General features: G+C 36.9%; 1 pseudogene; it reads left to right on the top strand.

Moving 5' to 3' along the window:
• Positions 1-14,484: 14,484 nt before the first annotated feature.
• On the top strand, positions 14,485-40,634 carry LOC137204894 (activator of 90 kDa heat shock protein ATPase homolog 2 pseudogene; annotated as a pseudogene).
• Positions 40,635-72,089: the final 31,455 nt, after the last annotated feature.

Raw genomic sequence — 72,089 nt, 5'->3', positions numbered from 1 at the left:
CAAATAGCCTCTTTTAACGGGAGTAAATTCTAGCTATTCTTTGTCCTATAGTTCACTTGGTTAGTCACCTGGCTAAGAGAAGGGCAATCGTCGTTTATCAGTCTGGGCTGGGAAACAACCTTAGAATTGTTTTGCCAGGTGGTAAAGGTTATCATTTTGGGTTGCTCCCCAGGTCTGGGAGTCTTTTCCTCAGTAATTCCTGAGAGAGGAGTCTGTATGCTCCATTCTGGTTTAAATGTAAAATATCACCTTTAGAAAAATTTCCAAGGCAAATTATAAGGCTTCATTATAAATTATCAAAATAGAAAATGAGTTAGGACCCCTATTCAGTTCTTTGGGTTTATACTTTACAGTCTATGAAGAATGATAATACTTTTACATATTATATTAGACACATAGAAACATTTTTATTTCAATGTAAAGATAATGGGAACTGGCTCTCTTCTGTGAGTATGAGTGTGGCATAAATAGGCTTTATTTTTATATTTTTTAATTAAGGAAGAGAAATTCTTACTTAAAGCAATGTAACGTGGAAAACAAGGAACACATGCTAAAGAGTCAATTCTGTATCATTGTAAACCACAGGTGATGGTGATGATGACAGCTATAATACATACCTCACCTAGTCTTACCATGTACCCTGCACAATTTTAAGCACTGTATAAAGTTTTTTACATTTTATATGTATGTACATACACATATATGTGTGTAGATATATACACCATATATAGTTACATATATAGTATATATATAACTATGAGTTAGTACCATTTTTATCTTCATTTTACAGTTTCATAGGTTGGGAAAATGAAATTCAGGGGTTCAGCAATATTCCCAAGATCATTCAGCTATATTAAAGATCTAGGAACTTATGGGAAGATTTAATGACTGCTGTATTAGCCCAAAACTACCTCAGAACTAGTCTTAGATATAGTAGATGTGAGCAACATGGAACTTATCTTTAAAGAACTATATTGTCATATGAAAATGGGCTTAGAGAAGAGTAGGACAAAGACCAGTATATGGAATGTGAAGAATGGAGTTTAAAAATTCAATGTAAAAACTTCCTTACACAGTTAGGGTCACTCTTGAAATTTATTTTACTATACCGGAGGCAGACAGAAAGTACAGTTAATAGAACATGGCTTTGGAAGTAGATGCACGTGGGTTTGAAGCTCAGCTTTCCTATCCTTTTTTTTTCTACTTGAATAACCAAGGGCAAATTATTTTCTTGTCTAAAACTCTGGTTACTCATTAATGCACTGTACACGCTTCTTTGTGAGATACGAGAGGATTTTCTGAGAATCCTGTGCAAGGGAACCTAGTACAGATGGTTGGTTCAGGAAGGCTATTTTAGGGCGGTTTTCCTTCTTGCATCATTGTCTTGTAGTACGCCGTGTGCATTTCCTACATTTTAATCTCCTGGTCCTTTCCTCCGTTCCTTCTTACTCTCAGCAAATTATCCTGCCTTCTACATCACAGAGAAGTATCTAGCAGGTGTAAACTTCATCAGTTTAACTTCCTCTAGCTGGAAGGACAGGTATTAAACTAATAAAGACTCAAAAGTTCTTTAGTTATAATTATGTATTCTTAAGCAGAAATACAATTCTGAAGATATATAACCTGTTACTATTTTGAAGGTACAACATACCAGCTGGATAACTGATTCTTAAACTGTGGTTCCTAGACTAACTCCAAAGTAAATGAGTGTCTAATAAAATAAAGACTTTTGTTCCCATTCTAGAACTTCTGAATCAGTATCTCTGGGAATTGGACATTATAATATAAATGCTCAGCAAGCTTACCAGGTGTTTTTCATGACCCCAAATTTGAGAGTAACTATCAGTGCATTTAAAGACCAGGATGATGTATTTTTCACCCACTAGGAGACTAATATAATGCTGGGTGCATGGATACCTTTCAAAAATTTGAATGAAAAGCTAGCTGAGACAAATGGAAATCTGTCTTTTCTGAAAGAAAGACATTTTTATTAAACTCACTCAAATTGCATAGCTAGGTTTTGGTATTCACTCTTAGCATGTCTGTGTGTTCCAGACAGTGGCAGAACAGATGGGTTTTGCAGGGAGACTCCTGTCCAGTGCACACAGCACTACCTGATCCAGCTTCTCTTTGCTACGGTGACCTCCTCTCTTTCTGCTCTGCCCCAGCTCCACAGGCCTCCCTGCATCATACCCAAGGCTCACTCCTCTCAGGACTTTTTAACTTGCTCGTGTCTTCCTGGAACCTTCTTCTGTTAGAAACTCACAGGCTTGCACTCTAACCTTCTATCTTTACTTAAGCGGCACTTCCTAATGAGAACTTTCTTGGGCTGGCCTGTTTAAAATTGCAACTATGTCCTTACCCAGAGTTCTCCATCACCTTCCGTGGTTTATTTCTATCCAAAGCACTTATTACTTTTTAATATGAAAAAATAATTCATTTTATTACATGTCTCCTCAAACTGGATTATAACCTCCATGACAGCAGGGCTTTAGTTGGTTTTGTTCATGCTATAGCTCTAGTGTCTAGAACACTACCTAAAACATAAGCGCTCAATAAGCTCTTTTTGACTAACCTAATATGGAGGTTTTTAACCTTCTATTATCTGTATTTGGCATCCTATATAATACATCTGAATGTATGTATTAATGTAATTTCTCTTAGAATTTGAATTATTAGGTGACAGAAAATAACATATTTAGTTCTTCAACTTTAGATAAAGTTTACATGCAAATCATGATACCATGGTCCACATAAACAGCAATGGGGGAACATGATTACAAATAAGAGTGTAAAGATAAAATGTTGGGACTTAGTAATTGCACCATCAAAGTTGACAATCTTTTATTCTTGTCAGCCATGGAAGAATGGGTTATCCAAATATTATAAGTTTAAAAAAAATGAAATCAGAAGAATAGCATTGAAGAAGTCTTTCCAAAGCTCTTAATACAAGAAAATTTCCTTATATATTTTAGTAAGAGGATGCTTTTTCTTCCTGATATGGTAGATTTCAATTTAAATATGTTTAAACACATAAAATAAGTAAATATTGAAGAATTGGGGGGAACATTCATTTAGTTAAGATGTATGGTACAATGTTAGACATTTCCTTCCTCTGTCTCCCCTTATCTATCACTGTGGACCTCCATCTACTCTTTCATTTCTCACTATCTCCTCTGTTGCCATTATAGGGCAAACCACTTCATCTTTCTTCTGGAAAATCGTTACACATTATACAAACTTCATGTCATAATTTAAAAATTGTTAATTGTTGAAAAAAACTCCCCTTCCGTGTGTGGCAATGAGTGCTGCTTCCTGGTATTAGGAGGGTTTGACACAGGGGAAGTAACCTGAAAACTTGCTCCTTCCTGATCTGGGGAATTGGGTGTAGAGTGTAGGGGTGCAGGAGGGAAGAAGAATCCACAGAAAGAGGAGAATCTGAAAATAACATCACTTCTTTCTCCATTTCCCACCCCCATGATAGCACCCAGCTATCCTGCACCTTGGAAATATCCAAAAGACACCTTAGGGAGAGAGTCAGGGAGTGGAGAGGGAAGCCTAATGAGAGACATGGTGTTTTATCCAAGAAAGATTAAAACATCAAAGGAACTAACTATCACGTCTGATTAATCTTTATGTAAAATCAAGAATTTAGTTATTTCCACCCCATGCTGATCCATGGGTAAGAGATAGGAAGAAATCAAAGACAAATATGAGAACCTATAAACAAGCAACATAATACATATGTTTTTATGCACATTTGTAATGTTGTTTTAATTAAATTGTGACCCTGCTATAACTAAACCAAATGACCTCAATCCCATGATTAAAACCCTTAATATCTTTCCCTTACTATGACGTACCCATTTTTAATATGCTAGGCCTAAAGTCTACAGAGTCTGGCCATTGCTTATTTTAAATGATATCATCTTGCTCTAGTTTCTGCCTGAGTCACAAGGTTCCAACAGATATTTCAATTCCTTAAATGTACTAAACACTTTGCAGTAGAGGGTCTGCCTAGCACACTCCCCTTCCCATTTTTCACCTGTCTATTCTAACTTGCCCTTCAATGCTTACCTAAAATGCTATTTTCTATGAGTTTTTCTATAATATCTCAATCTTACTTCATTATTATTTTTCTCAGTATTCTTTCCTTCCTAGAACTATAAAATGCTGTAATTTTATACTTATTTGTGTAAATCTGTTTCATGTCTGTAAGCTCCATGTGTTTGGGGACTATACCATTTTATTTACACTACCTACTAGGGTCTGGAACATAGTAGACATTCCATACTTTTTCTTATGCAAGCTAGACATAAGTTGTTTTCAAGGTAGCTTTGATATCTGCTCTATCATGTCCCTTTAATTACAACATCAACATTTTGTAGTTATTTATTTATATTCTTTAGCACCATTAATCTTGTCGGGTCTAGTTTGAGCCCAAGTGATTTTAACCTCTAATAAAGTGTCTTACGTGAAGTGAATTATTAAATTTATATAAAGTCTTCTGTGGAATGGGAGTAAAAGAAAAGTTATGAACTACAGCTAAATGGAAACTATTTTCATTCTCATCACTGACTTACTTGTATCACTGAGATTTTAAAACACCAATAAACTACTGTTTTAGAGGTTTTCTTAAATCCCAGGGGGAAAAAAGGAGGTGTAGATAAAAAGGAGACCAGTTAGCAATTTTTCTGTTACATTAACATGATGATTTGTGTCTGATGAAAAAGAGTGCATTTCGATGTATTGGAAGGTAATTGGTCAAAGTGTGGATGGGTTAGTTGAATATTATGGTGAGATTACAAGTATAGATTCACCCAACACCTTAATGGTAAATTTTTGTCATCAAGGTCACAATGCCTCAAAGGTGGCTCTGGAATTTAGCAGAAAATTTAGCAGAAAATTTATCAGCTGTGGGGTGACAGAGATTTCCTGTTTGCCTCATCCCCTCAATAGCTCTGTAAACTCAAGTAATTTGCTTAATTCTCTGAACTTTGGAGTCATCTGTTGTAAAATAGGTACACCCAAAACTGGTTTCGAAAACTGCTAATACATATGAAGCACTAAACATTGTCTGCACACAGTAGGTACTCAACTAATGGCAGGTGTTTTAAAGCATAGAGCAGCTCTCGGCACACAGTGAGTGCATAATCACTGTGTGAGGAGGAACCCAGCCTCTGAGTTTTTATGTGGCCTGTAGAAATAAGCAGAATTAGGAGATCTCTTCCTTTTAACTTTTCATTATTTGGAGCATCAAGTGAAAAGTGGTTTTATTTTTATCTCTCCCCAACACTACAGAATAACAAGTAAACTGTTAACGCATTGATAAATGACTATCTCTTGGGCACATCTACCCACAAGTGTAAAGAACTCATTACTGACCTGGGGTCAAGCATGGTATTCTGCATACACAAGATGCTCAATATACATTTGTTAGTCAGTTAGCTGTCACCTTTTAATAAACATTTATTTCTCAGATTTTAGCCTTTTAACTTTTCTCTAGAGGTTCTCTATTTCTCTTATACACTTTATTGCCTGTGCTCATTTTTTTCCATTTAAAAACTTCAATGGTTTCTGATTCAACTCTATTTCAGAATCATCCCTGTTGTTCAGATGTATATTAAAGATAGCTCATATCCTTTCATTCAAATTATGCCAAAGAAACAAGGTATGATGATTCTGTACACAAATACATATTAAACCACCATTTTATATTTGAATAACCTAAGAGATCTTTAACTAATTAGTAACATAGTAATTGTCCATCACCTGGGGATGCCATCAGCATGAACTTGCTGGTCACCTCAGGTGAGATAAATCATTCTACATAGAAGTACATGAATGTGATAACATTGCTGACATTCATAATTTGGAATTTAAAAATACAGTCAACAGTTTAATCAAATACTGTTAGTAATAACAGAAAATTCATACATACAATAAAGAAGTATTAGAGCCTTTTTTCAATGTGTATACTGCAACTTTAAAATCTTTGTAACTGCTTCTTACTATGTCAAGAAGAGCCCTGTGTAAAGTTTTTGTCTATTTCTTTGAGTTTTCATTCTGAGATTAGAAGCTGTTTGATCTCTAACAAACACACAGTCTCTAGGCAAAAGTATTGCTAAATGTGAATCTTTATATTAAAGAACCTGCTTAAAAATCTTCTCTCTGAATATTAGTGATATTGGAGAAGGAAGGTTATATAAAGACCGTTGTTTGGCAATTATAAAAAGAAAATAACCAGCAACCAGAGAATCATTCCATGTCCTTATTGGATCTATTAAAATTACTTACAGGAAGTCCTCAGTTTCTTTTCTCTTCAATTCCGAATAAAAGATTTATGACCTGTCACTTTTCTATTTACCTAAACTTTCTTCTGTGATCCTGATAACTTTTAAAGAAATTACACCAAATTTTAAAAATTAAAGAAAAGTTACACATAATTTGTTTCTTATGTGATATTTGGTAAAACATCAAGATAAACAACTGAGCTTTTGGTTTTCTGTACTTTTTTGACTATTGTAAAATGAAGCTACAAACTAAGGCCCTAGTAGGGTAAACACATAGACACTTTGCTGATCTTATGTAAATAACAGACAGAGAGACTACATTGGAGGGTAAATCATGCTAGCTAAACACAAATAAGACAGTGGTCATATTCCCCAAAAGCAAGCCCTGAGAAATGTTTTACTAGAAGTCGATTCAAAGATGAATTTTTGAAAGTGTAGATTTCCCCAAGAAATCAAAAGAAGCTTCAAGTAGAGCACCTATGAAAGTCTATTTCAAAGTGAACATTATTTCCTTCAACTCACTTTTATGTTAAGGTAGTTAAAATCATCTTGTAATGTTCTAGGATTATCCTTAATCTTAGCAGGATTTTTGAATTGGGAGTGGGTGGGCTAACACAGAGACCCTTTGGAAAAGTAGGTTCCTGAAGGTCTCCATTATGGGGCTTGAAATTCTAGGGCTGCCCTAGAATTTCAGACGGTGAGTTTCAAGAGCTAATGCTCATTTACAGGGACACAAACAGGTGATACTTAGACGCACAACACTGTTTTATCATGTCAGTTTTATCGCTGAGACTTGGTTATCAGGCCTTTCCAAGGTAATTTATACGAAGCACCTCTCTAACAGCGTTAGTCATCAAAGCTGAGTGGAACAAATATGCAATCAAACTTTATTTATTTAGCTCGAATCTATGAATTAGTTCCTGCTGTTTTAACAAGTATCCAACTGGCATTTGTTAGAATTAAATGATGATCTCCCAGGGAGAAATATAGTATGTTGGCAATCATTAGCATTTTATTGACCAATTTGGAATCACTGAATAAAACTGAAATGAAACAAACGGCTGTTTGTATAGTAAATAAGAATAAGAAAAAAAGAAAAAAATCTTTCCCCTCTGGCACTGTTAATTCTTTTCAAATGATTAATGAGGAAATATTAACGGGAAGTCAAAAACAACCCCACCTATCAGATTTATCACTAGCCCTCAAAGGGCACAGAACAGAGACTCAATTATTGAAGTTCTTACAGGTTTCCAACTCCTGTTTTATATTTGGGAAACAGTGTCCTTAAAATTAACAGAATTGAAAAAAAAATTAACAGAATTGAAATGTGCAATATTTATGATCTTCATAAAACTTGTTTTCATTTTGTTTACATAGCTAATGTTACAAAATTTTGAATATCTGAGTTATTATTTTCCCAAGATGTTTACAATGCTTTAGTAATACTTCCTCTAATAATGTTTTCTGTGTTAAGGGATACTACGAGGACATACAATGGTGTCTCTAGCATTTTTATATTTCCTTAAAGGCAGGGGATTTAGAAGGTTTTGAATTCTTGAGGTGAAGTGGGGACTACAGCAGTACTGTTTTGTAAAGTTATACTGAGGCAGGTAAAAGAAAGGGAGAGGAAAGAAAAGAAAGGGAAAGATGGAAATGGGAATTCATAGCGAGCACTGCTTTCACGGGGAACATTATACATGTCCTCTCATTTACTCCTTACATGCAGCATGGAAAAAAAACAATACTCGAATTTTAACAATAAAACAAACAAGGATAAGTAGAGATATAACTAGCAATTCTGATAGAGGAAGGCTTTGAACTCAAGCCTTTCTTAAGCTACACTACATACTTTTTCACTACATCCTGGATGACCAATATTTAGCAGCTCCCCGGACACTGTGTATATGGGAATAGACTGATCGTGAAAGTCGGCGCAGATGCATAAAACTAAACTGCACAGTCCCACCAGGTCTCTTATGATAAGTTAACAGTAGTAGTTGGGAAAAACCAGGGCCCTGAGATGTGGCTTGCGTTCAGTTAGACACACACAGATGAGGCTGAGAATCTGAACCCTCAAATCTGCCTGAACGTAGCATTCTGATGGAGCAGCCCCTCCTACCATCCTCCCTCTCCAACCACTCATTCCTGCCGAAGAGAACCAGTCCTGTCTCACGTTGGAAACCAAAAAACAACGCGAAGTGAAACAAAAATCTTTAAATCATGTTACCTGGTGCAGATACTTCACAAGGAGATGCTGATTCTCTTCAGTATCCACTCCCAACATTCCTCATCGACTCCATTCTCCAAATGAGAATCAGATTCAAACATGACACAGACAAGGGCCTCCACCAGGAGGGAACTGCTTCCACGCCGAGACAGTTGTCAACTTGCAGGAAATTCTCTTCACTAATGCACTAAGGAGTCCATGGCTGAGGGGATCACCAGAATTCACGAACAGGGCTACGGTGGCTGCTCTCTATGGGCTCAGGAAGACAGCGAGTCTGCTACCATGGAACTAGGCTCCCTGCGGAAAAGATGGCTCCCAGCGTGGAGAGGTCAGGTGCTAGCAGGTTACCCTTAGCTATATAGTGGGCACAATTACCATAATCAGCCGCAGAGGTCTACAGCAGTGGCTAATTATTCCCAGGGCTCTGGGAATGAAATTGCTGGGCAACCTCTTAATGCGCTGTTTGACTTTTAAGCAGAACATTCCAGGCCTGCTGAGCAAAATTAAGACTTGAAATACCATGGTGAGGTTCACGGCCTCTTGTTAGGTTCTAAAATGTAAACTATCTCATAGACCCAGAATGATTGGCAGGGAGGCCAGCCCTCTTTGAGGAAAAACCCTTGAAAAGGGCCTCAACCCTGTACTGTGAATCTTCCTCCAAGTCCTCTCCCAAGGCTATAATCCCTTAACAATGTGACTGAGAAAAAGCAAATGGCCAGACCTTACATGATTATTAGATGCTGGCTCTAAGTGGAACCATGTGGTCCTCTGGTCAATTAGGGGTAATGGAGATCAGGTGAGAGATGCAATCTTGGCAAAGCCAATTTTACACTAAATCCATTGGGATTGTTTCTCCTGTTATTTCCCTAGGCCTGAGATATTTTGGAGTAAATATATATACTTAGTAACTGACAGAGTCCTCACATTGGTCCTCTGAGCTATGGAATGAGGGCTATTATTGTAGAAATGTTCCATATAATTTCCTCTAGTGGTGTTCTCCCTCAAGATACTAAATAAAAAGATACCAAACCAAAAGCAATACCACATTCCTGGTGGGTACTTGCAGACATTATTGTCGCCAACCAAGGACTTAAGAGATAATGGAGTGGATGTTTTTATTTTCTACCCATTTAACTTTCCGGTTTGACTACTGCAAAAGTTAGAGGGATCTTGGAGAATGACTGTGTATTATAACAACCTTTATAACCATCAGAAAATATGACAATTTGTATCTACAGTTCTGGACATGGTGTCTTCACTGGAGCAAGTGAATGGATGCCCTAGATCCTGGTATGCTATCACCCTTCACCCTAAAAAATACTGTTTTTAATGGCCAGCTAATTAACATAATCAGAAACAGATTGTCTTCACACATCACAAACACTATTTACCATCTTTTTTTACCATCTTTTTTTCTTTTTCAGTTCTATGACAATTCTTCTGCTCTCTGTCATAATCTAGTACAGATGAATTTTCTTTCTTTATCTGGTTGCTTGTGGCATGCTGATCCATTGCATTAAGCTAATTGAAACAGGTAAGAAGAAAGTAACAAGCACCATATTTTGATACGTGCTGGCCTGCAAAATCCATGAAGTTTCTTGGCGTTTCTTAGGTGGGGAATATCTAGGGATACTCTCTTAAAGTAAAAGATAAGTTGCTGCACTTTTCAATACCCTTCCCCCCAAAATAGGCATAATGGTTGATTAACTTCTTTAGATTTTAAAGCAAATAACATAAAATACCTGGGCATGTTGTTTCGATATGTTTACCAAGTGGTCTTTAAGGCTATAGTATTGAGTGGGGCCCAAAGCCAGAGAAGGCTACACAGCAGGTCTAGGCTGCAGTGCACGCTTCCCTGACATATGGTCCTTAGGACCCGGCAGGCACAGTGGTCCTGCGAGGGGCTGTGGTACACGGAAATACTTTGTGAGGTCTCTAGCAAGTAGAAACATGAGAATAGCAGCAGAGGCCTCTTGGATTTTAGATTAAACCCATGCCCTATCCTGCCAAATAGCTATACTCGACTTGACAATTAGCTCCTGGCATACTCTTAAGTCCTGGTAAACTCTTAATGCCTAACCACGGGACACCAAGTGATTTTGTGACTCAAGCCACCGAAATGGAAAAAAAAAAAAAAGACAAGAACAGATGTTAAGGGGTACAATGCTGAGGGGTTGATTGAAAATTGTGTTGATTTTTCTGTGTGTTCTTCTGGTTCAATTCTTTACTTTTCTACACCCTGTTCTGTTCTCTGAGAGGCTGAAAGTATCCCCTGGACTCTCTTGCCCTGTAGCTTCTTGTTGTGTTTGGCCAATGGGATGCAATAAGGCAATGGGAAAGATTGATTATTTGTTCATTCCCTACACTTGCTCTCTGCTGAGCTGCTGTTTAGCAGCAGCTGTGTCCCTCTGTCTATGGCCACAGCTCTAAATTCCTGGAGCAGCCTGAGGATATGTTGGCTTCCCTCTGTCACTAGTTCTTGGGATCTTCAACATTTTCTTTTGTTGCTCTTAATCTTTTCGACACCTTTATAAATAGTTCCTTTATTTAACTGTGGGCTATTACTCCTTTGAGCATGCAGTCATTTTTCCCCCAGAATAAATGACAGAACAAAAAGAGGATTCTGGGGAAATACCATATCATAATCTACCACATACTTAAGGATTTTTCTAGTAAGAGACAAATAAAATTGATCTTTTTAAAAGACACTGTTATCTTGGGGCTTTGTATCATAGGCAGCCAAGCATAGGCTTCAATGAGGTAACTCCTCACTTTGATAACTCCTTGTTCTACTTGTCTGGAAAGTGCTGCTTTACTGACCACATCCCAGCATCCACTGTATCCCTTGGCTGCCACTCCTTCCTCTGAATGTTAATAGACTTACTGCCTTTACCACTTACTTTTGGCTGAGAATGTCTAAATGTATCATTATCTACCATTCTCATACCATCCACTGTCCCTTAACTAAAACGTTGCAAACATGCCCTGAACTCAGAAGTTAATCAATGTATGTTATTGATAAGAATGACGCTTTCCCCATTTATTTCGGAAGAGTCAAATTTCACATCCTTCTAAGTGCAGAAGACTGATAGTTTAAGTATTTTCTTTCTGGGTGCTTGCCCTAAGTCTGTCTTATGACAAGTTGTGTTTTTTCTTTTCCCTGAATCTGCCTGTAAAGTAATGTAGAAGAATGTGATTGGGGGAGGGGTGCTTTAGTAAAGAGAGAAGAAGGAATACAGCAGGGACCCAGGCCCTGTTTCATCCTGTTCCATGATTGTGAGCTGGGACGGCCTTTGGAGTCAATAGCTCCCACAGACATCTCTGCGGGGTGTGGTCCTGTCAACATCTGCTCACTTGACCCCTGTAAAAACTCCTCTTCATCCACACCTGTTCCTCCACAAGCTACAGAGGAGACTGTCAGCCTCTCACTGAGGATTGATTTTTGTCTGCGCGTGTCTGGCATGTAACTCATGAGACTAGAGGCACTAGAAGGGCAAAGATTTTTCCTGTCTCGGGTATTTCTGTATCCTTAGAAGCTAGCACATGCCTAGCTCATAGCAGAAAATCAAAGAAGTAACTTCAAAGTAGTAAACACATCCTCAAGATAGCACTGGAAATCCAGCACAGTACTCCACGAAATCTTCCTTCCTACTATTTTCATCACCTTCAAATATGCTGTACCTAATGGCGAGATTTTACTCCTCTGTAATTCCATAGTAATTTGTACACGCTTCTCTTATAGAATTTTTTCACGTTACCTCACAATTCTATACGTCTTTCCCACTAGCCTATGTAGTTGTCGAGCACAGCAGCTTTTACAGCTGAGTGTTTTAAACCTTGGGCTCTGAATCTCAGCTCTGCTACTTCATGGTTTTATCATCTTACTTAAGTTACTTAATATCTCTAAGATTCAGTTTCCTTATTTGTAAACTGTATATAATTCATTCATATATTTATTATGCACCAGGTGCTAATGAAAGTATTGGACAGAGTTAAGTGGGGGGGGGGGAGGAAGAAAGAAAAGGAAAGGAAAGGGAAGAGGAGGAAAGGAAAGGAGGAAAGTTCTTGCCCTCATGGAGAGTACATTCTAGCTATGAATGTATTCATAGCTATCCATATCTATACCGACAGAACAAATAAACAATAGAAGTTCATACATTTATAGCCACTTTAAAGAAAATAAAGCAAGGTAAGGAAATAGAGCTTGACAGAGCTAGCAAAAAGTCCTGATGTTTATTGGAGAAGCTGATTTGAGGATTGTAGAAGACCCTCAGAATTTCAGGGCTGCTCACACATATTGTTTCTTCTTGATGTACGATAGGATTACACCTTCTACCATCTTTGGAGTTAGGCATGGCCTAGTGACTTGCCTTGAAAGTTAAAAGTTGACTTGCTTTGACAGCAGGGAGCTGCATGCAGAAACTTTCAGAGGGGCCAATTAAGATTTGCCATACCTCCTCTCCCCTGCTGGGAGTACCGCAGAAACATTTATGGAGAAGGGGCCTCCTTCAGCTTAGGCCTTCATGTCGACTCATGCTGGACATCAGAGGTGACTTGGGGATTGTTCTACAAGAGGATAACCTGTCCTATTCTTACTGATGCGAGCGTTATCATAATGTCTGACACCCAGAAAGTATTTGGTAAATTCTTACTATCATCATTATTAATTTTATTATAGCAACATTTGTATTGCCACTGTAGAAACATAATAGGGAATCGACATCTTTCTCTTAAATGAGTTTAAGGCATTAAAGTGCAAGTCCTTACATTTTTACTGGGAGCTTGCCTGTCTTATAAATAAAAAACCCAACTAATACAGACTGTGACTTCTCAAATTCCAAACCGTCTTTGCTAGATCTATGATATATTTCAGTTTTGTCTTCTTGCTTATCTAGACACAAGAAACATAGTCAAACTCTTTTTTTAAAAAAAAAAAAACAACACATTATTACATGGTTCATGATAGCACAGGCTCTGAAGATAGATACCTGGACTCTCGTACTAGTGTTTTGTTTTCTTTTTAATATAAAGGTATTTATTGGTATAAATAAATAAATAAATAAAAAGTGCAAGTCTTTTGGTCCTATCCTCACAACTAGGAAAAGTAACGTTGAAGTATTTCAAATTACCTGTCAGAGGTGGCAGAGTGTCAGCACTTAGACCCAAAGAGGTCCCCTCAGTGGGGAAGATTAAACCGTGTTTTTAATGTTTTTCTATTGATTAGAAATATAAAACTAGATATACACACTTTAGAAGTCATGGACATAATACATTTAATTATGAATTCAAGAAACCTTTAAAAAATCAAGTATATAAATAAAAAATGTTAACTCAAGGGAAATACCATTAGGAATAGTAAAATTTGTCTCAAAATGTCAATAGAAGCTAACAATGGTTATTTTTAGGCATAAAAATTAAATTTTCAAAGAAACAACTAAGTAGCTTCACTGGACAGAAATGTCCTTTTGAACTGAAATGTAGCTCATTTTCGCTTACACCTTTGCAAGGGGACCACAGGAAAAAACTAAAGCATAACTTTCTGTGGTGGCAGAAATTGCTAACAACACCAGAGTAAATCTGCTGGCGGTGAAACATGGAAGGACACATCTGGAGAGGGGCGGGAAATGCAAAACACATCAGAGGCAATTTTTCAGTGGATAAAATTAAATCAAAGGAGAAAGCAAATTTACTGGAACATAAATATAAATGATAAAATGGGAACTACATTTTCTAAAATAAGACTGTGTCTCTTAAATATTTCAGTGGTATCTACAAAATCAACTCCATGATTTAAAATTCTACAAATGAAATTCTAAATATCCTATTCCTGACGCATACAAAAAACTACTGGCGTGAGTGTATTGTTTCTTTTTTAGAACTCACCATCTACCACAAAAATAACTGCAGCAAAAGAATTAAATTGAATGTGTATTATATGTTAGTAAGGAATACAGTATAATCACAATGGTTGCTTTAACAGGCTTGGCTGGAAACAAAAAGCTTGATGTGAAAATACTCAGGTAATGCTTTCTCTAAGTCATTGAAATAACCAATGCACTTCTGCTCTGGGGCCTGAGCAAGAAGAAATTATTCAATAGCCTAGGACACAGAGTTATACTGTACTTTTAATGTTCCTGTTGTTTGAAAATACATGTTAACCTAGATAGAACAGATTTGTAAAATGTGTTCTGGTAAGAATGAGAAATTTTTACAAATCTGTTTTGCTTCATTTTGAGATTTTTTTAAATTTAATTAATTAAAAAAACATTTTTTTTAAACAGTACTGATTATATGACTATGAAAAGAAGACTTACCCAATCAGCCAAGTTTTCAGCAAGCAGTCCCTAGGGACCGCATGGGTCAATTTTTGTAGGTATTAAAACACACACACACACAAATCCATACACAAACTAAATCAATAAAAAAAAATCTAATTCTTAAATTCTATCAATAAAAGCTTATTTTAATTGATATATACCCATTTCAGTTGATAAGCAGCTTTTAGAGGCAAGAAGTTGAATATAATAATCTTTTAATCTTTTCAAGTAATAAAACATAAAGAAAAATGATTATTTTCCAAGGGGAAGATACACATATATATTTTATATAAGGTCATATGTATATATGTATATATACATACACACACACACACATGTGTATATGTGTGTGTGTAAGGGGGAACTTAAATTCTTTGATTTGGGTACCATATTGGAAACAATATGAACAAAGATTGAATTAATTTAAACAGAAACAAATCATGTTTTCTTTTGTTCTAAAGTGCAAATACCGATCCTCTCCTTTTCCTGAGTTCACTGAGGTTGCCTCAAGAGACTCGACACTACTGAGCTAGCAGGAGCAGTCAAACTTCCCTGAATTTTTAAAATGTGTTAAAATAAAAGACTCTTCCACTAACAACTTCACTAGAATTATCAAATCTTCACCACTGAAGTTTAGTCATTAGGCAGATGGATGGGTTTTTACTCCTCCTATCATTTTTAATTGTCATGGAATTACATTTATCCTCCCTAAACCAGTACAATGTATGCTGTTCTAGGTTCAGTTGAAAGGGATGCACCCTAGAAGAGACAAATTATTCCACTATCACCAAAACATTTATTAAATGTCCATATTTTTAGAAGACAGTATTGAGTGTTATAAACAGGAATTAATTAAGCTCAATTCCTGCCTCATGGGAGGTTAGAGTGTGAGCTGTCCAGAGAGCAATGATGCAGGCATTTTAAGGTCATGCATTAAACAGACAGAAAGAGATAAGTAAGTTTTTACCATGAACATTTGCACTCTTGAACAAAGTATATCAGTGAACTGGGTGAAAAAAACTCAGGAGATGCATGTCACAGTGATTCATGACCACACCACCAATCATGTAGGAAAGACCCCGGCTGAAATCCCAGGACTTGACTGAATGCTGTTCAAATGAAAGCATGATAAGAAGGGGTGGGCACAGTGGAATTTTTCCTAAATCTTCTATATCTCATCTGAGAAATTACTAAAAAGAAAGGATTGCTAACTTGCATCTGCTTTACATGTTTTTAAAATGCTTTATATACTGTGGGGAAGAGGGTCAAATAAGAAATAAACTACTTACTGGCAAACACAGCAGAGAACCACACTAGAGCAATATATACTTTTCATTCTGGTAGAGTGTTAAGTACATGCTTAGAGAATTACTGCCATTTTATATACCAGAAATCCCTAATACACCGACATATCACTACCTCTCCTTTACTCCACAACTCTAAATGGTTAACAGATCTTATTAATTCTGCCATATCTCTACCTCTCAAACTCATCCTTCTTCACCATTTTCAGGACAACCAAATTAGCATGGATTGTTAATCCTTTCTTTCTGGATAATTGTAATAACCTCCTAGCCATTTTTCTTTCTAGTCTGTTTACCAATCCTTTCCATAACAGGTCCACACTGCTGACTTGAGGTTAATTTTTTTTTCAAAAATACACATCGTATTATACATTTTCCATTTTAAAAATTCAAGAGCTTTCCCACCCCAGTGTTCACAAACCAGTGGTTACCAATGGGGAGAGGGAAGAGAGGAGGGGCAAGGTAGGTGTATATGATTAAGAGGTACAAACTACTATGAATAAAATAGGTAAGCAACAAGGATACACTGTACAGCACAGGGAATAATAGCCATTATCTTGTGAAAACTTTAATGGCGTATAATCTGTAAAAATACTGAATCACTATGCCATACACCTGAAAGTAATATAATATTGTAAATCAACCACAGTTCAATAATAAATAAATAAATAAATAAATAAATAAATAAATAAATAAATAAATAAAATCCAAGAGTTTCCATCCATTAGGCAATAAAATCTTGACTCCTCAGACTAACACATGAATGACCCTGATATACCAGTTTTGTTTTCAGCCACCTCTGGTTCACTATCTTCCCATTCCCCCATCTCAGCCACAAGTTTGATGAGTTCATTATGATTTTTCTTGCTTATCTGTAGGGGTACATATTGTTTCCTCTGTTCAGAGTACTGTTTTCTTTTATCTCCACTTGAAGAACCCTTACTTTACCCCCAATATCAAGTCCAAATGTTATCTCTTCTGTGTAGCTTTCCGCTATGTTCAAAGGAAGCTGAGAACTCCTTACTGTTTTACCCATGACATTTTATGGGTATGATTTTTCCACTTAAAAGGCAGACACAAGGTGTTGCTCATATATCCTCACTTGCCAGCACTACCAGTGAAGTAATAATACCATCTTCTCATGACCTGTTGCTTTTGATTTTCAGAGTTCTTTCAAGCACATTGTTTCATTTTATACTTTCAATAAGTTTGTAAAGTATTACACAGCAGATATCTTTCCCATATAGCATAAGGAAATTGAGTGTTAAAGTCAATAAATAACTGAGAGTTTTTGTTTTGTTTTAAATATTTGCTTTGTTTTATTTTACTTATATTTTAATGTCTATCTAGTATATCACTGTCTTTATTATTTTTTTATAGTTGATTTACATATAGTTGAAGTATAGTTGATTCACAATGTTGTGTTAATTTTGGCTGTAGAGCAAAATGATTCAGTTATACATATATATACTTTTTTTAATATTCTTTTCCATTATGGTTTATAATAGGATATTGAGTATAGATCTCTGTGCTATACAGTAGGACCTTGTTGTTTATAGTCTTTATTATTAACATTACATTTAATCTCATATATACATGTGTGTACTTCCCCGCTGCTGTGGGATAGAAAGAAACATTATCCCTTTGTATATACATGATTTTCTTTGAGCATTCATTAAGGATCAGTATATTAAAAACCAAAAAATCCCTTAGCTTTCATTTCTTTCATTTTGATTCTACCTCATCATGACATAAACTATGGCTTGACTAATGCTCTAACCAAGGTATTATAAAACATTTTAGATAGGTGCTTTAGGATAATGATTTATGAAATAATCATTGAGGTCAACTGCTATGAATGGAGCTTTCCAAAAGTCTTAGTACAAAAGTCCTAATAGATCATATCCTTTGTACACCTTAGGGGAGGTAACCATAAATTTATTTTGATAATGTCTATGTCAGTCAGTATGTTTTATTTCTCTTCTATGCAAAAGACTGAGAATTAATATAAGTGAAAAAAGAAGAAACTAGTCAGTGTTGTCCTTACATTTCTGTGTTGAAAATAAACCAGATTTTGTTTTCATCCTACATGGGAGGGAGAGGGGAAGAAGAATATTAACCAAATATACCAACTCAATTTTCTTTCCAGAAACCGTAAGAGTCTACACAGGGAAAATAATGAGAGGAAGAACATTCAGGCACTTGTAGGACTCTAAAAGGAAAAGCAAATGACAAGATAATAGGTTTTATGAGATAATACTATATTTTCCTATATACAACAAGGTCATTCATGCAGCCTGCAGTGGGCCACATTGCCTTCATTGCTTCCATAGTGGCTGCCACAGTTTTGTCCTGGTTCATTCACATTCCATTGCCCAATTCCTATTTGTGTGCGTAGCCCTGTATTTGTATGCAGATGCCTGGGATCTGTTAGTAACCTTCTTCTGACTAACTGTGTGTGAACAAATATATCTTCTTATCTGAACATTTAGAGCAAAGTTTGGTAAATAGTGCAAGACCCAGGAGGGAAGACAAATCAAAACTAAAATCATAATTTCAACGCCTTGAACTCTTGCTATATATTTTGTCATTCTTGGGCCTTACTCAAATGGTTAATGAGACCCAAACTATTTTAAATGCATGTCTCTAAAATCTAAGTGAGATGCAGCCACATTTGAGTAAAGAGCTATTAAAATGATGATATCATTATATTGTATCTAAGGATAAAACACACAGTAAATATTTAGTCTTTCACAGTCACAAACAACTTAAATGGATGAATATAGTCTATTCATTGGTTTATGGTTCTAATAGCCTCCAGGAAATGTCAAATTCACATGTCCCAGAACACAAGATTTAGCTTTTGGATTTTTAACTTAACTAAAAGACGTATAAAAGCACACAGTGATCTAGCTCCCTATTGGCTCCACATCTGTGTAGGATTATATGCAAACAATATTTGAGCTAGCATTGGTCTCACATCAGTTCACTAGCTTGAATGTAGTTAATTTTTTTTTAGAGACAAAAAAAGTGAAGGAAGACAATTTGGAGAAGCACTGTTTTCAGCAATAATCTTACATAAGAGGTAAGGCTCAAAGTTGCCAAAATGGAATCTGGAAATAGAGATCCATAGCCTTATGTCTAAAATAAATCATAATTGTTCTGAAAGTGATTAATGCTGGGTGACAGCCAATGTTCCTTTGATAAAATAGAGCTGACTCTGATTCTACAATTGAATAGACAGGAAATGGCTCACCATTTGGTAATGAATTAACTCTTTCTTAGAGGGTTATAGTAATTCTAAACTATAAGCCACAAAAATGTCTGGGATGCCAGGAAATTAAACAATGTCCAGGGGTAGCAAACAATTGCTCTTTTTCTATCACTGTCTCATGCTGCTCTTGCTTTTACTCTTTTCTTATCTGCAGATTTTGGTGGACAACGTACCTATTGCTCAAGGAGTTTCTTAAAAATTGACTCTGCTGATTGGCTGCATCCAAGAGGAAGTTATTAAACAATGGCAGTACTCCTTGGTGGCTTTTCAGCTTGCAAAAGTTGCGCGTACACACACAAACACCATCTATCTATCTATCTATCTATCTATATATATATATATACGGCTTATGGAAGGAAACACATTTATTGAGCATCTGCTACATGTCACACACAACCTATGTGTTTGTTTAATCTGATAATAAATAAATGTAAGGCAGATTTCTCCCCAAATTACCCTTTAATATAAGAGCTTTGCCTTACATTCAGGTCTTACAATGTTTCCTGTATGATGCATGTTTTCTCAATTATTAATTTATTATTTATTTATTAAATTTAAAAAATTTTATTATTTTTTTCTTCCAGTTTTATTGAGTTATAATTGACATACAGCACTGTATAAGTTTAAGGTCTACAGAGGTAGTACGCTCTTTAACATAGGTCTTAGTAGTATTTTTTTGGATGTCTCCTCAGGCAAGGGAAACAAAAGCAAAAATAAACAAATGAAACTACATCAAACTAAAAGGCTTTTTAGTGAAAGAAACAAAACAAAAATTCCACCTACTAAATGGGAGAATATACTTGCAAACAATATATCAGATAAAGGGTTAATATCAAAAATACACCGAATAACTCATAAAATTCAACATAAAAAAACAACCTGATTAAAAAATAGGCAGAGAATCTGAACAGACATTTTTCTAAGTTAGACATATTCATGGTCAACAGGGACACGAAATGATGTTCAACATCACTAATCATCAGAGAAATGCAAATCAAACCACAGTGAGATATCCCTTCACACCTGTCAGAATGGCTATTATTAAAAAGACAACAAACAACAAGTGCTGGAGAGGGTGTGGAGAAAAGGGAACCCTTCTGCACTTTTAGTGGGAATGTAAATTGGTGCATCCACTATGGAAAACAGTATGGAGATTCTTCAAAAAATTAAAAATAGAACTACCATAAGATCCAGCAATTCCACTCCTGGGTATTTATCCAAAAAAAGGAAAACACTAATTAGAAAAGACATATGTACCCTATGTTCATTGCAGCATTATTTACAACACCAAGACATGGAAGCAACCTAAGGGCCCATCAGTCGATGAATGGATAAAGATGTGGTATTATATACAATGGAATATTATTCAGTCATAAAAAAGAATGAAATTTGCCATACGCAAAAACATGGATGAACCTAGAGGGTACTATGCTATGTGAAATAAGTCAGACAGAGAAAGACAAATACTATATGATTTCACTTATATGTGGAATCTAAAAAACAAATGAACAAACATAACAAAACAAAAACAGAATTACAGATACAGAGAACAAACAGGGGGGTGACAGGTTGAGGGAAATAGGTAAGGGAGATTAAGAGGTACACACTTCCAGTTGCAAAATAAATGAGTCACCAGTATGAAATGTAAGATGTGGGGAATACAGTCAATAATTATGTAATATCTTTGTATGGTGACTGATGGTAACTAGACTTATTGTAATGATTATTTTGAGATGTATGGAAATGTCAAATCACTATGTTGTGTAACAGGAACTAACAGAGTGCTGTACGTCAATTATACTTCAAAAACAACAAACAAACTCATAGAAAAAGAGATCAGATTTGTTACCAGAGGTGGGGGGAAGGGGAAGGGGAATTGGATGAAGGTAGTCAAAAGTTACAGACTTCACGTTATAAGATAAATAAGTCCTAGGAATGTAACATACAACAAGATGAATATAATCAACTGTACTGTATGTTCTATATGAAAGTTGTGTAGAGAGGAAACCCTAAGAGTTCTCCTCTCAAGGAAAACAGTTTTTTCTATTTCTTTAATTTTGTATCTATAACAGATGATGGATGTTCACTAAACGAATTGTGGTAATCATTTCATGATGTATGTAAGTCAAATCATTTTGCTGTACATAAAATATTTTTAAATACTATGTAATAAGCTGGGACACAGGCAGAGCAAATTCCCATAATTTGTCAAATGTAGTCATTAAAATTGTAACAAGATCTTGAGAGTTCCTGATTCCTGGAATGCAAAAAAACTATGAAGCTGGGTCCCTGTCATCATATGGTATATTTAAATAGCCCTTTTAGACACACATCTCCCCATTCCACACCACACTCCCTGTATGCAACATTGTCAAGCCCAGGCTCTTTCTCCCCACGGGCATAAGTTAAGTCCATCTAGAAAATGATTAGATCTGCAGAATGCAGATGATTTTAAACTGGAAAGAAGAATAAAGCCTTGGAGACAGCACAGAATGTGGTTATAGTAGTCCAAGTTAAAAATGACTAGAGCATCAGCAGGGGATTTCACTGCTAGACTAGTGTGGTTATTAATGGACAAATGCTCTTTCCTCAACTGGGGAACTGCTTCTACTTTTTGTGGTTATGGGAATAGGAAATGGAAGGAGACAACACTTTACTGGCAGACACATTACTGACCCTGCAGAGGCAGCAAGAATAATGAGCAGAGAAGGTTTTAGAGAAGACAGTCCTGCCAAGCAGAATAACTGCTGCAGGAAGTGCAGGATTCCTTGGACATGATGGTGACTGGGTTGGGTCACCCTCTATTAGAGTAGGATGGATCAAGCAAAAGGACTGGTGAATAAAATCATCCTAGAATGTTGAAATCACTAGGTAAAAAGCCAAAACATCCTGATTCCTGTCCATTTGTGAGTCATGGTTATTGGAGGGAACCAACCTTTCACTTCACTTATGACACATCTTGACAATTACTTGCTACTCATATATCTGGTATGGTCCTGAGTTCAGATATTCATTCTGTAATCTGAGTATTCTTGATTTTTTGCTGCGATAAATATGGCTATCAAAATAATATAGAATGCAGATTTTAGACTAGTATAACTCTCCGAGATAATGTTTAAAATAAATTAAATGGTGAGGATTTTCTTTTAATTGCAGATTTTAGGAAATAATTTTGGCTGGAAAGGAACAAATGTATGCTTTTAGATTTGATGTTTTGCTTGTTTCACATCTCAAAACTGTTTACTTAGAATCAAATTCTTATGAAAAACATATTTGGAACTAGAGTCAATAAATATAATGCATGAAACAGATAAAGGAGGAATAAATAATGGAAGAACATAAATAAATAAAATTAAATGAGAAAGCAAGTCATGTTACTGTAGGCTAAATAATATCTAGAAGTGGCCCCTCCTTGGGAGATGATAACTCTGTTTAGTGTTTTTCCTTCTCTTTCTTTCACTTTGACTTTGGGAGCCCAGCAAATAGCTTTGCCTGGGAAAAAAATACAATTAAAGGAGTCAGGCAGAGGGACAAACCAGTCCTCACCTCTGCAACTAAGAACTTGAGGCATAAGTGGATAATTTCTGAAGCAAGATGGCTTTTGCAGAACTATGTTTTTGAGATGCTTAAAATTCTTCCACAAACAATATATTCTTCCACTTTTGATGTATTATTAAATTTTAGAGCAGAAATGTATCAAGGGTTTTGGGGCCTCCACAAAACAATTTGTTTAAATGAAACTGCCCCTGGAAAGGGTCATAACATTATCTGCAGACTCTTGGGCAGTTTTCTTTGTAATCGCGTTAGAAAATCTGGCTTTCTGGAAAGGAAAATTAAGATGATCCTCTAAGCAGCTACGGAAAAAGAAAACTAGGTACCTCAACTGGGAAGAAATGGACGTAGAAAGGAATCAGAAACGGCCTTTCCCGGGATCTCTGCCTTTTCTGCCATTTGCCCCACTCTGCCTACAAAGGGCTACAGCTCTGCCCACTCCTCCTGATGATATTATTGGCAGTCAGCTGAATGTCTGCACAGAGAACGCCACAGTCACGGCAGGATTGTTTCTGTATTGAAAAAGCAGAAACCAGCTTCTTGGCACTCCTTCAGAATAGATGTGATTTCCTAACAAAACAGGAATGCTCAATCAGAAGAGTTTTTGGAACTTTTCCATCTGCCATGAAACTTGGTGAATGGTCTGAGTTTTTCCAAAATTACTTGAAATGTAGCTGTTGGGAGGCTGTGCTGATTGTTCCAATTTTCCTTTCAATTTTGCATTTTGTTGGATGCTTCCCTCAAGTCTTCGGTGTAGTTCTATCATTAGTCAGAGCTGGAAGGTTTATTATTTATTTTGACAGTCACCAGCCTATTTTGTCAAGCAGTACACATTACTGCTCCATTTGACAGGTGTTACTCTTAAAATCCTTCAGTTTCTTTTTTCCCCCTCTGAGTGAGGCTTCTATATCTGCTGTCTTGTTTACCTTCCCAAAGGAAGCACAGTACATTTTCTGGTTGATAAAAGCTTTGTTTTGTTGCTACTTTTCAGTGACAGATTAAGCAGCCATTGGCCAAAGGGGGGAGAAAAAAACCTTTTTTTGATTTAATCTAAATTTTGGTGATGTGCTTAAGCTGGGATCCAACAGGCAATTAAAAAATAATAGTAAAATAAAAATAAAAGAAAGGATAGTGAATGTAATGTAAATAGAGGAAAGAAAGTACTGCCGTTTCACCTACAATATATATATATTGTGAGATTAGAAAGGTCAAAATGAGCTTTAAGTTTGGGGTAAAAAGAAATAAGCTGTGTAAAATGTTCCAACTCTCCCAGAAGAAGATGCGTTGGCAATGATGATGTAGAAGAGGATACTGGCTCACGTTAGAACTCAGGCCTTTCTGAGGAAGATGGTGTATGAACTCATTTTAAAATACAAATAGTAATACAGACAAAAGAAAAGATGGTGAAGAGCCTTCTATATTGATGCCAATATAGAGATGGGAATTTGATTTTGGACATGCCAATTATAACCTATTATGAAACACTGGGGAATTATTTTTTTCCTGATGTTCATGGTTCCTCACTGTGACCTATTCAGTGCTCTAACTTCCTTTTCTGTTCAAATGTTACCTCCTCAGCAAGCCTTCTCTGACCACCCAATGCAAACCCTTCTCTACCACCTCCTTTGCAGCTCGCTATCAAGTCCTGTTTTATGTTTCTTAATAGAATGCTTCATTTCCTGTCAGGAAGAAAAAGCAAATATTTGTTTAATTATGTACTGTCAGTCTCTTCTCTCTTTTAGCAGTACTGGGTAACACAGTACCCTACACGTAGTGGACTAAAACAAAACACATTTATTATTTATTTATTTTTTTGCGGTACGCGGGCCTCTCACTGTTGTGGCCTCTCCTGTCGCGGAGCACAGGTTCCGGACGCGCAGGCTCAGCGGCCACGGCTCACGGGCCCAGCCGTTCCGCGGCATGTGGGATCTTCCCGAACCGGGGCACGAACCCGTATCCCCTGCATCGGCAGGCGGACTCTCAACCACTGTGCCACCAGGGAAGCCCGAAACACACTTATTAATCATGACTTTGTGATTCAGAAATTTGAGCAGGGTTCCTCGGAGATGACTTCTCTGTGCTCTGTTGTGTCGATGGCGCTCACCCATTCAGATGGTAGCTGGGCTGGAGGATCAGGATGGCCTTACTCCCATGCTGGGGGCCTTAGTGCTGGGTTGTTGGCTGGGGCCTCTCTCTCCACGTGGCCTCTTTCTCCAGATGGACAGCCTAGACTTCTTTACCAGGTGGCTCAGGATAGCAAAAGAATAAAAGCAGCAGCTGCCATGTCACATAAAACCTAGGACCCGAACTAGTACAGCATCACTTTTCCCACATTTGATTGATCAAGTAAGTCTAACCCGTATTCCAAGGGAGAAAAAATAGGCTCCAATTTTTAATGTGAGGCGTTGCATGCATGCACAGGCACAGGAGGAATTGTTACAGCCCTCCTTGCCGACTATTCATCACACCTCCTAAAATTTGAATTTCCAGATGGCATCATTTAGTTGTGTGGAATCAAGAATACACTTGCTCATTTATTATTATTTTTCATTATGTCTACAGTGAGACAATGTTGAATACCATACCCACATCTCCAAGGCTGATTTCTTTTTTTAACTAGGATTTTTAATCTCTATCTGATAATGGAATATTTCTTCTTATATGTCCTAGTATTGCTTCAGAAACAATATACACAAGTAAAGCCATCTCTCCTCCCATGCCAGCTTTTTCTCATAATTCTATTCTATAAATGCTATTATCTCAGACTTTTATTATCTCCAAGGATATAAAATGTGGAGTTACCTTTCTCCTCCTTTTGCAATCAGATAGAAAGAGAACCACATTTGAAACTGGCTCTACCTTTTACTGGCAGTGTGAAAGTGAGTAAATCACTTAGCCTTTCTGACCCTATTTATTCATCACTTAAAACTGATATGATACTTTCATCTCAGGGTCATTGTGGAGATTAGTTTTGAAAAAACTTTGAAAAGGCCCGAACACGTTAAGCACACACCAAATGCGAATGTCCAACTTCACGATGTCTTTCTCTAGGGCTCATGCGTCCCATACTTATTGCTAACATTTTCTGTATGCACTGCACCTCCACAATTACAAACAGTAAACTCCCTGAAGGCAGTGACTCCCCAGATTCTTTTTTTTTTGCGGTACGCGGGCCTCTCACTGTTGTGGCCTCTCCCATAGCGGAGCACAGGCTCCGGAGGCGCAGGCTCAGTGGCCATGGCTCACGGGCCCAGCCGCTCCACAGCATGTGGGATCCTCCTGGAACGAGTCATGAACCCGTGTCCCCTGCATCGGCAGGTGGACTCTCAACCACTGCGCCACCAGGGAAGCCCCACCCCCAGATTCTTGACATACGACCACACACATCCAGAACTCAGAACGTGATAACGTCTGTCCATTGACTCACATTAACATTAATTAAAAAGTTTAAACACCATTTTGGGGGCAGTAAATGTGAATTCACTGGCTTTTTGGAAAAAGAGGCAATATATATTAAATAGTTTTTCGTTGTTTTGTGTTCTACATTATGCTGTGTTCTCTATACAGCAAACTCTACTGAAAAGAAAACTATACAGGAAAATAAGAGGGCTGGTAAATGTATCTTTTGGTGGGAGCATTTAATCCATTTACATTTAAAGTAATTATACATATGTATGTTCCGATTCCCATTTTCTTAATTGTTTTGGGTTTGTTATTGTAGGTCTTTTCCTTCTCTTGTGTTTCTTGCCTAGAGAAGTTCCTTTAGCATTTGTTGTAAAGCTGGTTTGGTGGTGTTGAACTCTCTCAGCTTTTGCTTGTCTGTAAAGGTTTAAATTTCTCCATCAAATCTGAATGAAATCCCTGCTGGGTAGAGTAATCTTGGTTGTAAGTTTTTCTCCTTCATCACTTTAAATATGTCCTGCTACTCCCTTCTGGCTTGCAGAGTTTCTGCTGAAAGATCAGCTGTTAACCTTATGGGGATTCCCTTGTATGTTATTTGTTTTTTCCCTTGCTGCTTTTAATATGTTTTCTTTGTATTTAATTTTTGACAGTTTGATTAATATGTGTCTTGGTGTATTTCTCCTTGGATTTATCCTGTATGGGACTCTCTGTGCTTCCTGGACTTGATTAACTATTTCCTTTCCCATATTAGGGAAGTTTTCAACTATAATCTCTTCAAATATTTTCTCAGTCCCTTTCTTTTTCTCTTCTTCTTCTGGGACCCCTATAATTCGAATGTTGGTGCATTTAATGTTGTCCCAGAGGTCTCTGAGACTGTCCTCAGTTCTTTTCATTCTTTTTTATTTATTCTGCTCTGCAGTAGTTATTTCCACTATTTTATCTTCCAGGTCACTTATCCGTTCTTCTGCCTCAGTTATTCTGCTAGTTATCCCTTCTAGAGTATTTTTTTTTTTTTTTTTTTGTGGTACATGGGCCTCTCACTGTTGTGGCCTCTCCCGTTGTGGTGCACAGGCTCCGGATGTGCAGGCTCAGCAGCCATGGTTCACGGGCCCAGCTGCTCCGCGGCATGTGGGATCTTCCCGGACCGGGGCACGAACCCGTGTTCCCTTCATCAGCAGGCAGAATTTCAACCACTGCACCACCAGGGAAGCCCTAGAGTATTTTTAATTTCATTTATTGGGTTGTTCATCATTGCTTGTTTCCTCTTTAGTTCTTCTAGGTCCTTGTTAAATGTTTCTTGCATTTTCTCTATTCTATTTCCAAGATTTTGGATCATCTTTACTATCATTATTCTGAATTCTTTTTCAGGTAGCCTGCCTATTTCCTCTTCATTTGTTAGGTCTGGTGGGTTTTTTATCTTGCTCCTTCGTCTGCTGTGTGTCTTTCTGTCTTTTCATTTTGCTTATCTTACTGTGTTTGGGGTCTCCTTTTTGCAGGCAGCAGGTTCGTAGTTCCCGTTGTTTTTCGTGTCTGTCCCCAGTGGCTAAGGTTGGTTCAGTGGGTTGTGTAGGTTTCCTGGTGGAGGGGACTAGTGCCTGTGTTCTGGTGGATGAGGCTGGATCTTGTCTTTCTGGTGGGCAGGTCCACGTCTGGTGGTGTGTTTTGGGGTGTCTGTGGCCTTATTATGATTTTAGGCAGCCTCTCTGCTAATGGATGGGGCTGTGTTCCTGTCTTGCTAGTTGTTTGGCATAGGATGTCCAGCACTGTAGCTTGCCGGTCGTTGAGTGAAGCTGGGTGTTGGTGTTGAGATGGAGATCTCTGGGAGATTTTCACCATTTGATATCACGTGGAGCTGGGAGGTCTCTTGTGGACCAGTGTCCTGAAGTTGGCTCTCCCACCTCAGAGGCACAGCCCTGATGCCCGGCTGGAGCACAAAGAGACTGTCCTCCACACGGCTCAAAATAAAAGGGAGAAAAAATGGAAAGAAAGAAAGAAAGAAGAAAGAAAGAGAATAAAATAAAATAAGATAAAATAAAGTTATTAAAATAAAAAATAAAACTAATTATTAAGAAAAAAATTTTAAAAAGTAAAAAAAAACCAAAAAACAGATGGACAGAACCCTAGGACAAATGGTGAAAGCAAAGCTATACAGACAAAATCTCACACAGAAGCATACACATACACACTTACAAAAAGAGGAAAGGGGAAAAAATCATAAATCTTGCTCTCAAAGTCCACCTCCTCAATTTGGGATGATTCGTTGTCTATTCATGTATTCCACAGATGCAGGTACATCAAGTTGATTGTGGAGCTTTAATCCGGTGCTTCTGAGGCTGTTGGGAGAGATTTCCCTTTCTTTTCTTTGTTCGCACAGCTCCTGGAGTTCAGCTTTGGATTTGGCCCCGCCTCTGCGTGTAGGTTGCCTGAGGGCGTCTGTTCTTTGCTCAGACAGGACGGGGTTAAAGGAGCCGCTGATACGGGGTCTCCGGCTCACTCACGCCCGGGGGAGGGAGGGGCCCGGAGTGTGGGGTGAGCCTGCGGCGGCAGAGGCTGGCGTGACTTTGCACCAGCCTGAGGCGTGCCGTGTGTTCTCCCGGGGAAGTTGTCCCTGGATCACGGGACCCTGGCCGTGGTGGGCTGCACAGGCTCCCGGGAGGGGAGGTGTGGATAGTGACCTGTGCTCGCACACAGGCTTCTTGGTGGCGGCGGCAGCAGCCTTAGCGTCTCCGGCCCGTCTCTGGGGTCCGCGCTGATAGCCGCGGCTCGCGCCCGTCTCTGGAGCTCCTTTAAGCAGAGGGCTGGTTATTGTAAAGGGGACGACTGATTTTGACGGCCAGAGGAAAGTTTTTCAAAACCTGATGCCAGATGTTGGGTCAATCTTGGGAGTTATATTCATTTTAGCTTTACATTAAGATCTTTATATCTCCTTTTTAAAAGTCCTTAATATGTCAGCAATGATAGTTTTAGGAAAAAACATTTTAGAGACCAAATACTTTTTTTTCCTTCTCTGAAATATTATTTCAATTACTAGTAGCAACAATTAATCACTAAGTGATTCATCAGCCTGCAGCTGGGATTGGAGAGCTGACTTCCTTTCTTTATTCCTATTTTATGTTCTGTGCTCAGCAAGGATTGAGTAATAGCAAACTAATAACTTTTCCCTACCCTCAGCACCTTTTTCTCATACCAGCAAAGAAGAAAATTTTTAGTATTTTTTCCCAAGTACACTTTCCCTCACACATTTCTGAATGGAATTGTAGAATTACAAGTGTTAGTCCATTTTGCTATAAGAATAAGGCATTATAGAAAAAGATGGTTCCTTAAGATTTGACCTACCATTCTTAGTTATTTTTCACTAAACAACTCATGCTTGAGGCATGGCTAAATAACTGACTCCAAACAGATAATGGTTTTCTATTTCTTGGCTACCTGGCATTTTGAACTTCATGTGAATGACATGTAAAATGCTAGATTCATGTCCATGGTCAGAGAACAACTATTAGCAAATCCATTAGTTAGATATTGTATATACTTCTGAAGTTTTCAATAAGCTCCCCCCCGCTACTTCTAATGTATGAAGTCAAAACTAATTTAGAAATGTATCTGATTCATATGACTCCGGATTTACACTATATTAACATATACCCATCTACTCAGTAATGGATCATCTTCAGATGTTCTAGTGTTCTGATTATCAATATGTTTCATTGCCTAGAATTCAGTTAGAGGGTATTGTAACCTGTTATGTCATTCCTAGGAGGGGCCAGCAGGTTGGCCTGGGAGCAGCACACTCACCCCGCACTCCAGAAAAGCAGTAAATTCATTTAGAGCAAGGTTCTCGTGTAAACAATCCACAGACTTAGAACCATCTACAAACGTCAAAGCAGAATTTGTGTCACCGGGCGTTTTCTATACCCTTCGTCAATTTCTCCAACATATTAAAATAAATCCTCTTAGTGGAAATCAGAAGTTCTCTTCAGGACTGTGCTGAATTTCCTTCTATTTAATCACATTCATTTATTCACTTAATTAAAGCCCAGTATGCCTTGAAAATGTTAGCTACAAGATCTGTAGACTAAGGATTTTTTTTCTCCTACTCTCCTTAGTGTAACTAAAATTATAATTAGTATACATTAGCAATATTATACACGTCAAAAATTTAGAAGGGTCTGAGACGTACTCTACCTGTGTTGCAAGTTAGCTTGCCGCAGTTTCGTGGGTGCTGGCAGAAGACAGGAGACTGCAGAAATAAAGGACTTTATTAGTCACAGCAATAGCAGTTGTCAGCATTTATGCTGGTGCCCCATAGGACAATGTGAAATGAGCCAAGTGCCTGCACACACACAATGGTTTGTATTCCAGGAGTGGGATTCCAACCTTAGGGAAACTGAATCTTTTATAATGGGCAGCAAGCCTGCCTGATCTTTGCCTCCAAGAGAAACACTGTCTTTGTCATACTGAGCAATAAACAGGCAAGACCTATGGAGACGTGTCTTCTAATGATATCCACCTTTCCAACCAACACTGTCTTGGCATCTGGAAAATTTCTCCTCTGAGCATAGCCCTCTGTCAGCCACATTGATTAATCTGGCTGATAGAGATTAGGGCTAAATATGTTCCATTTGGCTCACACGACATTTCATTAAGGCTGATATCAATAGGGCTCTGAGCTGCAGTATGCGGAAATTTGCAGTATTAACATCAACTGTCCCAGACCCAACCAGCTGAGCAGATCTCACAAACCATCTGGATCTACCTCAGAAATCTAGGTGTTTTTCTCCTTAAATTTCCACATTGACCTTTCAACTTGGCCTATGGCCTTAGTCTGATACAGCAGGAGTTTTAGAGATTACACAAGACTCTACCTTGGCACTCAAGGAGAAAATTTGAGGGCAATATCATCTGTCACAAGCCTGATCACTGAGTTATTACTAACCTGAATACATACCAGGACTGAGGCAGTGTCTTTGATCACCTCAACTAATATCAAAGACAAATTTTGTATCACCTTTTCTAGTTGGACAACTCACATTGTAGGGAAAACTGACTGCAAGGTGGGTGCAAGTACAAATCAGTTCCCTTTCTGGAAAGCTTGCCCAAGTAATCATTTTGGGAAGATGGCGCAGTCATCTAAGGGCTATGTTATTCTCTAGGAGTATTTCCTTAAAAACTTGGACGTCTCTTGTGACCACTCCTAAGGTTATAATCACTATTTGGGGGAGAGAAATAAGCTAATGCTTGGTTTCCATACAAGACATAGAGTCCTAACTGTACATGTGGTATCCCTAAAAAGAAAGTGCTATTGGGGCCACTGAAGGGGGGGGGTCTACATTATCCAGTAGCACACTTTGACTCCGCTCCAGTGTGGCCTCATAACCAGCTAGTAGATCTTATGTTTCTCAGTTTAGTTTGAACGATTGAATCTAGTTATTGTTTTTGAAGGTAATGTCTGAGGACAGTCAGTCTGCTCTGTCCTACTTTTCTGCATCATCAGCTGGGTGGCTTTTATCCACTCTGTAGCATCACTGAACTACAGTACTTGGCATAAGGGTGAAGCAGATACTAAAGGTGTTGACAGGAATTGTACTGTGAAGTGTAGGGACCAGGGCCATCATCTGCCCCTTTGATAGGCTTCTGGTAATTTTAAGAGGAATGGCAATCCAATGGTGACCAGAGCTGCCTGGTGGGGGAGAACAGATCCTGAAATCAGTTAAATTTAAGTGCTCATTAGTTTGAGAGAGATACATGAGGGCCTTTATCTTGAGGAAGACTCCAGGGATGGTCTGAAAGAAAAAAAAGTATTAATGTTACTTTCTCATCCATGTCTCCCGGGGTGTAAGATGTTCCCTCTCCAGTTCCAGGGTGATGCTCTTCCTCCACTGCCATAAAATATCTGTGTTCCATTACAGTAGCTATAACTTCACCTTTTTCAGTTATCCACTGCTCACACTCAGAAGGGATAGGTGCAGAAGTGCAAAAGTGACAAAGGCAATTTAATAGAACTTACAGAGCTCCCTTATTTCCCTCACTTTGGCCAGTGTGGGCTACTGTAGGGGATCTTGGCAAGCAATGTTCTCAACCAAGTGGTCGTTATCTTTATGATTTAACTATGTCACTGTTGCAAGAGGCATCTCTGGATGTATGGTGCTTCCCTTTGCCAGAGATTCCAATCAGCAATATCATCAGTCACAGAGGTCATTTGTGTAGAGATCATGCAAAGCTCACTTGATAGCTTCCAACCCACAGTTTTGGTGTGGGTCCCATTCAAAGGATGCATATTTGTGAACCAGCCAATATCATGTTCCAAGTAGAATGCCCACTCGAGACATGTGCAGTCTTCAATACTCAAAGAGTTCTATAAATTGTTGGATCTCTCTTTGAGGAGGGGCCAAGAGACAGTTTTTCCTTGATTGCCAGAGGGGTTGAGAGCTTTGATATACACTCACATAGTCTCAAGATACTCCTTGGCTAGCACGTCTCTAAATTTTGTTGGGGTTTATCAGCCACTCCTGCTGGGAGAAATGTAGTAACACTGAAGTCAAGACCATTTACACTGAGGCTTCAAAGTTGCAAACCTGCAGGCTGTCATCTATTTAGTGAAGACTTCAGACTTCATAAAGTAGAGACATTAATGTTACCTAGGCCACCCCCCTGAAGGCAAATGTCAGGGGAGCGTAGTTACCCCCAGGGGAGTACTACAAATGCATACTGGAGGCCCTGCTGCATGAAGCTACACTGGTCTTGATCCTCAGGTGCCAGTGGGATAGAAAATAAAGTTTTGCCAATGTTTAACACAGCATACCAAGTGACATCAGTAGGTGTAATGGAAATCATCTGTGGGGCTATAGTAGCAACAACAAGACTCAGTTGCCAATAATCCACTATAAGCCTCCATCTCCCATTATTATTTTTCACTGGCCACACAGGGCTGTTGTGGTGGTATTGCAGCCTATCCTTGCTATCTTTAAGACCTTGAGACTGTGATTTCCACTTGTCGTCCTTGGATTATACATCACTTCTGATGGACCACCTTGGAGGAGACAGGCAGAGGGTCTGGTTTACATGTCCCACTAACAGTTTTCTATATGTGACACTTCCTAATTGGGAGAATCCACTCTGGATTCAGTAAACACATATAAATTAATAAAATTGTACATTCAGGAGCAGAAATCACAACAGTACATTGAACTGACCCAAAGGGCCCCATCCACAAGACATATTAACTCCCCTTCCCTAATGTGTACCCAGCCCAAATCTCATTACCTAAATCTGGGTATCCCTTGAACTACAGAATCAGGAGAGATTGTGACTTGGGACCTTTCTCCAACAGAATTATACACATTTGAATTTTTTCCTTCCTCCAAATTCCCCTGCAAATCTAGAGGGAAGCATATGGCCTTTGGTTTTTCATGGAGTCAAGGGACACCTAGAACTCATTCAAAATCATCTTTCCCTTTAAAGTGGCTGAAGACAGGTTAATGAAGAGGGCGGAATGAGAGAGCCTGGAGGAATCAGAAAGCAAGTCATGTTTACTTTCCATTGTGAGCAGAGTGGTGTCTACATACAGCTCAACTAAATGAACCTCCAATGTTTTCAGTCCACCCAAAGCCATATATGAGCACCAAGATTACACACACCGACACCAGCTATTTTAGCTTTGGGGAACCTTTGATCCAACTGCCATAGTCACATTGCTTTCTGGTCGAGGCTGTGGATTTATTCCCTTTGGATTGTTTGGATGTGACATATGCAGTGGAGACTTCTTTTATTCCACCTTAATCTAGGACATCTGAAGTTCCATTATCAAAATAACAACTTAAGTTCTTTCTCAGTTTCAATGTAAGGCCTAGGGGAGTTTTCCAAAGTGACATTGCTTACTGAACAAATTTACTAGGCTTCTTTGGGTCCATTTCTTACTCATTAGTGGGTCACTTCCATCAGCATTGTAAAGCTCACCCAGGGCAGTAAGAGCACAAATCCTTATCAATGCTGCTTTCCCAAAGGAGTTTTCTTTCTCATGGAAATCTACCTGAAAGGGTCAAAGCTCCCTCATAGTAGCTAGGACCCCCTGCACAAAGCCCTGAGACCATTTATTGTCGTCTCTGAAAACATCTAGTGTTGGCATGCTAGACTGCAGAAGGCACTAAGTCACAAGACCACCCTTCTATCGCCATTCTCCCTTAATAGGTATTATATGCCCAAGTCAGGCATTATTTCCCATGTCTCATCTACCCAGCCAACTAACCAAAATTCTAATGGCTTGCCTGCTTTCTACTCTCAGTGGTCATGAAGTTCCCTCTACTCTTCCTTCAGCACATCTCTCTCTTTTTTTTTTTTTTTTTTTTTTTTGTGGTACGCGGGCCTCTCACTGTTGTGGCCTCTCCCGTTGCGGAGCACAGGCTCCGAACGCGCAGGCTCAGCGGCCACGGCCCACGGGCCCAGCTGCTCCGCGGCATGTGGAATCTTCCCGGACCGGGGCACGAACCTGTGTCCCCTGCATCGGCAGGTGGACTCTCAACAACTACACCACCAGGAAAGCCCATCAGCACATCTCTTTTTAATGAATGGTGGTAGAACTTTCTGCCACCGAACTCCAGGACAAGTCCTAGTACCAGCTAATGCAAAGAAATAGGCCTGAGGATGATCAGTGGATGAGAGCCTTCAGTTTCCCCTCTTACAAAAGAATTAGCAATACCTAGGGCATCATTTGAAATTGTCTTTACATCTACTTCCTAGTGCTTGGCCTGAAATCATCTCCACAATTCCTCTTAAGTAAAAGAAAATAAAATGGAGGACTTTTTATACCCACTTGATCTTCTCACATAAACTTCCCTCTTCTCCTGTTAATCAGCCATGAGACCCTTATCTTTATTCTTGCAGAAAGCCATGTCTCCACCAGCATCCCATCTCTCAGGACAATGGAGGGGTTTGAGATTTTACCTGACTAGCAAGTTATTCTGCCTTTCTTTCATAGATACTCAGAGAAGGCAAAAAATAAATAAATAAAAAATAAACCCCTGGGATAGGAGACAAAGGACTTTATTATTTCCAATGACAGTAATAGCCAGACTGTCAGTGTTTACACTGGTTCCCCAGGCTCCAATTCCCATAGGGTGGCACGAAGAGGTTCAGCTGACATCTGAACATGTAGTGGGTTACAGTACGAGACACAAAACATGAGTTAGAGAAATCAAGTCCTCTGTAATAGGTAGAAAACATGCCTACGTTTTAACCAAAGGTAAACATGTTTTCATTATACTGGGCAGTGATATAAACAAACAAGAACAACAAAAACAAAGAAACAAAACAAAAAATAAAACTGCCTTTTGCTCCAGAGGCAGAAACTACCTCTATCTCCTGAGGTTGTTTGCTATACTAACATCCTTGAAATAATAGTCCAGAACAAAGGCCTGTGTCTCTGCTCATAAGGCATGCAGAAATGTGAGAAACTCGTGGATAACTGTCTCCCAAAAACGTTCCCCTGTAAAAATGTATTAAAGTGCATTTTCTGTCTATGTTTTTGTTTCTGTCTCTTTCTCTTACACAAACACACACACACACACACACACACACACACACACACACACACTCCCCCCCCCAAAAAAACGTTGAAGAAGTGTTTTTGAGGTATCTTATAGCTTTAAAATAATTCCAAGAAGTTTTACAATAAAAATATCAGGATATTCATATAATATGAACGTCAGAATTTCTTTAATAGTTGATAAAATAAAAAAACCTGTTTTTCCAGTAATTATTAATGGGAAATGGAATGAATTCTAACTATATTAATAACATAGATAAGAAGAATGACTGCAGGGACTGACATGGGGAAATATCCAAAGTCACAGATCAGGAGCATTATGTGTAGCTAAGCAGGTATCAAGCTGGGAAAATTGGCTGGAATGAGAAAGTTTGGCAAATATTTGAAAAAAGAAAACAATTTGAGTTAAATTTATAAACGAAAAGAAATCCAGTCAGTTAAGTGATGGAGGATGAGTGAGGATGAAGCAGTACCGCTTCACTGAGCAAGATAATAATCCGCTCAGAGTATTCTGGACCCTGGAATTTTAGAGACTAAAGATTTAAGGTGGCTATAAAAGAATGAATTGTAGTGGTTGACACAGGAAGGATGAATAAGGATATCAATTGATGCCTACTCAATGTAAGGAAAATCTGGCAATATTTCAGAGATGATGAGAGTCCAAACTATACATGGAAGAAGAAAAAATTCTTCTCAGAATGTTTCAGTACAGAAGCCATTTAACTCACGTGGAAGTGAAGGTCTTTGGGACAGCCATCTATTTCACAGGACATAAAGATCTTCTCTAGTGGGAGTTAACAGATTTGGCCCTCCCAGCTCCTGTCTGAAGATATATGCAGCACAAGTTTAGGAAATGCCTATTATTATATTGTTTTATTGTATCATAAATATTCATAGCATCATACCACAGAGGAAAATTGTGCCAAAGGAGAGAGAGAATTCCAGCATCAATGAGCTTATGGAGCAATGTAATATTCAGAAAGAACAGGAGAAATGTAATATACTGACTTTTAATTTTTATTTCAGACTGATGCTCATGGCTATCTAAAGCTAGCCTCATTAGCAGAGGAGCAAAATAAATATACCAGTACAGGAGGGAAGCACACTACAAATTCCAAATTCTAGATTTGACAGACTTATTTATTGCATACATATGATGAAAATGTAACTATTACCATTTATAATTATGCTTTGCAGTCAGGTTTTGTTTTTTCCTTTGTAAAAATGCACATATGTAATGTGCAAGAGACATTGGATAAGGACAGTTTAATTATCCTCTCAAAAACAAATATCTTTGTACAGTCAAAGGTACCACACAGGGTGTACACATAAGATGGGCATTTCCTTTTTGATATTCCCATCTGGGCCTGCCTTGAAACTGAAAACTAAAACGGGCAAATGTAGAAGTTAATACATCAAGACTTAGTCTTCCTAAAATATTTTGCATCTCAAGAATAAACCCGTAATGAAATACATTTCATTTCGGCTTAGCTTTCTCAAAAGCCACCTACTCCAATTGCTTCAAATCATGCTGCCTATGCAATCTATCTTGCAACAAAGTCTAAATTAGTTTGTATCTGTATTACAGAAGCTAAACACAGCTGAAAGGTAGGTCTGTGAAAAGACATTTGTGTACATTGTCATATACACAACAAAGCAGATCTTCTGGTTTGAATTCCAACTTTGGGATCCAGTTCTATCAGTAGCTTTGTGTAGACATGAGCATACAGTGGAACTGACTTTGAATTCTAAGAATGTGAGTCCAGTTTGATTATATTTGCAATGTCCCTATGCAAACCACTAGAGGAAGGGGCATTGTCAAATAAATAATAATAATATAATAGCTAACATTTATTCATTTTTTTCTACTTATCAGGCACGAGATAAACATTTATATGCAATTTCTTATTTAATTCTCACCCCAGTCCTATGAGGCAGGTACAATTATCTATTATCTCTATTATATACATGAGAGAAAGCAGGCTTAGAAGGTTATGTAACTTTCCCGAACTCATAAACCTGTTAAAAGATAGTATCAGGACTTAGGCCAAGGTCTCTATGAACTTGGAATCCAAAATCTATGAATGACCTTAAGAAACACTTAAGTACAATCTAGGATTCTGCAAAGAAATGAATCTAAAATTGACTAGAGAAAGAAAGATGAGTCATGCAATTCAAACTCAATTTGTTAGAACATATTATTAAAAATGTTTTGTTATACTCTCCCACACTGGGAAGTTATCTTTATCAAGAATCCTGAGTCACGGAGTGCAAATCCAACCTGGCAAAGTGCCCTGCAAATACAAGCTGCTGTAGGTGATTCAGCATGAAACATCACCTTTTTCAGAATCTCACATTCAGTCCATTATTATAATTCCAATGGTACTGTCAATATCTCAATTTTATAGCTGAGTATCTCAACAATACCTTGTTATATAAAATTTTCTTAATTTAAAGAAATACCTTATAAAAGTTTTAAGTTAAATATAGAGTCTGTGTTTAGGGCAAACCATTGAGTATAGAGCAGTCTTACTTAGGAATTCAATACATATTGATCAGAAATAATAGTTTTTTAATCTCGCAAAATGACTTACCTAATAAAATGTTTAAATGACGTTTATAATAAATACAGATTGAAGCTGAACAATTATGATTTAATCGTGCTCTAATATCTGAATTATTTTCCTTCGAAAGTAAAATGAACTCTGATTAAAATTTTAATGGAGTAAATTAATCATCACTTCATATGAAAGTTATAAAAAAGTATTAAAAATAACTGGAACTACAATAATTTGTTAATGGATACACAAGATAAAAGATGTAAATTTTAACATCAAAATTATAAAATGTGTGTGTGCATGAGTGGGATAGTAAAAATGTAAAGCTTTATTATGCATTCAAAGTTAATTTATTAACAAGCTTAAAATAAACTGTTACAAATATGAGATGTTTTATGTAAGCCTCATGGTAATCACAAAGCAAAAACCTACGTAAATACACAAAAGATAAAGAGAAGGGAATCTAAGCATACCACTACAGAAAATCATCATATAAAAAGAAGAGAGCAAGGGAAGAAGAAAGAAACAAAGGAATTATAAAACAGTCACAGAACAACAAATAAAATGGAGAAATAAGTCTTTACCTTTCAACAATTACTCTAAATGTAAGTGGACTAAATTCTCCAATCAAAAGGCATAGAGTAGCTGAATGGGTTAAAAAACACAACATTCAAATATATGCTAACTACAAGAGACTTCAGCTTTAAGGACACATACAGACTGAAACTGAAGGGATGGAAGAAGGTATTCCATGAAATGAAGCCCCAAAGAGGGTAGGGGTAGCTATACTTATACCACATAAAATAGTCTGCAATAAGAGATAAAGGAGGTTATTATATAATATTAAAGGAGGCAATCCAACAAAAGGATATAACATTTGTAAGTATTTATGTACCCATATTGGATCCCCTAAATATATAAGGCAAATATTAACAGATCTGAAGAGAGAAATAGACAGCAGTACAATAATAGTAGAGGACTTTGATACCCTACTTTCAACAATTGATAGATCATCCAGATGAAAAAATCAATAAGGAAACATTGGACTTAAACTACACACTAGACCAGAAGGACCTAACAGACATATACAAAACATTCCATCCAAAAACACAGAATAGGCATTCTTCTCAATTGCACATAGAACATTCTCCAGGATATATCATGTGTTGAATCTGAACGAGGCTGCAGCACCTGTGCAGACATGGCCAAGTGGGGCAGGGGACCTGCCCTGGATCATGGAGGAGTGGGAAGACAGACCAACATGAACGACTGGCAATGGACAGAGCAGGATGTCACCAGCTGGTCCAAGGGGAAGTTCCATGAGCTACTGGTGGTCACTGTTGTAGAGAATAGGCTGGCTGCTGCAAGATCAGTAAGCTGAAGCAAGTGGAAGGTGAGGTTTTCTGCAGCAACTGGAAAGGAAAGCTTATTTCATTTTATGATTGAATATCAAACTGGGTTATAAAGGTATAATTAAAGAGTCTAGAGCAAAGCACAAGGGATTGATAGAAATATTCAACCTTTCTGAAGAAAATGAAGTAGATGACATTGAGGCAAATGTGAGTAAAAATAAAGATGGGGACATTATGAAAACTGAAGGTACTGTCAAGAGCAGGGAAGCTTTTTGAGATTGCCTGAAGGCACGTAGGAAGGAATTTAAGATGGGAATGATTTACTAACAAAGCTATGACAACTCAGGAATTGCCACTTGTTAAAAGGAGACTGAGTGAGAATACCTTGCAGGCCTCATCTCCCATGGCATTGGGCATCAGGATTCCCAATGTGGTGGCACTGCACATGATGGAACTATTTGATACATTTGTAGAGAAGCTGTATAGTGTCTTCAATGTGAAACTTTGGTGCACAAGTTTTACAAGGTTCCTGCTGTATTAGAAGATGAAAAGGGAAGGAAATCACAAATGTTTGATGGGAAAATCACCGTAGTATATGGAATTGTTAACAAATGAAAATATAATCATTGAGTGGAGATGTAGGAACTGGCCAGAAGTTGAACTGAATTTTGTGCCCCATCCAAAGTAAGTGAAATTACAATTGAAATGTAAAGGACTTTCTGTTTGTAAAGAAGAAAACATGAGATTCTGTTGGCAGAAGCAGCATTTTGAAGAAATGAAAGGTTTACTGCAGCTGACCACCCTAGATGGTTGAATTAGTTAGAAGATTTTATAAGGGCATTACTTTTTGTAATCAGAAAGTGTCAAGTTAACATCTTCCCTATTATTACTTTTAAAAATGAAGACAAAAACTCTTAATTCATATTGGATGAAATCCATGAACTTATACAGAATTTAAAGCATTGTTTGTATCTTTACTATGACTAGACTCTGCATTGAGTTAAAAGCAGCAAGCAACCTGAAATTAGGTATTAACATTACCTCCCATAGATGATCCTCTGGGGATAGATTGAGTCCCTGAGTACAGATAGTTGAAGTTTCCCAAGCTAAAGGTTGTCCTAGAAAACTTACTTTCAGCTGTGGTTTTAGCTCAGGAAGACAAAAATAATAAGTGGCATGTTGATACAATTTCCCTTAAAAAACAAACAAAAAATTATCTTTCTTTTTCCTCTAAAATATATTTGCTTTTTTTCTTTGTGTTTTTATGTTTTGGTAGATAAATTCTACCTGACTTCTCATTGTTTACTTGAAAAGAGCAACAAACTTACTATCTGTTTAAATTATTCTCCTAAAAAGTCAGCAAAAAAAATAAAGCACAGTATTTACTGTACTAGTAGTACTTTAGAACTGAAGAAGTCATTTTTGTTTACATTTTGAAATTGAACCCAGAAAGGAAATAGCCCATTCATTATAGGGCTACAAAGTTCAAACTACAATTTTTTAACAACCCCTTCATTCTCCCTCTTCTGTGAATACTGGATGGATATCAATAATATATTAGCTTCAAAATGGAAAGAGTTAAAAAAACTACATAATGGACTGGGCAGGGAAACAAAAGACCCAGGTTGTGCTCCCAGATTACTGCTAGTACTAGTCTGGGCCTCGTTTGTAAGGTCACAGTAATCCTAACAAACCTCATTCTCACCTTCCTGCAGTGTGAAGAAACCATGCAAATAACTATGAAATAAAGCCCTTAGCTGTTCTTCAGTATTCCAGCTTGGTCATGGAATCTCCATCTGTGCATAGACAGGTCTGATGCTCACTAGAGGGTTGGAAATAATCACAGAAGGGGCCAGACTTGGACACAGCTCAGTCAGAAAGCTCTGTATAAAATGAGAAAAATGGTTTCCTTGAACGTGGGGATCAGTTTAGAATGCTCACAAGCTTCATGAACAAATCGAGATGGTCTCTGAGGTAAACCCTCAAAGTCTCCCAGGAGTTCTTGGACTAGGAGGTGTTCATCCATGACTCTACTATAAACTTGCTTGGTCCCTTGGTGGAAATAATTCTTCCAGAATTTTTTTCAACCTCGAAATATATATCTGTGCAAAATTTCTTGGCTGGAAATGCTTCTGTGCTGCCGACTCCCTCCCTGAGATACAGGTAACCCACACATACCGAGACATAAGCACTGATCAATTGCCTCTAAATTTCCAGAGAACAGAGGCCTGTTCTCAGCATAAGAAGTCCAATCTCCCAGGGGCCTGTGCAGAAGCAGCCAATCGAGAGGTGCCCAGGCTTTATGTGAAGGAGATTCATATGTTGCCTTGTATCCTGCAACCTTGTTATAATCACTTATTAACTCCATCTTTTTTTTTTTTTGTCCACTCATTTGGATTTTCTAAACAGTTGTCTTCTATGAACAAACACAGTTTTATTTCTTCCTTCCCAAGCTGTATATCTTTTATTTCCTTTTCTTTTCTTATTGCATTAGCTAGTACTTCCAGTACAATGGTGAAAAAGAGTTGGTTAGGGAGGATATCCTTGCCTTGTACTTGTAGGAAAGGTTTTACGTTAGCTGTAGGTTTTTTGATGAGAATATTTATCAAATTGGGGAAATTATCCTCTGTTCCTTGTCTGCTGTTTTTATCATGAATGGGTGTTGGATTTTGCCAAGCGCCTTTCTGCATCTAATGATATAATCATATGATTTTTTTTGTTTATTGATGTAATTGATTACATTATTTAATTTTTGAATGTTGAGCTAACCTGGCATACCTGGGAAAAATCTCACTTGGTCATGGTATATAATGCATTTTATAGATTGTGGGATTCAATTTGCAAATATTTTGTTGAGGATTTTTGCATCAATGTTCAAGAGAGATAATGGTCTTAGTTTTCTTTTCTGGTAATGTCTTTGTCTGGTTTTGATATTAGGGTAATTCTGGCCTTAAAGAATGAGTTAGATTGTACCTCCCCTGTTTCTATCATCTTTAAAAGATTTTAGAGAATTAGTACAAATTCTTCCTTAAATGTTTGGTAGAATTCACTGGTCTGGTGCTTTATGTTTTGGAAAGTTATTAATTGTTAATTCAACTTCTGTAATAGGTTAGACTGACTCAGATTGTTTCTTCTTGGGTGAAAAATTGGGTCATTCAAGGAATTTGTCCATTCCATCTAGGTTTTCAGATTTGTGGGCATAGAGTTTTTACAGTATTCCTTTAACTTTCTTTTAACGTCCAAAGGATCTCTAGTGAGGCCTTTGCTTTCATTTCTGATACAGTACTTTTTATCCTCTTTTTTCTTAGCCTGCTAGAGTTGTATACATATTTTTTACTAATCTTTCCAAAGAACAAGATTTTAGTTTCATCAATTTTCTCCATTGATTTTCTGTTTTCAATTTTGTTGATTTCTGCTCTAATTCTAATGATTTATTTTCTTCAGTTTACTTTGGATTTAATTTGCTCTTCTTTTTCCAGTTTCCCAAGCTAGAAATGCAGATTATTGATTTAGATCTTTCCTCTTTTCTAATATATTTATTCAATGATATTTTCCTCTAAGCACTGCTTTCACTGTATCTCACAAATTTTGATAAGTTGTGTTTTCATTTAGTTCAAAATATTTTAAAATTTCTCTTGAGAATTTTTTCATTGACCTATGTGTTGTTTAGAAGTGTGTTGTTTAATCTCCACTTATTTGGGGATTTTCCAGTTATCTTTCTCTTACTTATTTCTAGTTTAACCCCACTGTAGTCTGAGAGCAGATAATGTGTGAACTCTATTTATTCTCTTAAATTTGTTAAAGTGTGTTTTATGGCCCAGAACATGGCATCTTGGTGAATGTGTATTCTGCTGTTGTTGGTTGAAGCAGTCTAGAGATGTCAATTATATCCAGTTGATTGATGGTGTCCTTGAATTCAACTGTGTCCTTACTGATTTGTTTCCTGCTGGATCTTCCACTTCTTATAAATTAGTATTTTTTTAATCCTTGAAATTCACACATTTCACCAGATTATGACTAACTAGATCCCCCCTCCCTCCTTCCTTCCTTCCTTCCCTTTCTGTCTCTTTCTTTCTTTCTACTTTTATTTTTTGTCCAGTATTGAAGGGACATTTTTAATCATCAGAATTGATCTTCAATTGGGGTAAATTTGTTGCTTTTAATGTATACAAAACATTTTTCATTAAAATGATACATTGGACTGAAATTTCAATGTTGTAAAGATCATTTCACACCAATTAATTTATTTTCAACTTATCATTGTACAGAAACACTTTATATTATTGGTATTATTTGTTTGTTAATTTTTTCTTCTCTGCATGTCATTTACCTTTTAATGTTTTATGGCATCTGTCATTTTACAGAAGTTTTAAATATTCTTGTAAGCAAAACTGTTACTGTTTTCTAGTTTTTTCCTTCCTAGGGAAAGTATTGTTTATGTCAAGGTTGTAGAAATACTCCCCTACAGACCTCCCAGAAATTCATTTATTTTCCTTTTTATTTAATGCTTCAATCCATCCGGAAACTACTTGTGTGTGTGTGTGTGTGTGTGTGTGTGTGTGTTTGTGTGTATGTGTGTGTGTGTATGTGAGTGTTAGATCTCTAACCTGATCTTTTTTTGACACTAATCAATATATATCTTTTCCTCAATGATTTTAAAGATCATGCTCATGATAAGCAAAATTTGTACATGTACATAAATCTATTGTTATTTCATACTTCCTATTCTATTTTACTGACATATTTGCCTATTTCTGTGTATACACTACAATGTTTTGCTTGTTTGACTTTATAGTATGATTTGACATTTTCCAGACCACTAATTCTCAATATTAAGTTGTTCCATATCACTAGGGAATATTGGGAAGGTGTGGGGGTATTTTATGGTGTCACAATGACTGATGGTGTGCCACTAGCATTTACCCAGTGAAAGCCAGAGATGTTAAGACATTCAAATAAGTAAAAGAGTCCCATCCAACAAAGAATTATTTTAACCAAAATGTTAACAATATCTCTATTCGAGAAAACTTGTTTAAGGAAAAGCAAAAATAAAACAAAGCAAAAAACAAAAAATATCAAATGGAAAAAGTTTAGAATCAGTTGGACAAATACAATTAAAAAGTGAATTTGAATTTTTTTAAAAAATTAACTGATTTGGAGGAGAACTAACAAGAAAAATTAAGAATTAGGATTGAAACTCCTCATTCAGGAAAAAAAAAATCTTGGTATATTTCATGTCTTCAGGAAATATTCCCCCCCCCCCACTTAGGTTTTACACATCCTCATCAGATTAATCCATAGGAATCTTACAGGTTTTGCTACCACTGTGAATGGAATTTGTCCTTTATTTCACATCATAATTTTCTATTATATATTTTCACTGCGTTTTCTAGTAGTTGAATCTTGTGTATATGAATGGGAAAGCCATTGATTTTTCTTTATTGGTGTACTCAATTACTTTTTAGAACTATTTTATTAGGCCTAATTTAAACAATTTTTTCCATTAATTCCCTTGTGTTTTTGAGATAGACGATCATGTTTTTTGCGAGAGTAATTTTTTCCTACCATTGTAATGTCTCATATATGTATTGCTTTGTATAATTACATTACCTAGGAACTCACTCGGTAGTAATAGTGGCATGCTTCTCACTGTAATGGCACTGCCACTAACATTTTATCATCAAGTATATTGTTGGCTCTGTTCCTACTAGATATGCGTAACCAAATTTTCTTTCTATTCTAGCATATTAACTATTTCTATAAAGAAACTTCCATCTGAAGACAAGTATCAGCTCTGAGAAAAATACTCATTCAATTTTTATGACTTAATTGTTTAACATAAGATGAAAAGTGAAAGACATCTAATTGACTAATTTGTTCCAACAGCAGTTCTTAAATTAATTATAGTAACAATTGTCTAAATGCTCTCTTTTCTTTGTATTTACATATTTGTATTTTTTTTTCAAACTTAAAGTGGCTCTTACCTCTCTACTACTACTACTACTACTACTACTAGTTAACTAACACCTAAAAGTGCATACTATATGCTGGGTACCACCTGTACCTGTTTTGTGTGTGTTACTCATCTTTTCCTCATGACATCCTCAGAGGTAGATATTATTATCTTCATTTTAGAGATAATGAACCAGTTACAGGAAGGATAAGTGACTTTCTCAAGGTCATACAACTGATAATTGAGCATATGGAAGATATTAAATAAAGATGGCATATTAATCAAATGTCTCTTAATATCCCTTCCCTCTTAATCTCAAATAATGAATGCCTCTATTACATTCCTGTGTATCACCAACAGAGATTACCTTTAGTTTCTCTTCTGTTTGCTTTGCATTCTTTTTCATGCTTACCCATGATCTGTATTTGGATTTATGTCCTTTGGATTTATCATCTATCACTTTCTGGTGTGTGTAGCAGTGGTAGTATGTAGTGGCGGATCTGTACCATGGCACCATTGGTACCTAAGGAGCATCCAAACAAGTGCATTTCTTCAACATCATCTCGGCTGCAGTTCCTCCCACAAACCTTCTGTTGTCTTCTGTCCATTTTCCTAGCAGTTCTTCCATCCTGCCAGTTAATTCTATGAACTATCCAACATTCCTTCAATAAATTAATTTTCTCCTTTTATTAGCTAGAAGAGCTGTTTTTGCTGCTCACAACGAAGATCCCAACTGAGAGAGAAATTGTTACCAAGGAATGGGGTGCATCGATAGATACCTGCAAGGGAATATGGGGACCATCAATTGTTTATCTGGCATAGCTGGGTCAGCTACTCAAAATCTTGCTCAAATGCCAAGATGGGAATTCTTCAGCAGTGAAAAACCTAATCAAATCATTGCCTGTGGTCACCTGGCATCAAATGCACAGTGCAGGCATGACTTATGGGAATTGAGTTGCTCTTACCACAGAACAGTAGGATGACATGAGGAATTTATGGACTTAGGAAAGGAGCAGCTGTTTCAAACATAATGGGCAGCTTAAAGAAAGAGAATGACAAGTTAAAATCCTTGAATTCTAGGCTCATAGCACTGATTGAAATCCAGGGAGTTTCTAGGATCAAGATAAAAGAATCTCTTATCTTTTGTTGCTGCAGGGACTGAGCTGGGTAAAAAACAAAATGTGGTCTTAGAGATAGTAAAATTAAGACTATCAGTTGAATTCACAGCTTTTCCTTCTCTCTCATGTGGAAATTAAAGAACTGGTAGGAAGAGTATGTTGGCACCCTGAACAATTCCCACCCATAGTCCATTGACACTGAAGAACATGCAAAGAAGCATCCTCATTCCTCTCCCTAAAGACACCTATAGCCACTTACCAAGGTAAAGGTTCCCTGGTGAAAGGGAAATGCTTATTCAGGCTTTAAGCATATATTAACTCATTGTACCTATTGGAGGATACTCTTTCTTTACAACCTACAGGGCCACTTGTGAATCTCATGGTACAAAATAATGCCACAGGAAGTCCAGTTTTCTCTGGTGCTAGTATATCAGGTAGACCTTGACAATTGTTTCACACTGCCTTAAGCAAGGACCTATAAGAATTTATGGGAAGTGGCTGCTAGTTTTTGTAGATAATAAGGAATCTCAAAGGATAAGTATTTGGAGAGGAAGGAGAAGCAGGGAAGAATTTTTTTGAAATGGGCTTGGAACATAAAGAATATACATGCTCAAAGGACATCTTCACTCATAATAATTAGGTAGACAAGAGAACATGATCTCTCAGTGTCAGTCATCTCCCTTCTATAATATCTTCAGAACTTGCCTAATGAACTATGTGGCTATGGTGAACAAGATGGATGCAATTCACAAGTGCAACAACACAGAAGTCCCTTTACCAGCGTATGAAGACATTTTTCCAAAAGTAGTAAATATGAACCTATAATATTGTACCATAATACCTCTGCACAACAGTTGATGATTTATTTATTTTTCTTTTACTTCTTTTGTCGTGGAGAATTCCTGTGATGTGGACTAGTTACTTATTCTGTATTTGGATTTAGATTTGATTTCTCCATTCATCATGCCTCAAGGCAGCATTTTCATGAATGTTGTAATCAACTGAATACCTTATTCAACATGATGATATCGCTCATAATTTCTTTCAAACAAGGAACTCAATTTCCCATGAAAGAAATACGACAATGGGGGTAGTGCTCTTAGGTTACTTTAGTCTTATCATATACCTTATTGAAGAATCAGTTATGGCACCAGATCATAGGATGCTACCTATGATTTGAAACATTGACCAGTATATGGTGCTATTTCTTTCATAATAAGTATATATAGTTCCCCCAAAAAGGAATAAAATTGTAATTAGCACCTCTCACAGTTAAACCTAATCAGCCACTCTCATTTTTAGAAAAATTCTCATCCCTGAGATTGGGAACTACTAGTTTAGACATTAGTAATAACCATGGGGAAAATGTTCTACCAGGGGATTCAGCAATGCTTACATGGAAGTCAACAACACCATCTAGACAATTCAGTCTCATGAAACTGAGCCAGCAGGCAAAAAAAGGGATTACTGTATTGGATTGAGTCATTAGATTCTGGAAATCAAGAGAAAAGAGAATAATGTTGCGTCAAGGAGGATGCGTTCTTAAATGGTCCCTGAGGAATTTTCATACAACCATATCTACTGGTAAAATACTGGGACTCTGGGCTTCCCTGGTGGCGCAGTGCTTGAGAGTCCGCCTGCCGATGCAGGGTCACGGGTTCGTGCCCCGGTCCGGGAAGATCCCGCATGCCGCGGAGCGGCTGGACCCGTGAGCCATGGCCGCTGAGCCTGCGCGTCCGGAGCCTGTGCTCCGCAACGGGAGAGGCCACAACAGTGAGAGGCCCGCGTACCGCAAAAAAAAAAAAAAAAAAAAAAAAATACTGGTACTCTGTATAGATTGGACTAGCAAGAACCTGGAACTCCTAGGAATAAAGGGTCGATCACTTTACTGGCTAAAGAACTCCACAACAGCTGATGGCAAAGGAAATATACAGTTTAAAGAAAAATAAAAGTGATATTGGGACTTCTCTGGCGGTCCAGTGGTTACAACTCCATGCTTCCAATGCAGGGGGCCCAGGTTTGATCTCTGGTTGGGGAACTAAGATCCCACATGCCTCGCGGTGCAGACAAAAAAAAAAAAATAGTGATATATATATATATATATGTATATATATATATACACATATATATATATATACACACACACACACATATATATATACACACTAATATATACATATATGTATATATTATTTTGTGATCATTGTAAAAATGAGTATTGGCTCCAATGTATACATCTTTTTCTCTGCAAACATTTTTATTTAAAATATATATACATAATTGTAACCTCTTTCTCCTTTCAGTTCCTTTTCTTTCAGTCACTACTGCCACAGGAATAAGTGATGGTTAACTTTATAATTTCAGACATATTTTGTTGAATATCAAGACTGGATTCAAGAGAACTAGGGTCAGGATGGATGTTACTGAAGGATCCTAGACTTGGAGCTAGATGCCGTGATGGAAGAGACATAGAGTTTTCTTTTGAGACACTGGTAAAACGGACTTTTGCTATGAGAGGAAACTGCATTGTGGTAGGAGTTTTTTCTTTCAAAACAGGAAGAACATTTTATATGAATGTTGGATTGCCAAAGGGATAATTTTTAGTGAGCATATTTCAGGGCGAAAATACAAATGTTTAACTTATTTGGGAATAAAGTCTCCATTATGTAAATCTTGGAGGGAGCCAAGGTTCAAGGAGAGACAAAAGGGTCAAAGACTTTTTTCCTCTGACAGGTAGAGCAGGGCAAGGGACCTACATTTCACCAACCACATGCCCCCTTATCCCCTTTTCTCAATTTATTTAAGCTGAAAAAAAGTTTACGCATTTCCCCCAACTTCCACTTCCTGCCTCTAGCAACCACCAATCTGTTTTCTGTATCTAGAAGCTTGTGTTTTGCTTGTTTGTTTTTAGTTTTCATATATGAGAGGTCATGTGGTGTTTGTCTTTGTTTTTTTTTGGCTGCGCTGGGTCTTCATTGGGGAGTGCAGGCTTCTCTAGGTGTGGCGTGCGGGCTTAACTCCCCAGCGGCATGTGGGATCTTAGTTCCCTGACCAGGGATCGAACCCACGTCCCCTGCATTGGAAGGCAGATTCTTAACCACTGGACCACCAGGGAAGTCCCGGTATTTGTCCCTCTATGTCCTTCACTTAGCATAACGCTCTTAATGTCCATCCATCATGTCACAAACACAGATTTCTTTCTTTTTTATGGCTGAATGCTATTCCATTGTATATGTATACCACAATTTCTTTATCTATTCATCCATCAATGGACACTTAGGTTGTTTCCATATAGTGGATACTGTAAATAATGTTGCAATGAACATGGGGGTACATATGTATTTTCAAATTTGTGTTTTTGATTTATTTGGATAAATACTCAGAAGTGGAATTGTTGGATCATATGGTAGTTCTATTTTTAATTTTTTAAGAAACCTGATGTTGTTTTTCATAGCGGCTGTACCAATTTAATCCCACCAACAGTGCTCAAGGGTTCTTTTCTCCACATACTCATCAACACTTCTGATTTCTTGTATTTTTGGTAACAGCCATTCTAACAGGTGTGATGTGATATCTCATTATGCCTTTGATTTGCATTTCCATATGATTAATGATGCTGAGCATGTTTTCATGTACCTGTTTGCCATCTGTATGCTTCTTTGGAAAATTATCTATTCAGATCTTCTGCCCCTTATTTAACTGAAACATTTCATTTTATTTTATTTTTTGCTATTCAGTTGTATGGGTTCTTCATATGTTTTGGATATTAGCTTATTATCAGATATATAGTTATATATATGTACATAATATATAATAATTTGCAAATATTTTCTCTCATTCAATATGTTGCCTTTTCATTTGGTTGATGGTTTCCTTTGCTGTGCAGAAACTTTTTAGTTTGATGTAGTTTCACTTGTTTATTTCTGCTTCTGTTGCTTTCACTTTGAGTGTCAGATTCAAAAACTCATTACCAAGACCTATGTCAAGGGGTTTACTGCCTATGTTTTCTTCCAGGAGTTTTATGGTTTCAGATATTACATTCAAGTCTTTAATCCATTTTGAGTTAATTTTTGTTGTGGTCCAATTTAATTCTTTTGCATGTGGCTGTCTAATTTTTCCAATGCTATTTATTGAAGAGCTTGTTCCTTCCCCACTGTATTTTTGGCCCCTTTGTCATAAATTAATTGACCATATAAACATAGGTTTATTTCTGGGCTTGTTATTCTGTTCCTTTGATCTATGTGTCTGCTTTTAATGCCAATACCATACTGTTTTAATCACTATAGCTTTGTAATATAGATTGAAATCAGAGACCATGATGCCTCCAGCATTGTCCTTTTTTTTTTTCTTTCTCAAGATTGTTTTGGCTATTTGTACTTGGTTTTGCATTTGTACAAATTTGTATTTGGTTCCATACAAATTTAAAATTGTTTCTTCTATTTCTGTGAAAAATACCATTGGGATTTTGATAGGGTTTGCACTGAATCTATACATTGCTTTGGGTAGTATGGGCCTTATAACAATATTAATTCTTCCAGTTCATGAGCACAGAATACGTTTTCATTTATTTGTGTCCTCTTCAATTTCTTTCATTAATGTTTTGTAGTTCTCAGTATACAGATCTTTAACCTCCTTGGTTAAATTTATTTTTTGGTATTACACTCTTTTAGATGCAGTTGTAAATGGGATTGTTTTCTTAATTTCTCTTCCTGATAATTTGTTACTAGTGTATGGAAATGCAACAGATTTTTGCATATTGATTTTGTGTTCTGTAACTTTACTGAATTTGTTTATTAGTTCTAACAGATTCTTGATGAGTTTTTAAATTTTCCTATATATAAAATCATGCCCCTGACAAATAGTTACAGTTTAATTCTTCCTTTCCAATTTGGATACTTTATTTTTCTTGCCTAAATGCCACTCTAAAAGTCCCATATTATTACCTTTATCATGGCACTTCTTACATAATATTATAATTGCTTTCTTTGCATATTAAATGCCCTATTAGAAATATGACTAAAACTTACCTGCAGTTAAGGCAGACTAGCCTCACACAGGGCCTGGTGTACAGTGAAAACTCTGAAACTGTGTTTTCACTAAAGGAGTGTAATTGATTTTCTGGCTGTTACCCTATGCCAGTTATTAAGTCATTGCCTCTCAGCCATTGCCTCTCAGCTCAAACTCTCTCTTCTAGAGTGTTCTGTGATGCTGGGGTTGGAAATCTGTCAGCTTTGCAGTTGCCTCTCTATTTGTGTTGGCCAGTAGGAAGCACAAAAGGGAGCTGTAAGGATGAAGGAGGAAGAGGGACTTGTTTCATTTTGTTTGCTCGCTGTTGGCTTCCTGTCCCTATCAGCATCACCTTGGCCTCTTCTCACCTCTTCCCTTTGGAGGCACTAGTTTGCTTTAGTAAAATGTTGAAGGGAGTTTGCAGTCTTTCAACACTTTCAACACCAGCCTTGGTGTGTGCCTGCAGAAACTCCAGCACCTTCTGATGTTGTTCAGTATCCCTCTTCAGGGTTCTGGGTCCTAGTCCGGTGACATTTCTCCTCCAAGCTAAGAGATACCAGTTTAGGTCAAGCAGTGGTCCCTTCTCTGAGGTCTGAGTTTCAACTCTGCAGGGCGCCTACTCCAAGTTTATACATTTGCACTCCTTCCTGAAGCCCTAGGATGGTAGCTGCAGACTGTTGACAGTCCTTCTATAATAACTTAATTTTTCTTTTTGCCTTTTTTCATTCTTCAATACCTAACTAACAATTCTTTACATATATTGTTTCTGTTAAGTTACCTAATTTTATTTTGTCTCCTGACTGATACAAACTCCTTCCCAGGTTAACAGATGGAAAATCATGTTTGATGGGACCTAGAACTTCTGTTGTGGCCTATTTAAACCCCAACTGGCTCTGAAAAGTGCATCTTTCTGCGTATGTTTCTGTATGTGATATATTGACTCAGAAAACTAGAAAAATCCAGGTGCTAAAGCCAATTTGAATTGTATTTCCAGTATTCACGATCAAAAGATGTAATGAGGATGTTCATATTTTACTATTTTTCTTTTTGTATTGTTTGAATAATCTACAAGAGAATCATGTATCAATCAAGGTCCTGTAGAAAACAGACTACTTATTCAAATTGGATAATTTTAGAGAAATTTAATTAAAGGAATATTTACAAAAGCTAGCCTAGGGTATAGGGAAACCAGAGAGATAATGCAGTTCCCCAAGTCAAGTTACACGGAGAGATTTGTTACCACTCTTAGATCTGAAAGGACTAAAACCCATAGAGAGATCTGTTGGTAAGAATCACATGCCAGGGGGCTTCCCTGGTGGCGCAGTGGTTGAGAATCTGCCTGCCAATGCAGGAGACACGGGTTTGAGCCCTGGTGTGGGAGAATCCCACATGCCGCGGAGCAATTAGGCCCATGAGCCACAACTACTGAGCCTGCGCGTCTGGAGCTTGTGCTCCGCAGCAAGAGAGGCCGCGATAGTGAGAGGCCCCTGCTTGCCACAACTAGATAAAGCCCTCGCACAAAAACGAAGACCCAACACAGCCAAAAATTAATTAATTAATTAATAAACTCCTACCCCCAACATCTTCTTTTTTAAAAAAAAAAAAAAGAATCACATGCCAGGAGCTGTGACCTTTGGCTGAGGTACACAGTCAACCTGCAGAGAAGGAGCTAGGGAATAAACTCCCCTATCCACTTCTGATCTCCCGCCAGGGGTCCGCATTAGCAGAAATCAACTGGAAACTAGAGGGCAAGGAATTGCTCGATGCAGGTCACAGAAGTCAGTCTCCTAGAGGTCTAGCAGGGTAGAGAAAAGGGAACAGAGGATCTGGAGGAGGGAATGGGGGATATCTTGCACAACTGGGTTAATTTCAAATGCAATGAAAATGTTTTTAATAACAGCGACATATTCAGGAAGAAATTCTTTTGAATAAATGAAGAAAATATACTGAGGGCAGCAAGAGGCTGGGGTGGGAAGCGGAGAGGAACACATTCACAAAACATCTCTGGAAACACAGAAGTTAAATATCAAAGAGAAAAACTGTCATCTGAAAACATGAAAGGAGTTGGAAATATAAGTGTTCTAACATTTTTATTTTTAACAATAAATACAGATTTTTAACAAACTCCCATCTTGATTCTGGAAAGCATTTTAGTGGTAAGTAGCATAAAGAAACACTGAAACAGTTTGATAAATACCTCCACGCATATATAACGTGTATATATGTATGTTTAACATTTCAAAATATAATATGTGGTAAGTTGCAGAGCATTTATAATTAATAAAGTTGTTTTCACAACCGTCTAGAAGAATATTTTTCCAGGATAGCTGACTGCATAATGCTGAGCATGATTTATTTATAGAGTACTAATGAAGACATATCTAATCATCATAATTAATTGGTATTTTTGTGCTTTGAGGCCTAATCACAAAATCTTTCATATGCTGGCTCAAAGTAACCTGCCTATGGGGCAAACATTTAGGACAATCCCTGTTTGTTGTTTCTAATATACAGCTCTATCATACTGATTTATTTATTCAACATTTCTAGCTGTTCTTATATGATGGCAGTATAGGAAGCCCATCTGGTCAATCCATGTTTTAAAAAAGACTTTCTTGAATGAACCAACCAACAAAAAGAAACCAGAGGAATTACATTTGTCATAGCAGATGAAAACTTGAGGTGTTTACATTATTTATTGTGTTGCATTATTATCAGATATTTATAAGAATTTTGATTATCTTGAAGTCAAAGCAGACTTTTAAAGGAGCTTAAAATATACATTTCTCCCGTCATATTTACTTGTTAGCTTTCCTTTCTCTTTTACTTGTATGAAAAGTAATTCAAACACATCATTATAAGACAGATTAGGATTTTATTTATTTTGTCTACCTTGTTATAATTATTGAGAGTTTCTGAGGAAGACCCTCACAGTATTTTCTTTCATGTTTGGATACTGAAATAGGAAGAAATTACACAAAGAATAAACATGGATACCAAGTGTCTCTTTTATTATGAATAAAAGTCAGGTTTAGGACATGCATTATAGTTTCAAAATTAGACTGGTCCTTACCTTCCATTCATAGGCAGCCTCGTGTGGAGACCTGTCCTGGGAGAACAGGGTATAACTCGTGCTCTCTTTCAGCAGCTTTCCCAGAAGAGGAAGAAGGGCAGAGTGGAGTCACATATGCCCAGCTATTCTTTGCCAAATTTACAAATTCCTTAGATCACTCCACTTCCCAAGGACAGAAGGAGCAAAGAGAGAGAAACCAGTTATCGATACACTAATTGAGCTCCTTTTCAAGGAGAGCTGGGGATAAACGTTTTAGTTCTGCTAAAAAGAAACAAAGAAAAACAATATTTTATATTTGCTAACAGCTGTGTTCAGATTAAATGATTCTTTGAATATTTTAGGATTAAAATATTCTTAACATTTCTTCTTATATGTCTAGTGCTAATTAATTGATCCAAAATATGGTTACTAAAAGAGGGGATAAACACTTGGCTATTAAGATTCCCTCCCTTTGCTATTCACCCAGGTAAAGTGTGTGGTAAAAGTTAATTATACTGTGGGTCTCATGGAGCAAGAGTTGTGACCAGAGGATGAGCAGATGGCTAGTGTGGTCTTCCACAGTGAACCGGTTTCTTCAAAAGTAGCCAGGTGGTGACCATAGTAGGCAGGTGATCGGGTGTAGACATGGCAGAAAATAGCCAACGTCATCCCACTGACTTCAACAGGGTCTATGTATTGTATTTTTTCAGGATATTCTGACACAGGGCATCATTCAGGATGTTCAGAATTTGCCTTTACCCACACTGTAATGGTAATGGGTAATCCTAAATATCCAGCTGTTGTGAAAACTAAGATGGGCCAACCTGATCCTGCTTGGCTGTAAGGAAGGCAGTCAACAGAGATTTTCAGCAGTCAGCACGTTCAGGATGTGTCTCAACTCCAGTGAGCCACTATGCTTCCCCCAACAGCCTCCATCCAGTGGCTGAGTGAGGTGTGGGTAAAAAGGCCAGGCCATTTTGGCCCAAGGCACGTCAACTCTGATACTCTGATGGGCAAGATGGGTCCAGACTTTGTCAGGTCTGCATCTCAATCTGACTTCTTTCTCACATTTATATTGAAGCCCTCCTGAGAAACCACTAGAATGACAAGAAAAAGTGAATACTCCATCAACAAAAAGGAATCAAGGGCTTCCCTGGTGGCACAGTGGTTGAGAGTCCGCCTGCTGATGCAGGGGACGCGGGTTCGTGCCCCGGTCCGGGAGGATCCCGCGTGCCGCGGAGCGGCTGGGCCCGTGAGCCATGGCCGCTGAGCCTGTGCGTCTGGAGCCTGTGCTCCGCAACGGGAGAGGCCACAACAGTGAGAGGCCCACGTACTGAAAAAAAAAAACAAAAACACACACACACACACACACACACAAAAAAGGAATCAAACAAAAAGAGAGAGTGATTAATAAAACTGGCCTTAATTAATCTCATAAAATTATTTGAAAATTCATGTATTATGAAAATTTGGGGAAAAAGGGGCATATTTCTAAATTAATGCATCTGTGAATATGTGAATTTGTGAATACAATAAACATGGTATGAACTGTATAACTATAGTCAGCTTTGGCTGCTATAGCAAAGTCCCACTGTGTGGCTTAAACAACAGACATTAATTTCTTATAGTTCTGGAGGCTGGGAAGTCCAAGATCCAAGTGCCAACTGGTTTGATTCCTGGTGAGGGCCCTATTCCTGGCTTGCAGATGGTTTTTTCTTTGTGTCTGCACAAGGCAAAGAGAGTGGTGATCTCTCTTCCTCTTCTTATAAAGCTACTGACCTCTTCATGAGGGCCCCACCTCATGACCTCATTTAACCCTAATTAGTTCCCCAAAGGTCTTATCTCCGAATGCTATTACATTAAAGGTAAGGGCTTTAATATATACATTCTGAGGGGACACAATTCAATCGATAGCACTATTCATGCAAAAGCATTTTGAGATGAGCAGAAAAATTACTTTCCCAGATTGTGGAGAAATGTTCAGATTTCAGAGGGTATTGTCATAAGAATGCTGAACTGAGAGTAAAGAGACCTGGGGCTGAGTTCCAATCATAGGGCTGAATGCTTGCTTGACTTGGCATGAGTTAGGAAATGTCTTCAACTTTGACTTTCTTCCGGAGTACAATGGGGGTATCTGGAGAACTTTCCACAGGGTTGTTGTATATTTCTAAACGAGATAAGGAATATGTTGTATCAAAACAATAATGGAACATTAAAGGTAAAATATCATTAAGATGATTTCATTTTAGAGATTGATATGATATATTAACTAAGTTTTTAAAGCAGTTATGAGAGTGACAAATAGATTAGAGGAAAGAACAACTTCGAGAAAAGAAGAGTTAGTGTGTAAGAAGGAATTTTCGGGAACTATATTTGAAACTTTCTACCACTTACTATCTTATTAACGTTTCTACATTCCTTGTTGGATATTGTTCTTCCTCAAATGTTATATTTCCTCTCTTTAAAATAGATTCTATGAGATTTTACAATGTATTTTTTGTATTCAATTTCTCTAACCACTTAAACTGAGTTGACTGGTTTCATAAGCAGTACTGTCAAAACTGATGGGTAATTCATTAAAGAAAAAAACCAAGAAAACACACACTCACACACACACATACAGTGTGAAATTGGGAAGAGAGACACGACATATTAAGAGGCCCTTGTGATGGTGTTAGAGCATTGGGTTAATTATTACTTCACAGAAGTTAATGATGAGAATGACTGGCTAAAACTTGTGAGTGAGTGAGGAAAAGGAACACAAATAAACTCAATAGTAATTTGTCTTACAAGTGTAAGAAAATACCATCTCCCTAGAATGTAACTATTTATTATCATGGATTGATAACCTTTAGGGACTATGTCCAGTCAGCTTTAGACACTGATGAGGAGTATGCTGTAACACCTTCTTGATTTGCACTACAAAGAAGATATTTTCTAATTGAACACTTTGCTAAATTTTGATTAAATGTAAGCATACGCTTTCTCCTTTGCCTCCCCCATCTTCCCTTACTTGTTAAACATTTGTCTTCCATCTTTAAAAATTACACAGAAGACACAAAAGATTTTACAGCTTAAAAATAATAAACTATGCATAGGAGATATACAAGTTTAGCTAGCACAGGGACAAAAAGACCTGCTGTGTTTTATGCCCTGTTTATTTATCCCAACTATGCAAGCAGAAATGATCACCCAAATAGTTTGACAGATAATGATTGAGGTTGTAAAAATTACTGTGGCTAATTGTGTTTACTCTGTTTCATTAAGCTAATTGAAAATCAAGGTGGAATCTCCCTCTAGATAGATTCTATATTTTATTACATTTAAAGAATCATAAAACAGCTATGTCATCCTCAATTTTCAAAAATAATTATATTGTTTTTGAAACTGTCAGAACATATATCCTGACTGTGTATAACATAAACAGGTAAGCAATCTGATATGTTCTCTGTTTAGCCATTAAAAGACATGGTAGTTCTCTGGCTTCTGTTTGGCAAGTGCATCAATTGCATCTTACAACATGTTTGCCTATGGTGAGGCATCTATTGTGACAGCATTCAGAATACTAGAGATTTATATTCTATAAAGGGTCTCCAGAGCTTAACTTCACCATTAGGGTTACACATTGTACAAATTTTGATGAAAGTCACATCTTTTTTTTTTCCCTCCCAAGATAAAAGGAATAATTTAAATTCACTTCAAGAATTCCAAACTTTGGTAATCAGTCATCTTCTTTTGTTCTCCAAGTTTGCAATTAATAACATTTAAACAAAACTTCAATCTGGTGGATAGACTGGTTTAGGTTTTTGACTTCATTGATTGATCAGTTTGAAAACTGTCAATTAATTTGTTTGCTTCCACCTCCCCTTCCCCAATCCCTGCCTCTGATTGAGCTGTTTATCTGAGTTACCTATTAGCCTGGTTTTATGTATTAGCATAGTCTCAGATGAAGAAGCTTAACCAAATATATTTGCACTTTGATAAAGCACTTGTTCAACAGAAGAGACCATAAAAGTACTTATAGTTTTGATACGTATTAGTCTATAAAATCGTTATTCATTGAAATGTAACTGGGTGCAGTCTTAGATGGGGGGCAAGCTCCAAAGGGAAAGTAGAGCTCTTTCCCTGCTTGTGGGAAAGATAAATCTACATCCAGCACTATCCACATTGTAAGGATGCTGAGAAGCAGACAGCTGGATGAATTCCTGAATCACATCTCACACAGCTGCTGCTTCACTTTCTGTAAGAGTAGAACTATGCTGATTAAGCCATGAGTATTTGAAGAGTTTTTTTTTTTTTTCCTTCTTCTTTTTAAAAAACTTTTCTGGCCATCTGTAAGTCATAGAAGAACAGGAATGGGTGGCTTTCTCCCTTCAGCACCAGGTCATCAATCCAAATACTCCTCCCCTACATATAATTTTGTCCTGGCCAAACTATTTTCCGTCCTTTGACTGGATTTTGCATTTTCTTCTCTTTCATCCTGGTTCTTTCGACTGAAATTATTTACTCCAATATTCATTTACAAAAGCATCAATTACCACATTTTCATTGAAACCTTTGCTTATCACCTGCTCTCCCATAATGATGAATTCTTAGAGGGCTTTGCTTATACTACTGTTATGGGATTTTTCACACAACGTACCTATTCAAACAGGAGGCAAGAAAGTGCAGTTTTCTTGTGTTCCCAGGAGGAAAATAACAAGATATTGAATAAAACTAGTAGTGTCTACCACAGGTTTCTAACCTTTATAATATTTAATTTAAAGTTCAGCAAAATAAGTCTCTAAAGTAGTTGTTAAATGAATGAATGAGTAAATCAATAAATTATCATGGAATACAACATTATTTTAAAACTAACTGCATAAATGTTATAATTCAATATTAATTCAAGCCAACAAATATTTATTGAGCATCTACTATGTGACATACTTAGTTCTATGTTTAGGGATGCAGCAGTGATCAAAACAGATAAAACCTATTCCTTACATTCTAGTGAGTAGAGAGATAATTAAAAATAAATAAGTAAATAGAATAATTTCTAATAGCAATGAATGCTCTGAAAAATATAAAATATTAATTTAACAGAATGAATGAGGAAGGAAGGTGGGGAGCAAATTTAGATACAGTGGTCAGAAAGGTCTCTAGCAGAAGGTAATGTTAGAAGTGAAGTCTGAACATGACAAAAATCCAGGGAACAGAATTCCAGACTGAAGAAATAGCAAGCGCAAATGCCCTGGGGAAAGATTTTTCCTTCTTAGCTGATTGATGGGAAATGTCAGAAGGATAGGCAGTTGCCAGTTACAGCAGCATTTTGTAGGATGAAAAGAAGAGGTTGGAATTCATTGGAGAGTTTTAAGCAGAAAACTAAATAATTTGATAGAATATTGGACTTTTACTGTCTTAGGTTGACTTCCCTAGAAGCAGCACATGAGACAACCAGCAGTCTCAGAAGAATGGGAGTGAGAGAAGTAAGAATGCAGTCTCAGTGGAGACTGACTTCATCTTATCCTATGGGAAAGCTCTGGACGCAAACTGCACCACAGAGTTAGTCCTGGAGGCAGGGGTCCAGACTCTTTTACCCTACCTATCAGTCACTGACCATTTTCTATTGTGGGCCTGTAAGAGGGTGCAGCCTCAGGAGGAGGCAGCTCCTATTTTGTGTAATTTGATCTGCAGAGGGGACCACAGCCATCTGTGTATTATTATTAGCCAATCCTTACAACATCTGGAAAAGGAGATCAACCTAGGTCACCAAGAACTTTTACTACAATCACATTGGCCACTGAACTGATTGTGGCTTTGGTGAGGTTTGGCAAGTGGAGAAAAAGAAAAACCAGTTAGTAGACTGTTTTAATACTACAAACGAGGGGAGAAAGTGGATTAATCTGCATCGGACTTAGAAAAGTGAAGTTGAAGGAAAGTAGAGAGATTTAAGATGTATTTTGGAAGGAGAGTATTGAGACTAGATGTATGAAATGAGGGTATGTGAGGTTTTTCTGTATGTATGGCTAGACACTGCCATTTATAGAGGCAATTTAGGGAGGAATAAACAAGAAATATTATACATCTTTCCAAGATCCCCCAACATAACTTCTTTTTTAGAAAGACTTCATTTTCATATATAACTTGGAGAAAACAGAGTAGAGAGTGTTCAAGGGGAGTAAGTAAAAGTGAAGAAGGAGGTACAGGTCAGGAAAAAAGGAGTAAAGAGAAAATAGGGTAGAGAAAAAGTAGATAAGGGAAGGGGAAAGAAATAAAAACATGTATGACATGAATGAAAAAAAGAAAGAGCAGAGATATTTAGTGTGAGGAGGTTAAGGAAGAGAGAAAAGTGCAAGTAGAAGGCTACCTACAGAGCTGTTGTTCTCAAAGTGTGATCTGAGGATACCTGGAGAACCCTGAGACCTTTTCAGGGGTCTGTGAGGTCCTCCTTTGTCCCACTCCATATGTGTTTAGGGTCAGACTTTCTTCATATACTCCAACCAAACAGTGTATTGCAACAGACAGACTACAGAAGCAGGTATGAGAATCCAGTGATTTTTCTATCATCCAGGTGCTAAACTGATTCGCAAAAATGCAAAACAATGCCCCTCATAATTTTTTTAAAAAATATATCTATTCTTCATAAAAGATCTAATTTATTTTAACATATAATATACTTTCATTATTTTTAAAAGAGTATTTTAAAATTTTCTCATAGAAACAAAGTTTTTTAGGGTTCTCATTAGATTTTAAGAGGAAAAACGGTCCTGTGACCAAAATGTTTCAGAACCACTGTTGTAGAGATTATCTAGAGTTTGTGGCAAATGGTAATTAACACTCTTTTACAAAAATGCCGTTCATTTGGAAAAAATATGTTACCATCTGGTTATGTAGTAATCATATTTCAGAGGTTCTATTCTGAAAAAAAAATAGCCAAAGTTATAGAAAAGAAGTAAGATACTCTGACTGTCAGCAATTTGTCCACAGTTAGGCCAACTCAAATTTACTTACTGAATGTAGACAAGTCAATATAGAAACGGATCCAATACAACAGAGCATTTTGTTTCTCTCTCCTATTTTCTTTTTTTTTTTTTTCAATGTTCCATAGTTGAAAATAGCAGGTATTTTACAGTGTAAGAAAGGAGGCATCCAAAATTCATTTGTATGCCACGGAATTCTCTGAACCTATGTATTACTTTTGGTGAAGTCTGAAACTCATTTAAGACATCTTAAGAGGAAGAGATTTCAACATGAGGACATGTAAGATCTAATAATAGAGCTTTAACACCATTATGGGCAGAAGGTGTTCTAGGGATCCAGCTAAATACTGATTCTCACTCCTTTCTCCTTAATGCCCTTTACATTTCTCTTACTTCTCCTCTTTTCATCACATAGTATTACCCCCTGTATTTTCTAGGTCCCATTCTGTAGAGAGCCATTTGTTCCAATCATAAGAGCCCTCAGGCAAGGGCTCCATCAGGGGCTATTGGCAGCACTGTGCCCACCCTCAAATCATCTTCAGCTGCCTCTCTCAAAATTCATCTCTAGTCTGTAGCCAGGAAAGTTCCAGTGAGAAGGCAGCAGAGACCATGGAAGACACCACAGTACATGGTTTATTTTTTACATTTATTTAATAATTTTTAAAAGAAGCAAGACGTTTTCAAAAATCACAAAATTGATTATAATCTTGAGAGCTCTTATGGTTGGAATTCAATTGTAACATAGTTCTCTTCTTATTCAGGCTAAATTGTTTTTCCATTTAATGTTGTTTTAATGTAGATTTCCATGTCTTGGCCTAAAATTAGGTGTGGAGAAATCCAAGTTTTTTCCTCCAGGTCTACTCTTAAATATCTTAAAATTGTTCCTTTTCTTTGGTTAAACATCTACTTTATTCATTCTATCAAAGGACAGTTTTTGAAGAATTAGTCAAAAGGAAAGGAAACAGATCCAAAGTAAGGCAGAAACTTCTGGGTAAAAAAACCCCATGGATGTAGATGTTGCCATAATGTAATGTAGATATCAATAGTAGATTAACAAGTTACAGACTAGTCCTGATTTACAATGGTTTGCCTTAAGATTTATTGACTTCACAATGGTGCAAAAGTGATAGCATTTGGTAGAAACTGTACTTGGAATTTTGAATTTTGTTCTTTTCCAGGGCTAAAACTATGAGATTATATACTCTTGTGATGTTGGGCAGAGGCAGCAAGATACTGCTCCCAGTCAACCACGTGATCACCAGCCTGTACCCATACAACCATTCTGAGTACATTGTTCAATAAGTTATATGACATATTCAACACTTTATTATAAAATAGGCTTTGTGTGAGATGATTTTGCCCAATTGTAGGCTAACGCAAGTGTTCTGAGCATGTTTAAGGTAGGCTAGGCTAAGCTACCATGTTTGTAGTTTAGGTGTATTAGATGCATTTTTTGACTTAAAGATACTTTCAATTTATGATGGGTGTATTGAGACATAACCCCGTGTAAGTTGAGGAAGATCTGTATTTAAAAAATGTCTGTCATTTAGTGCTTAAAAGCAGGGTCTATAAAGAAAAATCTTTTGCCATATAACAGGTACTATCATAAATTTTGGCCAGGTAATATTCTCATAGATGTGATAGGGAATATTAGTCATGTAGTCATTATCATAATGACCCCTGAAAAATAAAAACATAATATATAAAGCATGATGATACGTACACAGTGGTATTGATTCAGATTTGCAGAAGCAGGCAGCTTCCTGTTCTACTGTACTAATGTAAGTGTTAGATTTCAACTGGTGCAGATGTGTGCTGGAAGTGCAGAATTAACTTCTACTGAGACACATAATCATAGATTGTTTCTAGGTTTAAATTCAATCTGTTTATCAGAAGATGCTTTTTGCATACCATTTTAAGCCATGAAAACAGATTTTTTCCAGCTTTATTGAGATATAATTGACAAAATATTGTGTAAGTTTAAGATATGCAATGTGACAATTTGATACGTTAACAAATCCATGACCTCACATAGTTATCTTTTTTGTGTGTATGTGAATAAAACATTAAAGCTTTATCCTCATAGCAACTTTCAATCATATAATACAGTATTGTTAGCTACAGTCACCATGCTCTACAGGAGATTCCTGGAACTAACTCATTTTATAACTGAAAATTTGCTCCCTTTGATCAATATCTCCCCATCTCCTCCACCCCTAACTCCTGCTACCCTATTCTCTGTTTTTGTGAGTTCAACTTTTCTGAATTTTTTTTTAATTTGGAAAAAGATATTTAGAGATAAGAGATAGATTTTATTTTTACAAATAGACATTTTGATATCTAAATATGTTCAAATACTGTTGATTTATTTAACTTTGGATTAAAAACTCATTAATGTGGCAAATAAATTATAGGGAGGAAAGTTCAATTAGATTTATAAAAATAATACAAGGGTAGGTGCACAAATATTCATGATAATACTCAATGAAAAGCTGCTAGGTAGAGATCTGTTAATCTATATAAGATTAATATATGGTAAATCATGCATTATTATAACAAAATATATTTTAAAATATATTAAATTTCCTCCAGATATCTCCTTTGCTCTATTAGTATTCATAATTTATTCATTTTTTTCTCCCTTTAATTTAAGGTCTCATTCTATTTAAATTATCATAAATTCTCTATTAGTGAAAAATTATATTACAAAGATTTTACTGAATTTCTGGGGTACTGGTCCATTTTAATTTTGAAATTAAACTATAAACTTCTGTTAAAGTACACGATAAAGGGAGTTAACAGAATTAGGATAGTAATTAAGTAAGTTTAAAATAAATATGTATGCAGTAGTTATCTCAGAATTCCCACAACTCTGGAGTATAGGTATAATCCCTATCTCTCTCTCTCTCTCACAGACACACACACACACACACACACACAAGTGACGAAATGTAGAGATGGAGGTTCAAATAGTTTAACTTTGCTAACCCCATACAACTAATTTCACTTCAAAATCTGCTTTATGGTAAACAAATTGGATTTCTTCTTGCTTTGAGAAATTTAGTGAGAAAAAGACAATTAGAGAGACTCCTGAATTCTGCGGTGGAAGACTTAGCTACAGAAGCTAAGTATTTCTTTAAAAAAAAGTCCCTAAACCTCTCCATCTTCTAGCTTTCTCTTCTGTAAAGCGGGTTAATATCATCTACTTTATAAATGTGTGAGAATTATATACCAAGAGACCTTTCTTACCTGGGTGTATTTTTTAAAAAAGATTGTAGCATAATGAAAAGCCAAAGGGGAAAGACACTCATTTGACATTATGTGCAGATGGGAAAGAGAACTATATTAATGATGGGTTTTTGCTGCAAAAACTCAGTCAGATGGTACAATGCCTATCTTGTCTCTCCCAATAGTATCAATGAGAGCTCCATGACAAAGAAAAGTGGTTTTATGCACTTGAATCTAGATAGACAACTGTATTTGCTTTCTACTGCTATGTAACACATTTTTACATATTTAGTGAGAGAAAACAACACTCTCACAGTTTCTTTAAGTCAGAAGTTTGGCCATGTCTTAGCTGGGTCCTTTGCCTCGGGTCTCACAAGGATGATATCAAGACGTCAGCTGGGGCTCTAATCTCATCTGAAGCTCACAGTCATCTTTCAAGCTCTCTGGCTGTTGGCACAATTCATTTCCTTAGAGATGTAGGTTAAAGACCTTTGGCTTCTAGAGGTCATCCATTGGTCTCTGCCACATGACCCTCTCTCCACAACATAGCAATTTGATTTTTTCAAGGCTAACATAAGAACATCTACTGCTGCCTCTTATCTTTTACCTTCAGATCCTCTTTTAAATGCCTCACCTGACTAGGTCAGGCCCATCAAGGTAAACTTCTTTTTGATTAGCACAAACTCAATTAAATAGAAACCTTAATTATATCTGGAAATTCCCCTTTTCTTTTCCATATATAGTAACCTAATCACAAGAGTGAGCTCATATTTATAGGTCTTCACCTGTGACTTCAGGGGAGGAATTACAGAATGGGGTCATGTTACAATTTCATCATAGTTGACACTGTGATTGTCTTTTCATTACCTATTTTACTTCTTTCTTTTATATAGCAGTCATACAGTTTTGGGACAATATGTTGTCTCCTGGAGTGAGTTCTAATTAGAATCAGCAAGTGCCTTATAAGTATTTTTAACTTCACCGACAATGATAAATGCATAAACATGTTAGGTGACGATCTAATTCAGATACACATATACACACATATAAATGAAAACATCTAGGGTTACTATATGTAATTCACTCTATTCTATTCTATTCTGTTCGATTCTTGTCTAGTATAGTCTATGTCATTCCACAATGAAATGCTAGTTGCAATTCAACAAATTAATATCACAAACCCATTAATGTTACCATAGGAAGTGGAAAAACACTGGATTAGGCCAATCACTGTGATTCCATTCCCTTGCCAGTGCCTATTGTAAGAGAGCTAAGTATTTCACCTCTTAAAACAAAAGCAAACTAAAAATTCAAAGGGAATGAGTCCTTCAGTGGGATAATTAGTAGGGAAATTGAGGTTTATAAAAGCAAAGAAATCAGCCAGAATCTGGAATACATGAGAACGCATGTAAAAATATTTGCAAATATAATGAAAGATACATTACAAATTAATATTTTGTTATCCTACTATGGCTGCCCTAAATTTTCAGTAAGCCATGCCAGAGTTGATGGTGCCTCTATTCATTCTTTATACTCTTCTCAATTGAGTAAAGCAAGATTGTGGCTGAAGTCTTGTCTCATTTCATTTATTTTATGCTGCTATGCTTAGGAGTATAATGGGAGACTTGGAAGCCGGTGTCAGACTTCTTTTCTATGTGCACAATGGCAGTACTAGTTGTCTGAAATTCAGATTTAGAGGATCAGATTTGCGTGCCATGTGAAGATTAATTGTACAAATGTCAGTCTTTTTTGGGTTCATTAAATTATGATACTTAATTAACATCAATGTCAGTGAAAGAAAAAAATACCCAAAGCTTTCCTAAAAGCTGTTCATATTCAAATACATGTTGATTGATAGAAGCCTATTGTTTCCTAGTGCCTAGTAATGTTCTTCACTGCATATATTACCTGGAAACGTCACCAAACACTGAGATATTTGGAACTCTAATGAAAAAATAGCTTCTCTTGTTAGATCGAAAATGCAATTTTATGAGCAGACCTAGTGATTCTCCCTATCCATCTATTGAGCATGTATCTAAAACTTGATTGATTTCAACACATTCTTTACCAGCCAGTTATTGGTTACAGAATCCCATGAATAAAAATAAGAATCTATTTGTTGGTTGGCATATCAGAACATGTTAGGAAGGTATGGTTTCAATTTATGAAGTATCATATTGACTTTATTCCTAGGTAATATGGAATAATAATGAAAGTGCAACTATGTGATTAATTAATTTGAATTGACTTATCCAATAGAATTTAAAGTAATTTTGTAAAATACTCAGTAAATGATCACTAAATAATGAAAACAATGGGCCAAGTATAGGGTTAGACTTTAAAGAAATCACGCTGCTAACAAGTAAGAGTGTTAATGGAAACATGAATCTAGTCACATTTTTCTTGAGTCTTATTACTGGTTACATAAAATGAATTAGTTCTATGATATTTTTAACAAGTGAATAATTCTAAATTCTTTTGCAGAATAGGAAGAAACATGAAGTGATGAAACATATTGAACAATGAAGATGGTGGATATCCATGATTAGTTTCAATGCATATTTGCATGATTTGAAATGAATAGGTTATAGTAATCACAATTACCCTGTAGCAGGGTAGAGAATAAAGGATGGAGAGACAAATTAAATAAAAATCAAATGTGTTCATTAGGAGTCACAAAATATATGGCATGTTTTTATTTAGCTTGTAAATACATTGTTTGTCAAAGCCTTCAGCATATGGCAAAATGAATTATTTCTTTCCTTCTACTCCTAAATGCTTTAAAGCCATTAAAAAGAATAATGCAGCACTAGAGGATAGGCCTAGAAATAGAAAAAAGAAATAGAGAAAATCTCAGACAAGAGAATCTATGAACCAGCAATCTAAGTCCTAATGAGAGAGGAAAACTATAAGAATAGATTCAAATAAAAGCTACAGTTGTAATATAATAGTAACCTACAAACAAAATGTAATTAAGTGTAGAGGCAAGACCTAGTTCCATAAATAGCTATCCATAATCATATACAATTGGCATGCCATTATTTTCTATTAGAAATAAAAGAGTAAATGAGAATAAAATGCAATATAAAATGTCTGATAGAATTGAGCTCCTAATTAAGTCTTTAACTGAATTAAGTAAGCATCTCTCGTTCACTTTTTCTTTATGTTTCATGTATAGGCTGTTAAAAAATGCTTGGCATAAAAGGATTAATCTCCAAAATACGCAAGCAGCTCATGCACCTCAATATCAAAAAAACAAACAACCCAATCCAAAAATGGGCAGAAGACCTAAATAGACATTTCTCCAAGGAAGATATACAGATTGCCAACAAACACGTGAAAGGATGCTCAACATCATTAATCATTAGAGAAATGCAAATCAAAACTACAATGAAGTATCACCTCACACTGGTCAGAATGGCCATCATCAAAAAATCTACAAACAATAAATGCTGGAGAAGGTGTGGAGAAAACGGAACCCTCTTGCACTGTTGGTGGGAATGTAAATTGATACAGCCACTATGGAGAACTGTATGAAGGTTCCTTAAAAAACTAAAAATAGAACTACCATATGACCCAGCAATCCCACTACTGGGCATATACCCTGAGAAAACCATAATTCAAAAAGAGTCATGTACCACAATGTCCATTGCAGCACTATTTACAATAGCAAGGACATGGAAGCAACCTAAGTGTCCATCAACAGATGAATGGATAAAGAAGATATAGCACATATATACAATGGAATATTACTCAGCCATAAAAAGAAACGAAATTGAGTTTTTGTAGTGAGGTGTATGGACATAGAGTCTGTCATACAGAGTGAAGTAAGTCAGAAAGAGAAAAACAAATACCGCATGCTAACACATATATATGGAATCTGAAAAAAAAAATGGTTCTGAAGAACCTAGGGGCAGGACAGGAATAAAGACACAGATGTAGAGAATGGACTTGAGGACATGGGGAGGGGGAAGGGTAAGCTGGGATGAAGTGAGAGAGTGGCATGGAATATATACACTATCAAATGTAAAATAGATAGCTAGTGGGAAGCAGCTGCATAGCACAGAGAGATCAGCTCGGTGCTTTGTGACCACCTAGAGGGATGGGATAAGGAGGGTGGGAGGGAGATGCAAGAGGGAGGGGATATGGGGATATATGTATACGTATAGCTGATTCACTTTGTGATACAATGGAAACTAACACACCATTGTAAACTAATTATACTCCAATAAAGATGTTAAAGAAAATGCTTGGCTTAATTACAGTCAAAATAGATGTATGTTTACCTTTTCTAAACAACATGAAGTTTGTCAGGAAATGAAGAACCCACCACAGCCAAATTACTGGATCCTAGCATTGCTCATGCAAGCAAGAAAGACCTATGGCCTCTTAAGCTGGAAAAATAATTATACTTTTGTGACATTTTCTTTGTCCAGCACATAGTTTACAACAACAGCTTATGGCACATCAAAACTAATCCTTTATGGGCACTCAAGCATAAGCAGTTGTTTAACCTACTGAATAGTATTGTAGGATCTTCACTAACATTCCCTATATTAGTAAATTTTAAAGACATGTTTAAATCCTTCACCATTTGTAAAGGGTGACTTTTTCCTCCAAACTGGCCACATTTCATTGGACCATTACACTTTGGCCTTTTTTAATAAGCTTGAAGTCTCTATATTTCAGTTCCTAGAAAGTCTCTATTTTGTGGCTGAGGGAACATATAATGGGATATGTAGTCTTTCACCTGTAAGTTTTACATTTAAATCCAGTGTACATTGTCAGTAATCAGGTATTATTGCATCTCATGACCATTCTAGAACTGCTACAAAAGATTTAGTTGCCTCAGTTTAATTTCTAGTGAACATGCTGTTTTCATTACTCCAAACTAGAACCATGTCTGGCTGATAGTCTCAGCTGAGTCTACAATAAAATGGATCAAAAAATAAGCTACAGGCTTCCCTGGTGGCACAGTGGTTGTGAATCCACCTGCCAATGCAAGGGACACGGGTTCAAGCCCTGGCCCAGGACGATCCCTCATGCTGTGGTGCAACTAAGCCCGTGCACCACAACTACTAAGCCTGTGCTCTAGTGCCCGCGAGCCACAGCTACTGAAGCTCACGTGCCTAGAGCCTGTGCTCCGCAACAAGAGAAGCCACCACAATGAGAAGCCCGTGCACCGCAACGAAGAGTAGCCTCCGCTCGCCACAACTAGAGGAAGCCCGCGCACAGCAACAAAGACCCAACGCAGCCAATGGATTAATTATTTAATTAATTATTTAAAAAAATTCACACAACTGTGAATCTTAGTTGTGTGTGGAAGTTCTAGTTCGTTTGGGAAGCTTGGCTCTTTCTATATTTTCCAATAACTGTAGAAACAAATAAGGTATTTTAACTCAAAATTTTTCATTAATATATATTTTTAAAAAGTTAGAAATTGATTAAGCTATTAAACTTTAAAGAAAACTATGTTTTACCTATATTAAAAAAAAATACTCGGGACTTCTGGCTCTGACCACAATGAAGTAGCTGGCATTATTTTTATTATAGGAGCCTCATTTTCCTATAATAAACAACTATAAATCCTGGTAATGTATATAAAACAAATTTTACAAGTGTTAGTAAGCAATAGAGAGCTACAACTCTTGAGAAAAAAAACAGCACATGAAGTAAGCCACACATTTACCTTGACTTTCTCTCAGAAATTATTTTCCAAGTTTTACAAGGGAAACAGAGCTTAAGCTGAGGGGGAACCGTCTTACTTAATGGGGAAGCAGAGATTGCTATACCAGTTTGCCAAAGGGGGCTGAGTTGCAGGGCAGGATATAGAAAAGATGGGAGCCACAAAGACAAAATCTCAAAATTCTGCACAAAAACTTCCAACAGATCCTTGGCTAACTGATAAATCACACATACACAATGCAAGACTCTGGGAGGCATATAGGGCTGAAGAGAACTTCAAAAGTTGTAAACTGCTATGGAGATACTAGAGTTCCAGCCCAACCAGAGTGGCATGACCTTGACGACAAATTCAGGCATTGGGTTGAGACTTCCAAAAGGGCAAGCTCTTGGAGTCAGGGCTACACCTAAGAAGTACCAAGTTAAAATAGACCTATCCCAGAAGAAGCTTGAAGCCATGTCTTGAGGTGATTTAACTGCATATTGGAAAATAAAATAACCTTCATTAGAGGAATATAACATAATCTAGAGCCTCAGCAATGGCCAGCGTCCAATACAGATACAGATCCACTAGGCATGTGAATAAGAAAGAAACAGCTAATATATATTCAAGAGATAAAATAGTCTGTAATTACAGACCCAGAGAGGAGCCTGATATCAATGTTAACAGACAAAATTTCAAATATAATTAAATGCTAAATTAAATATTAAAGAAAATAGAGAAAATGTGAACACAATGGACTAACAGATGGAGTAATTAAACAGGGTATGAGACTCACTAAAAAGAATTGAAGGACACTTTAGGACTCTAAATACAGTACCTGAAATTAAGAACTCATTTGATAGCTCTTGATTTTCATCAAAGGGGTCACTATAATTCAATGGGGTAAGGAAAATACTTTAAATAAATGGAACTATAGCAAGTTGATATCTATATGGCAAATCATGAACCTTGACTCTTATTTCACTCCATAAATAAAAATTAATTTGAAATGGATACAAAGCCCTAAATGTGAAAGTTAAAACAATGAACTTCTGTAATCAAACATATGAAAATATCTTCATACTTTGGAGAATGTAAAAAATATATTAGTAATATACAAAGCTACTAATAATAAAAGGAAAACATATAAATTTAACTTTATCAAAATTTGAAGTTCTGCTCATCCAAAAGTTGTAAATTTAAGGCAGAAACTGGTAGAAGATATTTGCAATACATATATCTGACAAAGAATTTTATCCAGAGTTCATAAATAACTCCTACCAA

Source organism: Pseudorca crassidens, chromosome 13, assembly GCF_039906515.1.
Source record: "Pseudorca crassidens isolate mPseCra1 chromosome 13, mPseCra1.hap1, whole genome shotgun sequence".
Lineage (NCBI taxonomy): Eukaryota > Metazoa > Chordata > Mammalia > Artiodactyla > Delphinidae > Pseudorca > Pseudorca crassidens.
This window is presented reverse-complemented; position numbering and strand designations above follow the sequence as displayed.